The 72,089-nt window shown below is 36.9% G+C and overlaps 4 pseudogenes; 1 reads left to right on the top strand and 3 right to left on the bottom strand.

Moving 5' to 3' along the window:
* Positions 1-16,128: 16,128 nt before the first annotated feature.
* LOC120881613 lies at positions 16,129-17,008 on the bottom strand (annotated as a pseudogene).
* A 3,368-nt stretch (positions 17,009-20,376) lies between these two features.
* LOC120881612 lies at positions 20,377-34,874 on the bottom strand (annotated as a pseudogene).
* Positions 34,875-35,282: 408 nt separating this feature from the next.
* On the bottom strand, positions 35,283-37,182 carry LOC120881611 (annotated as a pseudogene).
* Positions 37,183-64,439: 27,257 nt separating this feature from the next.
* LOC120881610 lies at positions 64,440-66,937 on the top strand (annotated as a pseudogene).
* The last annotated feature ends 5,152 nt before the right edge of the window (positions 66,938-72,089 follow it).

Below are 72,089 nucleotides of genomic sequence, written 5' to 3'. Positions count from 1 at the left end.
CTGGAGTGGGGTGTCATTGCCTTCTCCATTAAGGACATATGTTGGCTCAAAATAAAGGAATAACAAAAGATATTCCATGCAGTGAAAACAAAAAAGTGAAGGGATAGTGATTCTTATACTAGACGAAATAGACTCTAAGGCAAAAATTTTAGTGAGATATATAGATGGTCATTAAATAGTAACAAGAGAGTCAATTATTCAATAGCATATGAACCCAACATCAGAGTACACAAATATATTATGCAAATTCTAAAGACCAGAATGGAGAAATAAAAAACAATGCAATAATAGTACGGAACTTAAATACCCTGTTTTGGGTAACTTGGGTTTAGTTTGTTCTTTCTCTGTTCTTTTAGATGATAGGCTAGATTGTTTATTTGAGGTTTTTTTATTAGTTCTGGTTTGTTCCTTGAGAAAAGCCTATATCACTATTAATTTCCCCCTTGGAAATGTTTTGCTCTATCCATAGGTTTAGTGGAGTCTTGTTCCTATTTTCATTTGTTTCTAAGTATTTTCTTATTTCTTTCTTGATTTCATCATTGACCTTTTTTTTTTTTTTTAGTAGCATGTTGTTTAGTATCCATGTGTTTATTTTTTCCTGTTTGTTTACTTATTGATTTCTAGTTTCATACCATTGCAATTGGAAAATAATGCTTGATATAATTTTTGTTCTTTTAACTTTGTTGAGTCTTCTTTTTTGACCTGGTATGTGATCTATTCTGGAGAATGTTGACTAAGTGCTTGAAAATAATGTGTACTCTGGATATTGTCAACTTCTTCTTTCAGGTCTGTTAATTGTTAAAAATATATTTAGTTGCTCCTATACTGGGTGAGTATATATTAACAAGTGCAACATCCTCTTCTTGCATCAATCCCTTCAGTGTTACATAGTGCCCTGCTTTGTCTTTACTTATAGACTTTTAAATCATTTTTTGTTATATGAGCAATTCTACTTCTATTTTCTTGTCATATTTGTTAGCATGAAATATATTTTTCCAACCCCTTTACACTCAGTTTTGTGTGTCTTTATCACTGAGGTATCTTGTAAGTGACCTCTTGAAAGGTCTTTATTTTCTTTTTTTTTTCTTTTTGTTCTTTATTTTTCCCAATTTCATATATATAAGCTTTCAGTTCATTGACATTTATGGTAAGTTTTTATAAGTATGTATTTAATGCCATTTTATTATTTGTTTTCCCACTGTTTTGGAAGTTATTTACTGTTCATTTTTTTTTCTTTAATTTTCCTCCCATTTTGTTTGATGATTTTCTTTTTTAATATTCTTGGGTTCCTTTATTTTTATTTTTTGTGTATCTAATGTAAATTTTTTTTTGAAATGCAGTTACCATGAGGTTTATGTATTGACTGATAGCTTTATTTACTTGATTTAAACTGACAATCATTTATATTCAAACACATTCTAGAAAATTGTATGTTTTACACCCCTACCCCATATTTTGTATTTTGATGTCATAAAAAAATTCTTTCAGAATTGTATGAGGTAGGTTTAGTATTGATGAATTCATTTAGTTTTCAAATGTTCTAGAATTTCTTTGCTCCTCTTGAATTTAAATAATAGTATTTCTGGTTAGAGCATCCTAGGTTGTTTTTCCTTTTTAGCAATCTGATTATATCAAGCTATTCTCTTCTAACTTACAAAGTTTCTTCAGAGAAATCAGTTGAAAGTTTTATAGGAGTACCCTTTTATATGACTCCTTGTTTTTCTCTTGCTGCCTTTATAATTCTCTGTAACTTTAGCTATTTTATTTATGATATGTCTTAGTTTGGGTCTGTTTGGGTTCACTTGCTTTAGGACTCTATGTGCCTGAATCTGTTTCTTTCTTCAGGTTTAGGGAAGTTTCCACCCATAATTTCTTAACATACATTTTTGATACCCTTATTTCTCTCTCTCTTGTTCTTCTGAAAATTTTATAATGCAAAAATTGGCACATTTTCTTACCTCAGATGTCTCATATGTTGCATTAACATTTTTTTTTTTAATTTTTCTTTCTGCTGTTCTGATTGGATGATTTCAACTATTCTATTTTCTGGGTCATATATCTGTTATTCTATCATTTAGTCTGCTCTTCTTTGCTTCCAGGATTCTTTGAAAGTAAGATATTGAATTACATATTTTGATTTCACTTTATTTATAGTTCCTGCTATTTGTTAAAGTGATCTTTGCTTAGATCAATTGTCTTCCTTAAATTATTTTTTAACAAGCATTTTGAATTCCCTGCCAAGTAGATTGCTTATTTCTGTTTTATTATATAATTTTTGAGGTCTTTCCTCTTGCTCTTTCAATTGACAGTAGTTCCTCTTTCTATTACTTAACTTTGTCTCTATGAATGTGGGTGAAACAGTTGCCTTTTATGAAGGGCTGTTCTTATGTGTGAGCACCAGTATGTAGACTGTGTGCCCTATGTATTTGGTGGGAGAGTTGGTTTAAATATAATCACCAGACATCATATCTTTCCTCAGACTGTGTTAGCAGCTATCAGCTTTGTAAGGGGTGTGGCTTGTGATGAAGGAGCTAGAGCTTGCACATGGTGCTGAAAGGAACTTTCTTTCTGCTTGGTGGCCATTACATTCTTTCATGGTCAAAGCATTCTCTCAAGTTGTTGAAGTGGAAGTAGTGAGGATCAGGATTGAGCTGGCTGATTCAGCTCAAGGTGTGTGTTTTCCTCTCCCTGCACTGTGACCTTTGTCCCAGAGGAGCAGAGTGCTGAAGTAATTGCAATGCATGTACTACAGATGTGATGCCTGTGTAGGTGACTGTGGCTCTGCTCAGATGCTGCCTAAATTTGTCTTTTCCCGTGTTGTGTCTACCCCAGATCCTGTTCAAAGCTGTGACACAGCATGGATAGGGTCAGCATGTTCTATTGACAGACTGGTGAGTGCAGTGAGACAGTTGTGGGAATTCAGGTGGCCAGGTTGTCATCAGAAGTCTACTCTACTTCTGGAGCACTGTTTAAGTAAGCACCAGAAATTACTGCTACTACTCCACCTGAGCTGAGTCTTGGGCCCCTGTGTTAACTCTGCATCCCTGGGTCAAGTGTTTTCCCATGTTCTGGCCACCCTACATCTGGTGCCAGTCTGTGGTGTGGGCCAGGACATTAACTTAAGACTACGGAGTGTGGCAAGGCATCAGCTTCTAGAGAAGACCACTTTTTGCCCTGCCTGAAGGCAAGCTAGCATGTATGTACTACTCAGGAGTGGATCCTAGGCTTCTCTAGACTTTCTATATATCCAAGTCATCCTCTAGGCAGCTAAGGGGCTTGTGTCCTACAAGTAGGAAACCAGGTCATGGATATCCAGTTTGTGGCTTGACCTGGTTACAATCCACAGGGCAAGTGTTTACCTGTGCAACTTTCTACTTCTTAGGCTTCTCCTGACTTGATGCTTTTCTTCCTGTTATGCCCAATTATGTGCACATCTTTCATACAGTCTTGGCTATACAGGAGTCCTCCTGGCAATGTTCAATTGGTTTTCTTTGAGGATTATCCCATATAAAAAATTTTTGATGTGTTAGTGGGGAGAGGTGAGCTCCACATCTTCTTTATTTGCCACTGAGAACTCCACTTGATAAAATTCTAATATGTGATAAATAAAAATTATTAAGGTTTATGTGAAAAGGGGATGGGGAACTATCATTTCATAGGTACAGAATTTCAATTTTTTGTGATGCAAATTTTCTGGAGATGTCTAGCACTGTGGCTGACCAACAATGCAAATGTAATTAATGTCACTGAATTATACATTTAAAACAATTAAAATGGTAAATTATACACTATATATATTTCACCAAAATACAAAAAAGGAATACAGCAAAACATTTTCCAGTGTTTTGGGCCATTTTTATTTTTATTTTTGGCAATTTATGGTCCTTGCCTTAAAAGAACTTAGAGTAGAGTTGTGAAGAGAGGACATTTATTAAATTAATTATACTAAAAATTAGATTGAGAAGTGCCAAAATATGGGTTATGAGTATAGGGCTGTGTAAACTCAGAGGAAGGAAATATTACTGCTGTTTGAAGAGTACAGGGAATATTTTGTAAAGAAATCACATTGTAGGCGGGCCTTGTGGGATAGGTAGAGTAAAACATTTAAAAAATAGGGTGGTGGAGGGATTCAAGTACAGAAAATTTTATCTATAGCATTTTCTAAAAACAATAGAAAACCATTGTGTTGTAAACACATTATATTTTTCTGGTATCTGCCATAAGTTACATTTGGTCAGATTTTTACTTTCACTTTTTCACAACTACGTTTCTAAGCAATGTTTCTAGAAAATAATTCATAAAAATTAATTTCTACCAATTTAAACCAGCTGTCAAAAATAATACATATTTTTCTTTCTTTCTTGGCTGCAGCCATGAAATTAAAATACACTTGTTCCTTGGAATAAAAGCTATGACAAACATAGACAGCATACTAAAAAGCAAAGACATTACTTTACCATCTAGTCAAAGCTATGGTTTTTCCAGTAGTCACGTATGGATGTGAGAGTTGGACTATAAAGAAAGTTGAGTGCTGAAAAATTTATGCTTTTGGCCTGTGTTTTTGGAGAAGACTCTTGAGAGTCCATTGAACTGCCAGGAGATCAAACCAGTCAATCCTTAAGGAAATCAATCCTGAATACTGATTGGGAGGACCAATGCTGAAGTTGAAGCAGAAACTCTGAAACTTTGGCCACCTGATGCAAAGAACTGATTCCTTAGAAAAGACTCGGATGCTGGGAAAGATTGAAGGTAGGAGGAGAACGTGACTACAGAGGATGAAATGCTTGGATGACATCACCAACTCGACAGACATGAGTTACAGCAAACTCTGGGGTTGGTGATGGACAGGGAAGCCTGGCATGCTGCAGTCCATGGTGTTACAAAGTCTTGGCCATGACTGAGCAACAAGACTGAGCTGAACTGATTTAAACTTCTTTCTTTCAAGATCCAAAGGGAACATAAACATACTGAAGCATGATAGTTATCTTGAGGAGAAAACTATTTTCAATTGTTTGAATCTCTGGCTGAAAATATCTAATTTTTCATGAAACTATTTTTACTTCAAAGAATGACAGATAAAGAGACTACCATATACATGTATGGAAATTTGGCATATATATTCTGAAAAATTCACACTGAACCTTTCACTTCAAAGGGAAACTAGGATATTTTTGACCATTGATACAATTTGAGCTTTCAAGAAATATTATCAATCCCACTGCTGGGCATACACACAGAGGAAACCAGAATTGAAAGAGACATGTGTACACCAGTGTTCATTGCAGCACTGTTTATAATAGCCAGGACATGGAAGCAACCTAGATGTCCATCAGAAGATGAATGAATAAGAAAGCTGTGGTACATATACACAATGGAGTATTACTCAGCCATTAAAAAGAATACATTTGAATCAGTTCTAATGAGGTGGATGAAACTGGAATCTATTATACAGAGTGAAGTAAGCCAGAAAGAAAAACACCAATACAGTATACTAATGCATATATATGGAATTTAGAAAGATGGCAACAATAACCCTGTATGAGAGACAGCAAAAGAGACTCAGATGTATAGAACAGTCTTTTGGACTCTGTGAGAGAGGGATAGGGTGGGATGATTTGGGAGAATGACATTGAAATATGTATAATATAATATATGAAATGAGTCACCAGCCCAGGTTCAATGCATGATACAGGATGCTTGGGGCTGGTGCACTGGGACAACCCAGAGGGATGGTACGGGGAGGGAGGAGGGAGGGGGGTTCAGGATGGGGAACACGTGTATACCTGTGGCAGATACATGTTGATGTATGGCAAAACCAATACAATATTGTAAAGTAATTAACCTCCAATTAAAAAAATAAATTTATTTTAAAAAAAAGAAATATTAGAATTTTGTACAGGTCACCATGGACATGTACAGCTTAAAAAATTTCCTGACAAGATCAGTTATGATATTAACTAGTATTTTCTTTTTATTATGTGATGAAATGTATCACATTCCTGTGTTCTGCCTAACCACAAGAACAATTATTTTTCTTTTTTTTTTCTGTTCATTTTGATCTTTTTTTTTAATATTTTAATTTTACTTTATTTTACTTTACAATACTGTATCGGTTTTGCTATACATTGACATGAATCCACCACCAAATGAATAATACATGATGTACAAAATCATTCATGCTGAGTAATACTTCATTGTGTATATATACCATAGATTTCTTACCCATTCATCTGCTGTTGGATATCTAGGTTGCTTCCATGTCCTGACTATTATAAAAGTAATACATTTGAATCAGTTCTAATGAGGTGGATGAAACTGGAGCCTATAATACAGAGTGAAGTAATCTAGAAAAAAAAACACCAATACAGTATACTAACGCATATATATGGAATTTAGAAAGATGGTCACGATAACCCCATATGTGAGAGAGCAAAGGAGACACAGATGTATAGAACAGTCTTTTGGACTCTGTGGGAGAGGGTGAGGGTGAGATGATTTGGGACAATGGCATTGAAACATGTATATTATATGTGAAATGAATCACCAGTCCAGGTTCAATGCATGCTAGAGGATGCTTGTGGCTAGTGCACTGGGATGACCCAGAGGGATGGTATGAAGAGGGAGGTGGGAGGGGGGTTCAGGATGGGGAATATGTGTATATCCATGGTGGATTCATGTCAATGTATAGCAAAACCAATACAATATTGTAAATTAATTAGCCTCCAATTAAAATAAATAAATTTTATTGTATTGGTGTTTTTCTTTCTAGCTTACTTCACTCTGTATAATCGGCTCCAGTTTCATCCATCTCATCAGAACTGATTCAAATGTATTCTTTTTAACGGCTGAGTAATACTCCATTGTGTATATGTACCACAGCTTTCTTATCCATTCGTCTGCTGATGGACATCTAGGTTGTTTCCATGTCCTGGCTATTATAAACAGTGCTGCGATGAACATTGAGGTACATGTGTCTCTTTCATTTCTGGTTTCCTCAGTGTGTATGCCCAGCAGTGGGATTGCTGGGTCATAAGGCAGTTCTATTTATACAAACACATATATATGGAATTTAGAAAGATGGCAATGATGACCTTGTATGCAGGACAGCAAAAAAGACACAGATGTGTATAGCGGACTTTTGGACTCAGAGGGAGAGGGTGAGATGATTTGGGAGAATGGCATTGAAACATGTATAATATCATGTAAGAATCGAATCGCCAGTCCATGTCTGATGCAGGATACAGCATGCTTGGGGCTGGTACACAGGGATGACCCAGAGAGATGTTGTGGGGAGGAGGGTGGGAGGGGGTTTCATGTTTGGGAACGCATGTACACCCATGGTGGATTCATGTCAATGTATGGCAAAACCAATACAGAATTGTAAAGTAAAATAATAAATAAATACAATAAATAAATAAATTTAAAAAAAAAGAATAAAAAAGTTTTTAAAAAATCATACATGCACAAAAAATTCATCCCAAGTGCAAGATATACAAATGAAATTTAACATAACATTATAAGAAGTACATTGAGAGGTTTGTAATCTACATATAAATAATCATTAAGAAAATAGCAATGTACAGTTCACTATAAATCAAAAATATATCTACATATCTATAAACACTATTAAAACAACCTTCCATTTTCCAAAACTTGCTCAAAACCAGATTTTTTTCACATTCTTTAAATAAAGAGATGTCTCAAAGTACTGAATGCAGAATTTGATAGAAGAATCCAGCTGTCTTCTTTAGATATAATCCTCAGTATTTTGTTTTAGAAATAATAGTTATTTTTCATAATATATTCTATTATGAACATATAGTGGATTTAATATTGTTAAAATTTTAATTAATATATACTTTTTTCAATTAATTTCAAATACAGAAATTATTGGTGCTATAATCCACATAACCAAAGCACTTTGGGTTCTTTCTGAGATCAAGAAGTGTGTGAACTGCTGGTTGAGATTATGTTAATTACATTTGGGAATTAATAGTTTGCCATATCAAATTTTTCTGCATCATGGTATGCAGAGCTTCTAATTAGGAAAGAAAAAATTAAATATCTCTTGATTACTACTAAACTAAACCAACACAAGACACTGTAGATTGTAACCTAAGGCATTATATACAAACTATATTGATGGGCAGATTAGAAGATAGTGAAATCCTTTGTATGTCAACTTATTTGTCTATGTTACTAAACAAAGAGTTAACTAGTAAAAAATAGAACCAAGGCAAATAAATCGTAGTTACAGAGAATTTTGAGAGTATTATGTTCTTCATTTTTCATGTTGTAATTTTAACCAATTTTATTACTGTTACTGGTTTTTTTTTTTTTTTCCAATCCCAAAGAAGGGCAATGACAAAAAAATATTCAAAAGACCATACTGTTGCATTCATTCCACATTATAGTAAAGTTATGCTCAAAATTCTTTAAGTTAGGCTTCAGCAGTACATTAACTGAGAATTTCCAAATATTAAAGCTGGGTTTTGAAAAGACAGGAACAAGATCAAATTGCCAACATTCATTGTATCACAGAAAAAGTAAGAAAACCACATAAAAATATACACTTAGGCTTCATTGACTATGCTAAAACATTTGTGTGGATCACAACAAACTGGAAAATCCTTAAAGAGATGGGAATACCAGACCACCATACCTGTTTACTGAGAAAACTGTATGCCAGTCCAGAATAAACGGAACCAAACAAGGAACAAATGATTGGTTCAGAATTGGGAAGGGAGTAGTAGTATAAGGCTGTGGAGAAGGAAATGGCAACCCACTCCAGTACTCTTTTTTTTTTTAAATTATTTATTTATTTATTTATTATTTTACTTTACAATTCTGTATTGGTTTTGCCATACATTGACATGAATCCACCATGGGTGTACATGCGTTCCCAAACATGAACCCCCCTCCCACCCCCCTCCCCACAACATCTCTCTGGGTCATCCCCGTGTACCAGCCCCAAGCATGCCGTATCCTGCATCAGACATAGATTGGCGATTCGATTCTTACATGATATTATGCATGTTTCAATGCCATTCTCCCAAATCATCTCACCCTCTTGCCTAGAGAATTCCGTGGACAGAGGAGCCTGGTGGGCTGCTGTCCATGGGGTCGCACAGAGTCAGACACAACTGAAGTGACTTAGCAGCAGCAGCAGTACAAGGCTGTAATTGTCACCCTGCTTATTAAACTCCTATACAGAGTACATAATGAGAAATGCCAAGCTGAATGAATCACAAGTTGGAATCAAGATTTCCAGGAGAAATGTCAACAACCACAGATATGCAATTGGCACCACCCTTATGGCAGAAAGTGAAAAGCAAATAAAAAGCCTCTTGAAGAAGGTGAAAACGAAGAGTGAAAAAGCTGGTTTAAAATTTAACATTCAAAAAACTAAGATGGGGGGCGGTCCTAATATGGTAGAGGAATAGGATGGGGAGACCATTTTCTCCCCCACAAATTCATTGAAAGAACGTTTGAATGCTGAGCAAATTCCAGAAAACAACTTCTGAATGCTGGCGGAAGATATCAGGCACTCAGAAATGCAGCCTATTGTCTTTAAAACGAGGTAGGACAAAATATCAAAGATAAAAAGAGAGACAAAAGAGGTAAGGATGGAGATCTGTCTCAGGGAGTCTTAAAAGAGAAGTTTCCAAACACCAGGAAACACTCTCACTGGGGGGTCTGTGGAGAATCTTGGAATCTCAGAGGGCAACATAACCAGGAGGACAAATAAATAAATAAACAAATAAACCCACAGAATGTGTGCCTAATGGCAACTCCCAGCACTCCCAGCTGCCATCAGCAAGTAGAGGCTAAACAGGGAGGTGGGAGCTGCATTGCTTAGGGTAAGGACTGGGCCGGAATGCCCTGAGGGTAATCTGAGGGAACTAACCTGAGATAGCAACCCAAACTGTGGTATAGCCAGAGAGACAAATATAAAAGAGAGATAGAAATATCCTGTGAAATGCCCTAACATGAGGCACTGCCAGGCCTGCTCACAAAACAAAGGATTGAGCGAATACCAGAGGATAGCTAGCAGGCTGCAGACCGGCCTATCCCCCACCAGAGACAAGCAGGCGGGGAGGGTGGGGAGAGGCAGCCAGAGGAAGAAAGAGGCAATCACAGCCCCAGAGTGGCATCCTCTATCAAACTGCAATCAGGATTCATTGCTTACTAAGAGTTATTCAGATTGGACAGTTGACATCTGCCAGGAGGATCATAGCCAGAGATTATCTCCCCAGAAGAGACACATGGCACACCTGAGAAGGTGCACCCGTTGTACACCCAGAAAACCAAGTGGCAGGGACGGGGGAGGTGATAAGACCCACGGCCCACCTGGGGGTTATTGTGCTTGCCAAGCACCTGGTCACCTGAGCTGCTTGGACCTGGGAAGGGCATAAAACGCAGGCCCAACCTAGTCTATGCCTTTGGGGAATACTCGAGAACCTGAACCTGAGTGGCTTAGACCTAGAAACTGCACAAAATCAGGGCCCACCTAAGACAGTTCCTGGCAGAGCAACCTGGAGCCTGAGCAGTGTAGACTGGGAAAGCACACATGCCGTGAGCAGGGGCAAACCCAGAGCGGCTGAAACACTGGGAGCACTCCTCACACATGCGAGTTATATTTGTTTGCAGTGGTCCTCCCTCCCCACAGCACAACTGAACAAGTGACCTGAAATAAGTGACCACCTTCACCCCCTTGTGTCAGGGCAGAAATTAAACACTAAAAAGACCAGCAAACAGAAGCTAAAATAAACAGAGGGAACTGCTTTGGAAGTGACAGGTGCAACAGATTAAAACCCTGTAGTTAGCACCGACCATATAGGAAAGGGCCTATAGATCTTGAGAAGTATAAGCTGGATCAAGGAACTATCTGTAAATGAACTGAACCCATACTGTCCACAACAGCTCCAGAGAAATACCTAGATATATTTTTACTATTATCACTTTTTTAAGTTAATTATTTTTAATTTTAAGTCTTCTATTACTCCTCTAATTTTCATTTTTATAATGTACTATTACCTTGCAAAAAAAATCCTATTTTTAAAGCAAACTTTATATATATATATATATACATATAATATTTGTGACTTTGTTTTGTTTTTAAAATGTTGTATTTTTGAGAGTCTAACCTCTACTCTAGATTTTTAATCTTTGCTTTTTGGTATTTGTTATCAATTTTGTACCTTTAAGAACCCAATCTTTGGTACCATTTTTTACTTGGGAGTGAGATTACTGGCTTGATTGCTCTCTCCCCATTTTGATGCTCCTTTTTCTCTACCAGTTCACCTCTATTCCCTCCCTCCTCCTTCTCCTCTCTACCCAACTCTGAGAATCTCTTTATGTGTTCCAGGCTGTGAAAAACATTTAGGGAACTGATTACTGGCTGGATCTGTCTCTCTCCTTTTGATTCCCATTTTTATCCTCCTGGCCACCTCTGTCTCCTTCTTCCCTCTTCTCTTCTCTGTGTAACTCCGTGCACATCTCTGAGGGGTCCAGACTGTGGAGAGCACATAGGGAAGTTATTATTGGCTAGCTTACTTTCACCCCTTTTGATTCCCCCTCTTCTCCCCCTGGTCACCTCTATCTCTCTCCTTCCTTTTGTGTTCTCCTTGTAACTCTGTGAACCTCTCCGGGTGTCCCTCACTGTGGAGAAACTTTTCATCATTAACCTAGATGTTGTAACATTTGTGCTGTATAGATAGAGAAGTTTTGAGGCTACTATAAGAATAAGACTGAAATCCAAAGGCAGGAGGCTTAAGTTCAAAACCTGAGAACACCACAAGTTCCAGAGCAAGACAGACCACACAAATTCTCCAGCAACACAGGAACATACCCCTGAGCTCCAATATACAGGCTGCCCAAAGTCACAGCAAACCCAATGACATCTCAGAACTCACTATTGGACACTTCATCGCACTCCAGAGAGAAGAAATCTAACTCCACCCACCAGAACACCGGCACAAGCTTCCCTAACTAGGAAAACTTGACAAGCCACCCATCCAACCCTGGACGCAGTGAGGAACCTCCACAATAAAGAGAAACCACAATCTGCCAGAATATGGAAAGTTCATCCCAAACACAGCAATCTAAACAAGATGAAAAGGCAGATAAATACTCAGCAGGGAACGGAACAGGATAAATGCCCACCAAATCAAATAAAAGAGGAGGAGATAGGGAATCTACCTAAAAAGAATTTAGAATAATGATAGTGAAAATGATCCAAAATCTTGAAAACAAAATGGAGTTAGAGATAAATAACTTAGAGACAAGGATTGAGAAGGTGCAATAAATGTTTAACAAGGACCTAGAAGAAATAAAAAAAAGTCAATATATAATGAATAATGAAATAAATTAGATCAAAAACACTCTGGAGGGAACCAACAGTAGAATAACGGAGGCAAAAGATATGACAGGTGAAGTAGAATATAAAATGGTAGAAATAAATGAAGCAGAGAGGAAAAACAATAATTAAAAGAAGTGTGGTCAACCTCAGAGACCTCTGGGACAATGTTAAACACCCCAACATTCGACTCATAGGAGTCTCAGAAGAAGAAGACAAAAGGAAAGACCATGAGAAAATACTTGAGGAGATAATAGCTGAAAACTTCTATAAAATGGGCAAGAAAATAGTTACTCAAGTGGAAGAAACCCGAAAGCCCCAAACAGGATAAACACAATGCAAAACACCCCAAGACACATATTAATCAAATTAACAAAGATCAAATACAAAGAACAAATATTAAAAGCAGCAAGGGAAAAACAATAAACAACACACAAGGGGATTCCCATAAGGATAACAGCTGGTCTTTCAATAGAAACTCTTCAGGCCGGAAGGGAATGGCAGGACATACTTAAAGTGATGAAAGAGAAAAAACTAAAAATCAGAGTACTGTACCCAGCAAGGATTTCATTCAAATATGAAGGAGAAATCAAAAGCTTTACAGATAAGTAACATCTGAGACAATTCAGGACCACCAGACCAGCTCTCCATCAAATGCTAAAGGATCTTCTCTAGACAGGAAACACAGAAAGGGTGTATAAACTAGAACTCAAACAACAAAGTAAATGTCAACTGTATCATACTTATCAATAATCACCTTAAATGTGAATGGGTTGAATGCCCCAACCAAAAGACTGGCTAAATGCATACAAAAACAAGATCCCTATATATGTTGTCTACAAGAGACCCCCCTCAAAACAAAGGACACATACAGACTGAAAGCGAAGGACTGAAAAAGATATTCCAAGCAAATAGAGTCCAAAAGAAAGCAGGAGTAGAATACTCATAACAGATGAAACAGACTGTAAAGTAAAGGCTGTGAAAAAGACAAAGAAACACACTACATAATGATCAAAAGATCAGTCCAAGAAGAAAATATAACAATTATAAATATATATGCACCCAACATAAGAGCACCACATTATGTAAGGCAAATGTTAACAAGTATGGAAGGGGAAATTAATAATAAAACAATAATAATGGGAGACTTTAATATGCTACTCACACCTATGGATAGATCAACTAAACAGAAAATTAACAAGGAAAAACAAACTTTAAATGATACAATAGGCCAGTTAGATCTAATTGATATCTATAGACATTTCACCCCAAAACAATGAATTTCACCTTTTTCTCAAGTGCACATGGAACCTTCTCCAGGATAAATCACATCCTGGGCCATAAAACTAACCTTCGTAAATTAAAAAAAAAAAAAAAATTGAAATCATCCCAAGCATATTTTCTGACCAAAATGTGGTAAGATTAGGTATCAGTTACAGGAGAAAAACTATTAAAAATTCTAACATATGGAGGCTGAACAACACGCTGCTGAATAACCAACAAATCACAGAAGAAATTAAAAAGAAATCAAAATATGCATAGAAACAAAAGAAAATGAAAACACAACAACACAAAACCTATGAGACACTGTAAAAGCAGTGCTAAGGGGAAGGTTCATAGCAATACAGGCTTACCTCAAAAAAAAAAAAAAAAAGTCAAATAAATAACCTAACTCTACACTTAAAGCAATTAGAAAAGGAAGAAGTGAAGAATGCCAGGGTTAGTAGAAGGAAAGAAATCTTAAAAATTAGGGTAGAAATAAATGCAAAAGAAACAAAAGAGACCATAGCAAAAATAAACAAAACCAAACACTGGTTCTTTGAGAAGATAAATAAAATTGACAAACCATTAGCCAAATTCATCAAGAAACAAAGGGAGAAAAATCAAATCAATAAAATTAGAAATGAAAATGGAGAGATCACAACAGACAAGGCATAAATACAAAGGATCATAAGAGACTACTATCAGCAACTATATGCCAATAAAATGGACAACTTAGAAGAAATGGACAAATTCTTAGAAAAGTACAACTTTTCAAAACTGAATCAAGAAGAAATAAAAAGTCCTTACAGACTCATGACAAGCAAGGAAATTGAAACCATAATCAGAAGTTCTCCAACAAACAAAAGCCCAGGAGCAGACGGCTGCAGAGCTGAATTCTACCAAAAATTTAGAGAAGAATTAACACATATCCTACTCAAAATCTTCCAGAAAATTGCAGAGGGAGGTAAACTTCCAAACTCATTCTATGAAGACACCATCACCCTAATACCAAAACCAAAGATGTAACAAAAAAGAAAACTACAGGCCAATATCACTGATGAACATAGATGCAAAAATCCTAAACATAATTCTAGCAAACAGAATCCAACAACATATTAAAAAGCTCATACATCAAGACCAATTGGGCTTAATCCTAGGGATGCAAGGATTCTTCAACATCTGCAAATCAGTCAATGTAATACACCACATTAAAAATCTGAAAGATAAAAGCAATATGATTATCTCAATAGATTCAGAGAAAGCCTTTGACAAAGTTCAATATCCATTTATGATAAAAAAAAAAATCTCCAGAAAGCAGAAATAGAAAGAACATACCTCAACATAATAAAAGCTATATATGACAAACCCACAGCAAATATTATCTTCAATGATGATACATTAAAAGCATTTCACCTAAAGTAGGAAGAAGACAAGGGTGCCCACTCTCACTACTAATATTCAACATAATTTTGGAAGTTTGGCCACAGCAATCAGAGCAGAAAAAGAAATAAAAGGGATTCAGATTGGAAAAGAAGAAGTAAAACTCTCACTGTTTGCAGATGACATGATCCTCTACATAGAACATCCTAAAGACTCCACCAGAAAATTACTAGAGCTAATCAATGAATATAGTAAAGTTGGAGGATATAAAATTAACACACAGAAATCCTATACAGTAACAGTGAGTAAACAGAACAAGAAATTAAGGAAACATTTCCATTCAACATTGCAAAGAAAATAATTAAATACATATTCAAAAGCAGAAACATTACTTTGCCAACAAAGGTCCGTCTAGTCAAGTCTATGGTTTTTCCACTGGTCATGTATGGATGTGAGAGATGGACTGTGAACAAAGCTGAGTGCCAAAGAATTGATGACTTTGAAGTGTGGTGTTGGAGAAGACTCTTGAGAGTCCCTTGGACTGCAAGGAGATCCAACCAGTCCATTCTGAAGGAGATCAACCCTGGGATTTCTTTGGAAGGAATGATGCTAAAGCTGAAACTCCAGTATTTTGGCCACCTGATGCAAAGAGTTGACTCATTGGAAAAGACTCTGATGCTGGGAGAGATTGGGGGTAGGAGGAGAAGGGGACGACAGAGGATGAGATGGCTGAATGGCATCACCAACTCGATGGATGTGAGTTTGAATGAACTCTGGGAGATGGTGATGGACAAGAAGGCCTGGAGTGCTGCAATTCATGGGGTCACAAAGACTCAGACAAGACTGAGTGAATGAACTGAACTGAGGAATATATCTACCTACAGAAACAAAAGTCCTCTATATAGGAAACTATAAAACACTGTCAAAAGGAATCGAAGAGGACAGAAATAGATGGAGAAATATACCATATTCATGGACTGGAAGAATCAATATAGTGAAAATGAGTATACTACCTAAAGCAATCTATGGATTCAGTGCAATTCCTATCAAGCTACCAATGGCATTTGTCATGGAAATAGAACAAATAATTCCACAATTTGTATGGAAATACAAATAAGCTCCAATAGCTAAAGTAATCTTGAGAATTTGGTAATGAGGAGTTCATGATGTGAGCCACAGCCAGCTCCTGGTCTTGTTTTTTGTTTTTTGTTTTGTTTTTTTTTTTTGACTGTATAGAGCTTCTCCTTCTTTGGCTGCAAAGAATATAATCAATCAGATTTCGGTGTTGACCATCTGGTGATGTCCATGTGTAGTCTTCTCTTGTGTTGTTGGAAGAGGGTGTTTGCTATGACCAGTGCATTTTCTTGGCAAAACTCTATTAATTTTGCCCTGCTTCATTCCACATTCCAAGGCCAAATTTGCCTGTTACTCCAGGTGTTTCTTGACTTCCTACTTTTGCATTCCAGTCCCCTATAATGAAAATGACATCTTTTGGGGGTGTTAGTTCTAAAAGGTCTTGTAGGTCTTCATAAAACCGTTCAACTTCAGCTTCTTCAGCATTACTGTTTGGGGCATAGACTTGGATAACTGTGATATTGAATGGTTTGCCGTGGAGATGACCAGAGATCATTCTGTCGTTTTTGAGATTGCATCCAAGTACTGCATTTCAGACTCTTTTGTTGACCATGATGGCTACTCCATTTTTTTTGAGGGATTCCTGCCCGCAGTAGTAGATATAATGGTCATCTGAGTTAAATTCACCCATTCCATTGTGTTTTAGTTCGCTGATTCCTAGATGTCAAAATTCAGTCTTCCCTTCTCTTGTTTGACCACTTCTAATTTGCCTTGATTCATGGACCTGACATTCCAGGTTCCTATGCAATATTGCTCATTACAGCATCGGACCTTGCTTCTATCACCAGTCACATGCATAGCTGGGAATTGTTCTTGCTTTGGCTCCATCCCTTCATTCTTTCTGGAGTTATTTCTCCACTGATCCCCAGTAGCATATTGGGCACCTACTGAGCTGGGGAGTTCCTCTTTCAGTATCCTATCATTTTGCCTTTTCACACTGTTCATGGGGTTCTCAAAGCAAGAATACTGAAGTGGCTTGCCATTCCCTTCTCCAGTGGACCACATTCTGTCAGAACTTTCCACCATGACCCGCCCACCCTGGTTTGCCCTGCAGGCATGGTTTAGTTTCACTGAGTTAGACAAGGCTGTGGTCCCAGTGTGATTAGATTGACTCGTTTTCTGTGAGTATGGTTTCAGTGTCTCTGCCCTCTGATGCCCTCTTGCAACACCTACCATCTTACTTGGGTTTCTCTTGCCTTGGGCGTGGGGTATCTCTTCATGGCTGCTCCAGCAAGGTGCAGCTGCTGCTCCTTACCTTGAACAAGGGGTATCTCCTCACTGCCACCCTTTCTTCAACGTGGGTGGCTCCTCTAGGCCCTCCTGTGCCCAAGCAGCCACAGCCACCGCCCCTGGCCTCAGGCATGGGGTTGCTCCTCTTGGCTGCCACCCCTGACCATGGACATGGGGTAGCTCTTCTCAGTCGTTCCCGTGCCATTGCAGCCTGGCACTCTAGGCTGCTGCCCTTGATCTTGGACGTGGGGTAACTCCTCTTGGCCGCTGCCCTGAACCTTGGACGTGGGGTAGCTCCTCTCGGCCCCACTTAATGTGCCAGCCGCAGACACCTGCGTGCCTAGATCTGATAGATAAAGTGCCTGATGAACTATGGGATGAGGTCCATGACATTGTACAGGAGACAGGGATCAAAACGATCCCCATGGAAAATAAATGATAAAAGGAAAATGGCTGTCTGGGGAGGCCTTACAAATAGCTGTCAAAAGAAGAGAAGTGAAAAGCAAAGGAGAAAAGGAAAGATATAAGCATCTGAATGCAGAGTTCCAAAGAATAGCAAGAAGAGATAAGAAAGCCTTCCTCACTGATCAATGCTAAGAAATAAAAGAAAAGAACAGAATGGGAAAGACTAGAGATCTCTTCAAGAAAATTAGAGATACCAAGGGAACATTTCATGCAAAGATGGGCTCAATAAGGGACAGTAATGGTATGGATGTAACGGAAGCAGAAGATATTAAGAACAGGTGGCAAGAATACACAGATGAACTGTATAAAAAAGACCTTCATGACCTGGATAATCATGATGGTGTGATCACTAATCTAGAGCCAGATATCCAGGAATGTGAAGTCAAGTGGGCCTTAGAAAGCATCACTAGGAACAAAGCTAGTGGAGGTGATGGAATTCCAGTTGAGCTGTTTCAAATCCTGAAAGATGATGCTGTGAAAGTGCTGCACTCAATATGCCAGCAAGTTTGGAAAACTCAGAAGTGGCCACAAGACTGGAAAAGGTCAGTTTTCATTCCAATTCCAAAGAAAGGCAATGCCAAAGAATGCTCAAACTACCGCACAATTGCACTCATCTCACATGCTAGTAAAGTAATGCTCAAAATTCTCCAAGCCAGGCTTCAGCAATATGTGAACTGTGAAATTCCAGATGTTCCAGTTGGTTTTAGAAAAGGCAGAGGAAGCAGAGATCAAATTGCCAACATCCACTGGATCATGGAAAAAGCAAGAGAATTCCAGAAAAAAACATCTATTTCTGCTTTATTGACTATGCTAAAGCCTTTGACTGTGTGGATCACAATAAACTGTGGAAAATTCTGAGAGAGATGGGAATTCCAGACCACCTAACCTGACTCTTGAGAAATCTGTATGCAGGTCAGGAAGCAACAGTCAGAACTGGACATGGAACAACAGACTGGTTCCAAAGAGGAAAAGGAGTACATCAAGGCTGTATATTGTCACCCTGCTTATTTAACTTATATGCAGAGTACATCATGAGAAATGCTGGACTGGAAGAAACACAAGCTGGAATCAAGATTGCCGGGAGAAATATCAATAACCTCAGATATGCAGATGACACCACCCTTATTGCAGAAAATGAGGAGGAACTAAAATGCCTCTTGATGAAAGTGAAAAAGGAATGTGAAAACTTTGGCTTAAAGCTCAACATTCAGAAAACGAAGATCATGGCCTCCGGTCTCATCACTCCATGGGAACTAGATGGGGAAATAGTAGAAACAGTGTCAGACTTTATTTTGGGGGGCTCCAAAATCACTGCAGATGGTGACTGCAGCCATGAAATTAAAAGGTGCTTACTCCTTGGAAGAAAAGTTATGACCAACCTAGATAGCATATTCAAAAGCAGAGACATTACTTTGCTGGCTAAGGTCCGTCTAGTCAAGGCTATGGTTTTTCCAGTGGTCATGAATGGATGTGAGAGTTGGACTGTGAAGAAGGCTGAGCGCCAAAGAATTGATGCTTTTGAACTGTGGTGTTGGAGAAGACTCTTGAGAGTCCCTTGGACTGCAAGGAGATCCAACCAGTCCATTCTGAAGGAGATCAGCCCTGGGATTTCTTTGAAAGAAATGATGCTAAAGCTGAAACTCCAGTACTTTGTCCACCTCATGTGAAGAGTTGACTCATTGGAAAAGACTTTGATGCTGGGAGGGATTGGGGGCAGGAGGAGAAGGTGACGGCCGAGGATGAGATGGCTGGATGGCATCACTGACTCAATGAACGTGAATCTGAGCGAACTCTGGGAGTGATGATGGACAGGGAGGCCTGGAGTGCTCTGATTCATGGGGTCGCAAAAGAGTCAGATTGAATTTATATATATATTAAAAAAATAAAAACTAAGATCATAGCATCCAGGCCCATCACTTTGTGGCAAGTAGAAGGGAAAAATTGGAAGCAGTGTCATGTTTTATTTTCTTGAGTTCCAAAATCACTGTAGATGTTGACTGCAGCAACAAAATTAAAGATGCTTGATCCTTGGAAAGGAAGCTATCACAAACCTAGACAGCATGTTAGTAAGCAGAGACATTGTTTTGCTGTCAAAGATCTACATAGGCAAAGCTATGTTGTTGTTGTTGTTGTTGTTGTTGTTTTTTCAAGTAGTCATATATGGGTGTGAGACCTGGAACATAAAGAAGACTTAAAGCTGAATGATTGATGCTTTCAAACTGTGGTGTTTGTGAAGACTCTCAGGAGTCCCTTAGACAGTAAGGAGATCATACCACTCAATCCTAAAGGAAATCTACCCTGAATATTCACTGGAAGGAATGATTCTGAATCTCCAATATTTTGGCCACCGGATGAGAACAGCAAACTCATTGGAAAGGACCCTGATTCTGGGAAACATTGAAGAACATAGGAGAAGGAGGTGGCAAAGGATTAGCTGGTTAGATAGGATCACTGACTCAATGAACATGAATTTGAGCAAATTCTGGGAAGGACAGGGGAGCCTGGAGCACTACAATCCATGGGATTGAAAAGAATCAGACAAAACATCATGGCTGAAGAACAACAAAAATAACAATTATATTTATTATTTAAATCAAGGAAAAGAGAAAAATTTAATGGCATAAAAAGCAATGAAATAGATAATGCTTTTAAAGTATTTTGCTGAAATATTGCAAAAAGATTATTTGTTTCTTCTGTTTGCATTTACTAAAGTGCATTCAAAGGAAAAAAGTTATGTACCAGAAATATGTATTACAAAAAGTAAATTTGCTATATGAGGAAATGGATGGCAATTTTTTATATGAAAAAAGTTAATATAACACTTCACTTAGAACAATACAATCAACGCTTCCAATAAAGAAAAAGAAATCATCTCTAAAGTCATATATAACCTCTCAAAACTGTGATACAGGATGCACTATAGAAATTAGTCAAATGCAGTTACAGCCTTTGGGATCTGCCAACTTACAACTCAGATGACAGAAAAATAAAATTGCTGAAGATTTAACATACATAAGATAATTTTTAAAGTCAATACGTAAATTGATATCTATCCACCCAAGCTGTTTTGTTGTTGTTGTTGTTGTTGACAAGTCACTAAGTCCTGTCTGACTATTTGCAACACCATGAACTGCAGCATGACAGGTTTCCCTGTTCTTCACTACCTCTCAGAGTTTGCTGAAACTCATGACAATTGAGTCGGTGATGCCATCCAATCATCTCACCCTCTGTTTTCCTTTCTCCTATTGTCCTCAATATTTACCAGCCTCAAGATCTTTTCCAACGAGTCAGCTTTTTGCATCTGGTGGCCAAAGTTTTGGAGCTTCAGCTTCAGCATCAGTCCTTCCAGTTCAGGGCTGATTTCCTTTAGGATTGACTGGTTTCATCTCCTTGCTGTCCAAGGGACTCTAAAGAATCTTCTCCAACACCACAGTTCGAACACATCAATTCTTTGGCTCTCAGTCTTTCATATGGTCCAACTCTCACATCCATACATGACTACTAGAAAAACCATGGCTTTAACTATGTGGGCCTTTGTTAGCAAAGAGATGTCTTTGTTCTTTAATATGCTGTCTAGCTTTGTCATAGTTTTTCTTCTAAGGAATAAGTGTTTTTTAATTGCATGGCTGCAGTCATCACCTACAGTGATTTTTTAAACCAAAGAAAATAAAATCTGGCATATTTCCACTGTCCCCCCTTCTATTTGCCATGAAATGATAAGACTGGATGCCATGATCTTAGTTTTTTTAACATTGAGTTTTAAGTCAGTTTTTCATTCTCCTCTTTCATTCTCACCAAGAGGCTATTTAGTTCCTCTTCACTTTCTGCCTTTAGGGTGGTATCATCTGCATATCTGAAGTTGTTGATATTACTCCTGGCAATCTTGATTCCAGCTTGTGAGTCATCCAGCACTGCATTTCTCATGATTCATATAAGTTAAATAAGCAGGGAGACAATATACAGCCTTGTCGTACATCTTTTCCAATTTGGAACCAATTAATTGTTCCATTTTTTGTTCTAACAGTTGCTTCTTGGCCTGCATACTGTTCTCTCAGAAGACATGCAAGGTGATCTGGTATTCCCATCTTTTGAAGAATTTTTCACAGTTTGTTGTGATCCACACAGCAAAAGCTTTAGCCTGGTCAATGAAGCACAAGTAGATATTTCTCTGGAATTCCTTTGCTTTTTTATGATCCAAAAGATGTTGACAATTTTATCTCTAGTTGGTTTGCCTTTTTAAAATCCAGGTTGAACATTTGAAAGTTCTCAGTTCATGTCTTGTTGAAGCCTAGTTTGAAGGATTTTGAGCATTACCTTGTTACCTTGGGAAATGAGGACAATTGTACAATAGTTTGTTCATTATTTGGCTTTGCCTTTCTTTGGGATTAAAATGAAAACTGATCTTTTCCAGTTCTGTGGCCACTGCTGAGTTTACCAAATTGGCTGAAATACTGAATGTAGTACTGAGAGAGTCAATTCCTAGGCAGGTTGAAAAGCCTGGGGGCCCCCAAGGAGAGAAAGGACTGGGGTTTTTGAGGAGAAGCAAATGACAAATTTTTTTTTCCCTCTACATTCCTTAGTCTTAGTCACATAAAATGTGTTTGTTTGTTTGTTCTTTAAGCCTGGAACTGATGATTACACAACAAACAACTCAGTTTAAACTCTGTACTAGGAATTATATAACAACAATGTATCCTGCTCTGAGGACAGTTTCTCCTTCATGAAAAAATTCTGATTAATCCTGATATCTTAAAATGTATATTATGGGAGTGAGTCTGGTAGGATCTTTCTATTGTTAAGTTCTAATCCTGTTACCTTAAAATGTAAATTTTGGGAGTGTGTCTGGTAAATTTTTTACAACCATGAGACAGTCTTTTGATTTATTGTAATTATAATAATAAATATAAAATAAATAATAAATTTATAAAATTTATAAAAATAAATAATAAATTAGTTATTTATTGTAATAACTAATTTAAAAAGTATTTAATTCCGTTACTAAACACAAGCAAGGGGGCACTCTCTGCGCCCCTTCTGATGACTATGTCAGAAGCTTTCTCTGTCCTTTTTCACTATAATAAAACTTCTGCCACACAAGAGCCCTGAGTGGTCAAGTCTGGTCTCTGGTCCCAAAGGTAAATCTTCTTCAGAGATCACAAATCCAACATCATTCACTGTAAGGTATCAGTATTTTTACAGCATCATCTTTTAATATTTTAAAGAACTCAGCTGGACTTCCATCACCTCCACTAGCTCTGTTTGTAGTAATGCTTCCTAAGGTTCACTTGACTTCACACTCCAGGATGTTTGGCTCTAGGTGAGTGACTATGTCATCATGGTTATCTGGATTATCAAGACCTATTTTTTTCTGTATAGTTCTTTTGTATATTCTTGCTACTTCTTAATTTCTTCTGCTTCTGTTAAATCATTGCCATGTTTGTCCTTTATTGTGTCCATCTTTACATGAAATGTTCCTTTGGTGTCTCCAAATTTCTCAAAAAGAACTTTAGTCTTTTCCATTCTGTTGTTTTCCTCTATTTATTTGCATTGTTCACTTAAAAATGCTTTCTTATCTTTCCTTGCTATTCTCTGGAACTCTGCATTCAGTTGGGTACATCTTTCTCTTTCTCCTTTGTGTTTAACTTCTCTTCTTTTCTCAGCCACTTGTAAGGCCTCCTTAGACAACCACTTTGCCTTCTTGCATTTCTTTCTCTTGGGAATGGTTTTGGTATTAGAAATCTTTGTCCATAGTTCTTCAGGAATTGTCTATCAATCAGATCTAATCCCTTGAATTTATTCATCACTTTCACTGTGTATTCATTGCGGATTTGATTTAGGACATACATGAATTGCCTAATTGTTTTCCCTACTTTCTTCAACATGAGGCTGAAGTTGCAATAAGAGGCTCATGATATGAGCCATTGTCAGCATCAGGTCTTGTTTTTGCTGACTGTATAGAGCTTCTCCATCTTCAGCTGTACAGAATATGATCAATCTGATTTTGAAACTGACCATCTGGTGATGTCCATATGTGGAGTTGTCTTTTGTGTTGTTGGAAGAAGGTATTTGCTATGAACAGTGTGTTCTCTTGGCATAACTGTTAGACTTTGCCCTGATTCATTTTGTTCTCTAAGGCCAAATTTTCCTGTTACTCCAGGTGTCTCCTGACTTCCTAATTTAGCATTCCAGTTTCCCATGATGAAAACGACATCATTTTTGGTGTTGGTTCTAGAAGATCTTGTAAATCTTCATGGAACCATTCAACGTCATCTTCTTTGGCATTTGTGGTATGGGTATAGACTTGGATTACTGTGATGTTGAATGGTTTGCCTTGGAAATGAACTGAGACCATTCTGTTATTTTTGAGATGGCACCCATTTACTGCATTTCAGACTCTTTTTTTGACTATGAGGGCTACTCTGTTTCTTTTAAAAAATCTTGCTCATAGTAGCTGATATTATAGTCATCTTAATTAAATTCACTCATTCTTGTTCATTTTAGTTCACTGATTCCTAAGATGTCAATGTTCAATCTTACATCTTCTGCTCAACCACAACCAGTTTACCTTGATCCATGGACTTAACATTCCAGCAAGAGTCGCTCAGTTTTGTCTGACGTTCCAGGCCAGAATATTGAAATGGGTAGCCATTCCCTTCTTCAGGGGATCTTCCCAACCCAGTGATAGAATACAGGTCTCCCACATTGCAGTCAGATTCTTTAGCAGCTGAGCCACCAGGGAAGCCCAACATTCCAGGGTCCTATGTAATTTTGTTTCTTACAACATTTGACTTTACTTTTACCATGAGACCCATCCACAACTGAGTCTTTTTTTTTTTTTTCCTTCTTTGGCCCAGTCACTCCATTCTTTATAGAGCTATTTCTCTGCTCTTTCCACGTAGCACATTGGACAGCCACCAATCTGGGGGGAGGGGACGGTTGTCCCTTTGTCATATGTTTTTGATGAAATAGTCGTTTTTCTAAATTTAATGAAATTCACAGCATATATGTACAAATTCACATGCATAAGTACAGACAAGCATAGTTAAATCCATTATTGCTGATTAAATGGGATTATGATTTGGATTCACTAGAAATATGCTCTATTTCTGCTTCATTTTTTCTGGTGCGTTAACATTAGCCACAGGGACTTTTTTTGATTACTAAATGCAAAACTTTTTAACTCTTTGAGCTACCCTAAAAGATTAAGGTCATATGAAAAGTTCCTAAAAGAATGCTTCTGAGAATCCAGTGGAAGTCCCCTATAAAGTTTGTGTCTGACTTAGGCATAATTATCAACAAAAGTACTATGTAAATTTGATATTTCAATTAAAATATATTCATGAAATTATAGTTTTATTACTTCTTAATATTTGTTAGTGAGAGGAAGAAAACTGATATGTGTGCTAATATTAATAATAACAAATACTTTTATTGAGCATGTATCTAATGGCAGGTATTGTGATAATATTTCCAAAATAAAATGTTTAGTTGTTAATCATTCACTATTTACAAACCAAGAAATAGTGGATTAGTGATGCTATATATTTGCTTGCTCAAAATAATAAAGCTGAAATGAAGATAAGTGTAAAATCTACGACTGTTAGACTTTCATGTAATACAGTCTACTAGAATTACCTGTGATTATGAAAATATTATCTATCCATGTCTCATATGGTAACCTCTTGTCATCTCTGGTTGAAATGTATTGAAACATGGCTCATGCAACTAATAAATAATATTTTATTCAATTTTAATTTAAAATTAATTTGCCAAATACGACTAGTAGCTTCTGAATTATGCAGTTTAGATACTAAAACTATATCCTTAACCACTAAGCCTTACTCTCTTTTAATAATTTTGTATGGGAAAAGCATTGAGCTAAACAGTCTATGCTTTAGACTTTTAAATTGGTCACAATATAAACAAAAATATTTAAGGTTATCTATATTAGTTATTCACTTGTGTCTGTCTTTTGTAACCTATGGACTGTAGCCTGCAAAGCTCTTCTGTCTATGGAATTGTGAAGTAAATTTCCCCCAGTTAAAATAAAGAATACTGGCGTGGTTAGTCATTCCCTTCTCCAGGGAATCTTCCTGATCCAGGGATTAAACCTAGGTCTCCTACATAGCAGGTTGATGTTTTACCATCTGAGCCAACAGGGAAACCCAAGGTTAATGGTAATTTCAATTTGTTTTGGAGAAAACCACACTTCTTAGATGAGCTTTGTTGGGAGATGTGGAAGAGTTAAACAGTCATTTCTCTTATCTGAGTTTTAATTAAAGCAATAGAAAACTGAGCTGTGTGATATTCAGCAAAGCTAGCCACAGACATCATCTGGAAGTGCATGATAAATTTGAGCAGGCTAGTACAATGGAGAAGGCAATGGCAACCCACTCCAGTATTCTTGCCTGGAAAATCCCATGGACAGAGGAGCCTGGTAGGCTGCAGTCCATGGGGTCACGAAGAGTCAGACACGACCGAGCGACTTCACTTTCACTTTCATGCATTGGAGAAGGAAATGGCAACCCACTCCAGTGTTCCTGCCTGGAGAATCCCAGGGACAGGGGAGCCTGATGGGCTGCCATCTATGGGGTCGCAGAGTCAGACATGACTGAAGTGACTTAGCAGCAGCAGCAGCAGCACAATGGAGGCAAGGAACAGAGAGATAATAAAAATGTAATCAAAGGTAAATCAATGTTTTCCCAAGGTTTATGCACGCCATAATGAAATAATTAAAATTGAGAGCATGGGGAGGTTGGGTTTTAAAGGCCAGTGTAGAGGAAAGAAGTGCAAAATGTAATCAAACATGTTGAAAGATCGCCCATTGGTTATAACACATCAAACTGAGAGACCAATGCCAATGATAGCTTAATGAAGTTTAAGTGGAGAATAAAAGTGATTTTAAACACAAAGGTAAAAAATGAAAAGGTATTTCACAGGAGGCTGGGATTAAATAAAAGAAAGGTTTTCAGATGCTGAATATCCAAGTCAATTAGTAGAGGAAGAAGACTGATTTCAAGGGACTAGGGAAAAAATTAATTGGTTTATTTTTCAATATTAAAAGAAGAAGAAAAGAATATAAAGAAGGAAAGAATAATCCATTATCTTGCCATACTAAAATAGAAGAAACACATTTTGTGTAATACTGTGCCAACAAGGTAAATAAGCAAAGTAGAAAATATACCAAACTTGTGACTCTTGGAAATGAGAGGAGATTTTTTACTGTGCTTAGAGAAAAAATATACACTTCTGCCAATTTCTTTGTAGCCCTTTTTAACAGAGTCATCCTTCCTGTACACAAAATAGGGGCCAATTGCTAGGTTTATACAGAAAAACAAAATTTAGAGCCCAAGACTTCATAATTTTTTCATATTTATTTTAACAGAGCTTGAGTAAGTAGAGTTACATTATTTGTCCCCAGGGTACCACTGTGAGCTCCTCCGATTTGGTAGTTTGTCTATAGATTACCCAAGTGGGATAGCTGGGAACTTCAGTAATCTAGTACCTAGATCCATGATACCTGAAGATTGATGTTTCACCAAGACACATTACCCATCACTGGGAGTATTTATTTTACTTCCAGTGTGGGGAAAGCTCTTCAGTCTTGGAAGAAGTTGTTACATAAATTCAAACAATCATTTTCAGGTAGTAATTAACAGATTTTTAGGTGTGAGATCAGTTATAGTTCACTAACTGAACTATAACTAACTGAATATTAAATTGTGACTCTGTCTATATGTAACAAGTGGTGTGGGTTTCAGAAACATTTTTTACTTATAGACTAAACAGAGATAAAGCTGCATAACATCTAGAGGCAACTCCCGCTTGGCTTAGGAATAGTGCAGCTCACAGACCTCACACATGAAGCTTAGAATTGTACCCTACTTCACTCTCTGTATTTAACCCACATTTAGTACAACCCCCTGCTGTCTAACCTTTTCTCTACTGCTCAGATTTCATTAGGGGTTTGCTTTATTGTCAGAAAGTCCTACTCAATGATCTTTCTGCATCACTCCCCTACTTAAATTCACTAGTTTTCTTTAGCCATCTTGTCTGCTTTCACCCTGTTTGCCTTCTGCATTTGGTTTCACCTGCTCAATCAGGAATCTACTGAAAGCCTTTTCTGTACCATATACCATTTTAGGCACCAGGCATACAATGTGGAAAAGAGTATATGAGAATTTTATGTTCCAATAAAGAGAGAAGAACCATAAGCAAGCAAATAAATTAATGTTCTGGGTACTGTATGTACTATCAAGCAAATAAGGAAGATGCTATGATGTAGAGCCATGGAGAATAGTTAGTAGGGTTGACAAGGAACTGTTCTTTAAAAGGATGACATTTTGCTTGTGACTTCAAACACAAGAAGCCATGCAAAATAATGTGAATTTCCTCTCTAAACTATACATATTTATTGCACTTCATCATTCTGAATAAATTCATATCTAGGATACGCTTATTTTGTTATTGAATGATCTGGCTTACAGCTTGGGCTTGAAGTGTCCTCAAATGCTCAAATATAAAAATCTTACTATAAACCTTAAACCACATCCAAGTCATTCCCATGTTGCCAGTAACTTTTATGCATTTTAATATTGATATACCTTAAGTGAATTTCTCTCCATTCCCACCTGTGACTAATTGATTGTGGAAATCTTGACGGGTCCTTAATCCTTTTTTAATCTTAATTTCATAATGTTTAAAATAAGGTCAGATTGCATGTTTTGTTAGGAGTTATTCACTGTAAAACTCTACAATAGAATATTCCTTCATGAACTGAAGATAACTTCTGGGAAGGAGCACTGGGGAAGCAGGTTTAAAAGCACAATAAAAAGAGAAATGAAGAATCATGATTAAAGCTATGGAAGTACATCCATCTTGTTCCACAGAATATCTACAAATATATCAAGTTTAGGACATCAAAGCATATCCATCTCTTCTAATTTTGCCTGTTTATCAAATAAATGATGATATAATATTTTGGCTTAAGCTAGTGTATGTCTTCTTATTGTAGTTAGATATACATACAATTTTAACTATCTGTAACTCTACAACTTGATGGCATTACATACATTCACAATAATGTGTAACCATCACCACTAGCTATATCTAAAACTTTTTCATCTTTGCTCACCACAAAAATTCTGTAACTACTAAATAATAACTCTCCATTGTTCCTTCTCCCAGCCTTGGTAACCTGCATTTTAATTTTTATATCTATGGATTTGCCTGTTCTGTGTACCTATTAAGCATAATCATATACTATTTGCCTTAAAGCAGAATATTCTAATGGTCCATTCATGTTGTAGCATATGTCAAATTTTTTATTCATTTATATATATATACATATAATTTCAAATTTCATTGAATCTAGGTAGTTTATTGTTGTTCAATAGCTAAGTTGTGTCCAACTCTGGAACCCTATGGACTGCAGCATGCCAGACTCCCCGCCTTCACTATCTCCCAGAGTTTGTTCAAATTCATCTCCACTGAGTCAGTGATGCTATCTAACCATCTCATCTTCTGTCATCCCCTTCTTCTTTTGTCTTCAATCTTTCCCAGCATCAGGGTCTTTTCCAATAAATCAGCTCTTTCCATCAGGCGGGAAAAATATTAGAGCTTCAGCCTCAGTCTTTCCAATGAATATTCAGGTTTGATTTCCTGTATTATTGACTGGTTTGATCTCCTAGCATTCAAAAGGCTATCAGGAGTCTTCTCCAGCACCACATTTCAAAAGGATCAATTCTTCAGTGCTCAGCCTTCTTTATGGTCCAACTCTCATATCCATACATGACTACTGGAAAAAACGTAGCTTTGACTGTATGGACTTTCGTTGGCAAAGTGATGTCTTTTTAATACATTGTCTAGGTTTGTGATAGCCTTCCTTCAAAGGAGACAGCACATTTTAATTTCATGGCTGCAGTCACCATCTGCAGTGATTTTGGAGCCCAAGAAAATAAATTCTGGCATGCCTGCACTTTTCCCTCTTCTATTGGCCATGAAGTAATGGGACTGGATGCCATGCTTTTAGTTTTTTGAATGTTGAGTTTTAAGCCAGATTTTTCACTCTCCGTTTTCTCCCTCAACAAGAGGCTCTTTATTTCTTGATCACTTTCTGCATTTTGTTAATCCATCTACCCTTCAATGTACATTTAGGTTGCTTCCACATTTTGATTATTGTGAGTAATATTATGAATACTAGTGTACAAATATCTGTACACTAGAACAGATAAGTACTAGTTTAAGTCTCTGTTTTTCAATCATCTTTGTATGTAAATATGGGAGTGAAATTGCTAGGCCCTACAGTAGTTTTACCTTATACTACTGAAAACTCTCAAACTGTTTTCCACAGTTGCTATACCATTTTAGATGTACACCAGCAAAGCATAAGTGATCCAGTTATTGCATACCCGTGGAAACACTATGTTCCATTTTATTAATTGCACCTATCATAGTAGATCGGAGAAGGCAATGGCACTCCATTCCAGTACTCTTGCATGGAAAATCCCATGGACAGAGGAGCCTGGTGGGCTGCAGTCCATGGGGTTGCTAGGAGTTGGACACGACTGAGCGACTTCACTTTCACTTTTCACTTTCATGCATTGGAGAAGGCAATGGCAACCCACTCCAGTGTTCTTGCCTGGAGAATCCCATGGGCGGGGGAGGCTGGTGGGCTGCTGTCTATGGGGTCGCAGAGTCGGACACAACTGAAGCGACTTAGCAGCAGCAGGGTATATGCCAAGAAGTATAATTGTTGGGTCATATGGTACAGTTTTTCCTAATTTTTAAGAAATCTTCATACTGTTCTCCATAGTGGCTGTATTAATTTACATTCCCACAAAAAGTACAAGAAGATTCCCTTTTCTCCAAACCCTCTCCAGCATTTATTCCTTGTAGATTTTTTGATGATGGCCATTCTAACTGGTGTCAAGTGATACCTAATTGTAGTTTTGATTTGCATTTCTCTAATAATGAGCAACACTGAGCATCTTTTCGTGTATGTATTAGCCATCTCTATGTCTTCTTTGGAGAAATGTCTGTTTAGGTTAACTAACCACTTTTTGATTTTTTTTTTGGGGGGGGGGGCTGGTATTGAGCTCCATGAGCTGCTTGTATGTTTTAAAGATGAATCCTTTGTCAGTTGTTTCATTTGCTATTACTTTCTCCCCTTCTAAGGGTTGTCTTTTCACCTTGATTGTAGTTTCCTATAGACCCTTCATAGAAGATATTGCTGTGATTTATGTCAGAGACATTTCCGCCTATGGTTTCCTCTAACAATTTCATAGTTTCTATTCCTACACTTAAGTCTTTAATTCATTTTGAGCTTATTTTCATGTATGATGTTGGAAAGTGTTCTAGTTTCATTTTTTTACATGTAGCTGTACGATTTTCCCAGCACCACTTATTGAAAAGACTATCTTTTCTCCATTATATATACTTGTCTCTTTTGTCAAAATAAATGCTTATAGTTGCATGCATTTATCTCTAGGCTTTCTATCTTGTTCCATTAATCTATATTTCAGTTTTTGTGCCAGTACCATGATGTCTTGGTGACTAGAGATTTGAGGTATAGCCTGAAATCAGTAAGCTTGATTCCTCCAGCTCGATTCTTCTTTCTATAGATTATTTTGGCTCTCTCGGGTCATATGTGATCCCAAATTATGAAAATTTTTCTTCTAGTTCTGTAGCAATTGCCATTGGTTTTTTGATAAGGATTGCATTGAATCTGTTTATTGCTTTGGGTAGTATATTCATTATTTTAAAGTCTGTTTTACCTGATATTCTCTTTCTTTTGATTTCCATTTGCATAGAATATATTTGATCAGCCTCTTACTTTCAGTCTATATGTTTCTCTAGGTCTGAGGTGGGTCTCTTGTAGACAGCATGTATATGGCTCTTGTTTCTGTATCCATTCCTCCAATCTGTGTCTTTTGGTTGGTGCATTTAGTCTATTTACATTTAAGGTAACTTTTGCTTATCTATAAAACTTTTAATTTCTCCATCAAGTCTGAATGTAATCCTTGCTGAATACTGTATCATGGTTGGAGATTTTTACTTTCATCCCTTCTAACCTGAAGAGTTTCTAATGAATGATTAGCTGTTAGTCTTAAGAGGATTTCCTTGTATGTTATTTGCTGCTTTTAATATTTGCTCTTTATGTTTAATTGTTATTAGTTTGGTTAATGTTTCTTGGCATATTTCTCTAAGTTTATCCTCTATGGAACACTCTAAGCTTCCTGGATTTGGGTAGCTATTTTCTTTCCTATGTTAAGGAAACTTTTGACTATAATCTTCTCAGACATTTTCTCATACCCTTTCTTTTCTTCTACTGGGAAATAATTTGAATGTTGGTACAATTTGAATATTGGTACACTTAATGTTGCACCAGAGGTCTCTTAGATTGTCCTAATTTTTATTTTATTTTTCCTCATTCTGCTCTGCTTCAGTTATTTCTGGCTTCCCTGATAGCTTAGTTGGCAAAGAATCTGCCTGCAATGTAGGAGATCAGGTTCGATTCCAGGGTTGGCAAGATCCCCTGGAGAAGGGATAGGCTACTCATTCACGTATTCTTGGGCTTCCTTGTGGCTCCCCTGGCAAAGAATCTGCCTGCAATGTGGGGGACCTGGGTTCAATCCCTGGGTTGTGGAGATCCCCTGGAGAAGGGAAAGGCTATCCACTCCAGTATTCTGGCCTGGATAATTCCATGGACTGTATACTTCCACTCACTCAGTTATTTCCACCTTTCTATTGTCCTTCTCAATTATCCACTCTTCTGCCTCAGTTATTCTGCTATTGGTTTCCATTAGTGTATTTTTAATCTCATTTATTGTGTTGTTCAGTACTGATTATTCTTTATTTTTTTCTAGGTTATTTTTAGTATAAATTTATTTATTTTAATTGGAAGTTAATTACTTTACAATATTGTATTGGTTTTGCCATATATCAACATGAATTCACCACAGGTGTACACGTGTTCCCCATCCTGAACCCCCTTCCCACCTCCTTCCCTGTACCATCCCTCTGGGTCATCCCAGTGCACCATCCCCAAGCATCCTGTATCATGCATCAAACCTGGACTGGCTATTCATTTCATATATGATATTATACATGTTTCAATGCAATTCTCCCAAATCATCCCACCCTCTCCCTCTCCCACAGAGTCCAAAAGACTGTTCTATACATCTGTGTCTCTTTTGCTGTCTCGGATACAGGGTTATCATCACCATCTTTCTAAATTCCATATATATGCATTAGTATGCTTTACTGGTGTTTTTCTTTCTGTCTTACTTCACTCTGTATAAGCAGCTCCAGTTTCATCCACCTCGTTAGAACTGATTCAAATGTATTCTTTTTAATGGCTGAGTGATACTCCGCTGTGTATACGTACCACAGCTTTCTTATCCATTCATCTGCTGATGGACATCTAGGTTGTTTCCATGTCCTGGCTATTGTAAAGAGTGCTTCGATGAACATTGGGGTATCTTTTTGACCCATGTCTCCAGTCTATTTATTTGTACCTCCATTTCATTTCTGAGATTTTGGATGATCTTTATAATCATTACTCTGAATTATTTTCCATGTAGACTGCTTATTTCCCCTTCATTTGTTTAGTCTTATTGCTTTTTACAGTGTTCCTTCAACTGCTGCATGTTTCTCTGTCTTCTCATTTTGTTTAATTTATTGTGTTTGGTGTCACCTTTCTGCAGGCTAGGATCATTGTGGAGTCTTCCCCCTGTGGGCAGGGTTTGACAAAATGTTTCCTTGTTGGGGTAACTTGTACCTCGTTTCTGGTAGATGGAGCTGGATCTTGTTTCTCTGAAGGAGAGTGCCATTAACAGTAGTGTGTTTTGGGGCTATCTGTGGGCTTGGTATGGCTTTGGGCAGCCTTTCTGCTAATGAGCATGTTTGTTTTCCTGTTTTGCTAAAGATATGGAGTGAGCTATCTAGCACTGGGGCTTCTTGTCCTTTGAATGGGGCTTGGCCTCTGTGTTGAGATGGAGGCCTTTAGTAGAGCTCTTATCAAATCATATTCCACGGGGTAAGGAGTTATCTGGTGGTCCAAAATCCTTGACTCAGGGCTTCCACCTCAGGGGTTCAGGCCTGACCCATTACCATAGCATTAAGATTTCATAGTCCACACAGAAAAGAAGGTAAATCCTTAAGACTGATGGTGAAAGCAACACTAGACAGACAAGAACACCTAAAGAAACTCACACACAAATAGAAAAGAAGGGAGAAAGAAAAGATGGACTTGTTCTAGACTCTTGAACCTTCTAGAATCTAAAGATTGGTGTGGGGCTAACATCACACAGGTGGGTCAGTGGTTTCAGCTGTGGGGAGAGCTGGGGAAGGGGGAGTTCTCAGCGAATAGTGAATCCATTGCTCCTGAGAACAGAAAGAGAACAGAAAAAAACAATAAACAGAACGTTAATACCCCTCCCCCCAAATAAGAACAGGTGTCAAAAAAGAGAAAGCAAAACAAAGCCTTAAGTTAAAATGAATACTACTAGACCATTCCTGTGGCAATAATCTCTTATCTCTCTGTCAGTCACAGGCTTTTCCTGGGACACCCTCAGCTATGTCGTACTAGCTCCCTAAGAGTAACTTCACAATAGTGAATCCTGCCCCTCTCCCTGGGGTCTGACCTCTGAAGCTTGAGCCAGAGCACCCAGCCCCAACTGTCTGCAATACAGGTATGTAAGCTGCTTCTTGGCTGTGAAGTGCTGTTCAGTGATGATCTCTTTAGTGAATTATCTCTGTTTTGTTATCTAAACACCTGTTTCTGCTTCTTCCCCTCTGAAATTCTGAAGCTCCCCCAATCTCTGCCTGTGAGAGGGTTCCTGAGAGCTTGGAAACTTTTCCTCCTTCACGAATCCCTCCCCAGCGCACAGGTTCCTGCTCTGAAATCCTTTGTCTCTTGTTTTATATTTATCTTTAGCCTTACCTCATTCTGAGGAGATTGGTTTGCCTTTCTCAACATTTGGTGCCTTCCATCAGCATCCAGAAGTTGTCCTGTGGGAATTATTCCACATGCAGAAGGCATTTGATGTATTTATGGGGGAGAAAATGGTCTCTCTGTCTTATTCTTCTGCCATCTTGGGATGTATCTCTTGAATTTTCTTGAAGAGATCTCTAGTCTTTCCCATTCTATTGTTTTCCTCTACTTCTTTGCATTTTTCATTGAAGAAGGCAGCTTATCTCTCCTTGCTATTCTCTGGAACTTAGAATTCACTTGAATATATCTTTTCCTTTATCCCTTGCCTTTTGCTTCTCTTCTTTCCTCAGTTATTTGTAATGCCTCTTCAGACAACCACTTTGCCTTTTTGCATTCTTTTTTCTTTGGGATAGTTTTGGTCACTGCCACCTCACAATGTTACTAACTTCTGTCCATAGTTCTTCAGACAATGCCTACTAGATCTAATCCCTTGAATCTATTCATCACCCTCACTATCTAATAATAAGGGAATTGATTTATGTCATACCTGAATGGCCTAGTGGTTTTCCGTATTTTCTTCAATTTAAGTCTGAATTTTGCGATAAAAAGCTCCTGATTTGAGGCACAGTCAGCTTCAGATCTTGTTTTTGCTGACTGTATAGAGTTTCTCTATGGAAAAACAAATGGCTCAAAATTGGGAAAGGAGGGTGTTAAATCTGTATATTGTCACCCTTTTAATTTAACTTATATGCAGATTGCATCATGCAAACTGCTGGGTTAAATGAAGCTCAAGCTGGAATCAAGATTTTAATAATCTCAGAAATACAGATAACAGCACTGTTACAGCAGAAAGTGAAGAGGAACTGAAGACCCTCTTGATTAAGATGAAAGAGGAGAGTGAAAAAGCTGGCTTAAAACTCAGCACTCAAAAAATGAAGATCATGGCATCTCGTCCCAACACTTCATGGCATATAGATGGAAAAACAATGGAAATAGTGAAAGACTATTTTTCTGGGCTCCAAAATCACTGCTGATGGTGACTGCAGCCATGGAATTAAAAGACACTGACTCCTTGGAAGGAAAGTTATGACTAACCTAGAGAGCATATTAAAAAACAGAGACATTACTTTGCCAACAAAGGTTCATATAGTCAACGCTATGGTTTTTCCAGTAGCCATGTATAAATGTGAGAGTTGGACCATAAAGAAGGCTGAACAATGAAAAACTGATGCTTTTGAATTGTGATATTGGAAAAGATTCTTGAGAGTCCCTTGGACCTCAAAGAGACCAAACCATTCAATCCTAAAGGAAATCAACCCTGAATATTCATTGGAAGGACTGATGCTGAAGCTTCAATACTTTGGCCACCTTATGTGAATAGCTGACTCACTGAAAAAGACCCTGATGCTGGGAAAGATAGAAAGTAGGAGGAGAAGGGAGAAACAGAGGATGAGATGTTTGGACAATATCATTGATTCAATGGATGTGAGTTTGTGCAAGCTCCAGGAGATGGTGAAGCACGGAGAAGTCTGGAGTGCTGCAATCTATGGGGTCACAAGAGTCAGACAAGACTGAATGACTGAAGAATAACAAAAGAGCTTCTCCAACTTCAGCTGCAATGATATAGTCAATTTGATTTCACTATTGACCATCTGGAGATGTCCATTTGTAGAGTCATCTCTTGTGTTGTTGGAAGAGGGTGTTTGCTTTTATCAGTATATTCTCTTGGCAAAACTCTGTTATCCTTTGCCGTGCTTCATTTTGTACTCCAAGGCCAAATTTGAGTGTTAATCCAGATATTTCTTGACTTCCTATTTTTGCATTCCAGTTCCCTATAATAAAAAGGACATCATTTTTGGTGTTGGTTCTAGATCTTGTAGGTCTTCATAGAACCTTTTAATTTCTGCTTCTTTGGCATTAATTGTTGGGCTATAGACTTCAATTACTATGATGCTGAATGCTTTACCTTGGAAATTAACCGATATCATTCTGTCATTTTTGAGATTGCACCCAAGTACTGCACTTGAGACTTTTTTGTTGACTGTGAGGGCTACTCCATCTCTTCTAAGGGATTCTTGCCCACAGTAGTATATATAATGGTCATCTGAATTAAATTCACCTACTCCTATTCATTCCATTGATTCCTAAGATGTTAATGTTCACTCTTGCCATCTCCTGCTTGACCTTATCCAATTTACATTGATTCATTGACCTAACATTCCAGGTTCCTATGTGGTATTGTTTTTTACACCTTTGAAATTTACTTTTTACCACCAGACACATTCACAACTGAGCGCCATTTCCACATTGTCCCAGCCACTTCATTCTTTCTGGAGCTCTTAATAATCGCCCTCTGCTCTTCCTCAGTAGTATACTGGGCACCTTTTGACCTGGGAGGATTATCTTCTGGTGTCATTTCTTTTTGCCTTTTCATATGGGCTTTCCTGGTGGCTCAGAGGTTAAAGTGTCTGCCTGCAATGAGGGAGACCTGGGTTTGACCCCTGGGTCAGGAAGATCCCCTGGAGAAGGAAATGGCAACCCAGTCCAGTATTCTTGCCTGGAGAATCCCATGGATGGAGGAGCCTGGAGGGCTACAGTCCATGGGGTCACAAAGAGTTGGACACTACTGAGTGACTTCACTTTCACTTTGGGGTTCTCGCAGAAAAAATACTGAAGTGGTTTGCCATTCTTTCCTCTGGTAGGCTACATTTTGTCAGAACTTACCGCTATTACTTGTCCATCTTGGGCGGCCACACAAAGTATGATTCATTGAATTTCACAAGCCCCTTCACCATGGCAAAGCTGTGATCCATGAGTGGGCTTCCAGATAAATAATTTACAAATGATTTTTTATCCATTTTGTGGTTTACATTTTCATTCTATTAATTGTGTACCCAGATGAATAAAGGTACAACTGCAATGAAGTCTAATTTATTATTTTTCTTTTGTTTCTTATACTTTTGCTGTCGTATCCAAAAAATCATTGTCAAACCCAATGTTATTAAAATGTTCCCTATGTTTTCTTCTAGAATTTTTATTATTTTAACTCAAATTTAGGTAATTGATCCATTCTGAGTTGATTTTCATATATTATATAAGATAAGCGTCCAATTTTATTATTTTTCTTGCTTTATATATCCAACTTTTCCAGCACCATTTTTTGCAAAGACTGCCCTGTCTGTCCCCATTGAATGCCCGTTTAAAATTCTTGAAAATCAATTTACCATATATGTGAAAATTTGTTTCTTGGCTCTCTATTTTAGTTATTAGTTTTGTATGGTGACATGAAAATTCTTAAAAGAGCCTCTACCCTTAATGAACTTATAATTTCATTAGATAGTTAAAACTTATTTGCCTATAGACAATTCACTATAGCATCAATGAAGGAACATAGAAATTGTGAGCCATAGTGAGCTAAAGGAGGATAATTTGAAAAGGATGACAAGAAGTTGGAAGTGTAGACCAGGATTAACTGGACCTTTACAAATACATAGAGGTAGCCAAGACTCGGAAAAGAAGAAGAGATTGTTTAGGAGAAGGTGAATGAGAAATAATGTAAGAAGACTCATAACATCATTCTGTTATGGGAAATAAGAAACTAGACTCTGTAGTCACCTAAGAGGGAATAGCATGTTCTATTTCAGTTGAGAAATATAGACCATTAAATAAAACTGAAGTTTTTGGTCCGTGCAAATGAGTTATCTACATTTTTCCGATCTACAATCTGATTCATTTTTTTGGTTTGTTTGCATAGCTATATCTTTAAAGTCTCCTTTAGTGATTATTAACCATTTACATAATAATCTTCCTAGATGCCCACTTCCTACAGATGAAGATATTTTGGAACTTTTCCAACTTTCCCTGTAGCCACTAGAAGGAGAAAAGCAGTTCATGGAGTTTGGTACTTTGAATGGTCTATCTTTTGTAGAGTTAGTTTATAAGAGTTGTGGTGGAGAAAATTAATATGAATGATTTCAAATGTTCAAAATAAATAAACCATACACATGGATAAAAAGTTCTTAATATTAAGAAAGCTTCTTTACCAAAAGGACAGTTTGTTTCTCTAGCCTGCAACAGAGAGCCACAGTTGCTGGTGTGGCCAGTCTCAGTCAAAGAAACCTTTTTTTATGCCTCTTGCCCACATGCTCATTGTCTGAGTGGCAGTGACACAGAAATAGGGGTTAAATGATGTCAAAGTCAGATATTCTGTTCAGAAATATACATACATGATGCGAGGTAGTTTTTGTTGTTGTTGTTGTTGTTCAACTTTTTATTTTATATTGGAGTATGTTGTCCTTGGTGGCTCAGTGGAAAACATTCAGCCTGCCAATGCAGCAGATGTGGGTTTGATCCCTGAGCTGGGAAGATGCCCTGGAGAAGAAATTGGCAACCCATTCCAGTATTCCTGCTTGGGAAATCCCATGGACAGAGCCTGGTGGGCCACACAATCCAACAAGTCACATAAGCATCAGATACTATTTAGTGACTAAGACAACAAATAATTGACAAATAATGTGTTAATTTCAGATGCACAGCAAAGTGATCCAGTTATATATATATATATATATATATATATATATATATATATAATTTTTAACATCATTTTCCATCTTAGTTTGTTACATAATATTGAACAATGTTCCCTGTGCTACACAGTAGGTCCTTGCTGGTTATGCATTTTAAATATAGCAGCATATATAATGCAATGTTTTAAATGTCTCCAATCCAGTACTTGGTGAAAATATATAGAAAACTTTATTTCCCATAAGATAGCAAGAGTTAGCAGACATAGAGGAAGGGCCTAAAATAGGTGTGGGGTTCCATGAAAATAATTTTATGACCACAGGAGGGGTATTTTATCTTCATTAATCAAAAAAAAATACCCCTTTTCTGTAAAACCTCCATTTCTATTGCAGGAAAAGAGCAATTAAAGGGTGGTGGCCCAGTCCACCTCTCTCATATTTCATACTCATAATAGCAGCCTCTATGCTGGTTCTTTCTGGAACCAACAACCACAGAGAGTATTGGGTTTGCTAGAATTGCTATATATAGCCCATGTCATTTATGTATATTTTGTTTGTGTCAATTTCTTTCAAACAGAGGATGACCAGTTGCCTTTTGCAAAAATAACCAAGCATAATGTTTTATCTGCCTATCACATGATAGGATAACACAAAAACATTTTTTACTTTTTTTTTTGTTTGCTTTTGGTGTTGTTTTCTACTAAAGTCAATACAGAAAATATAAGTAAATAAGTAAAATGGAGAGTGGTTATGTCCCATAAGGGAAGAAACCATGTAAATTGAGTCTCTAATTTTCTTCCAGATGCCACAATCACTGTTGCTACCTAAGATTGCCCCTGGTTCCTTGGCCAGCAGACCTAGAAACCTGAGGTGACAAGTCAGGGGCATGTATTCATGGTCTTACTAACTGGTTCACCAGAGACTGATCTGTAAGGCTCCTTTTCAGAATAGGGCCAGGAAGACACAAGCAAAGGTCAAATTTTATAAACTGCGTGTGTCCTTCACCTAAATAAAATTCATACATTGAGAACCTAATTCCAATGTAAAGGTATTAAGAAGTGAGATATTCAGGAGGTGATTAAGTTATGAAGGTGAAGCCCTCATGAATATAATTAATACCATTATAAAAGAGACAGAAAGCTCTCTTGCCCCTTCTGCCATGTGAGGATACAACAAGAAGATGAATTCCTATGAATCAGGACGAGGACATTCACCAGACACTGACTCTACCAGCACTTTGATCTTGTATTTCTCAGCCTCCAAATCTATAAGAAATTAATGTTTGTTGTTTAAGCCACACAGTCTATGATATATATATATATATATTTTTATTACAGCAGCCTGAAGGGAACAAGACACCAAGTAAAAAGCCTGAAGAGGCCTTTAGCAAGCTATGAGGAGAACAGCAGCAGAGATCGTAACTCCAGTGGCAGCTTCCACCTATATATGCTAGGATGAGGGTTGAGTAGGACAGACTGCACCTCTCTAACTCAGAAGCTGCCAGAAAATAGGTGGTTATTGCATCAGAGTACTGACTGTTTGAACATAGTTCTTTCCTCATTTTATTATTGTCTATCACAATTCCCAGCTTCTGACCTCAATGAAACAGATGCTTTTTTGGGAGTGGTGGAGAGCATGAAAACAGGAGGATAGGAAACTCAGCTGCTGCTGCTGCTGCTGCTGCTGCTGCTGCTTCTTCTTCTTCTTCTTCTTCTTCTTTTTAAATCTTTAATACTATTATAAGCCCTACTTGAAAAATATATTTTATTTTCCAATGCTTCTAGCCAGAGTTAGTCTCATACAAACAGCTACATACAAGGTCTGAATGGAGAAAGATCAAAATACAGGCTTAAACTGTACCAGAGACGTATAATTATGCCAGAGATGTATAATCTCACTCTAGAGATTATTTCAATGTCTATTTCATAGAGTTGTATTTTCGTTCTGCTAAATAAAAAATATTGAAAATTTCAACAATATACCATCACAAGTTTTATGCCAAATGAATTTAACACCAAATAGCAAGAAAGGAAAACACTCAATATAAATCAATAAATTAAGTATAATTATATACAATAGGGTTTCTCTGGTGGCTCAGTCAATAAATAATCTGCATGCAATGCAGAAGACCCAGGTTCAATCTCTAGGTGTGGTAGATTCCCTGGAGAAGGAAATGGCAACCCATTCCAGTAAATTTGCCTGGGAAATCTGATAGACAGAGGAGCCTGGCGGGCTACAGTCCATGGGGTCACAAAGAGTCAGACATGACTGAACAACTAAACCACATAAAACAGAAAAAATCACATTGCCTGATCTTTATTTTTCTCATCTACTTTTTATTTTCTTATAAGACTAGTAAAAACAATTTAAAAACCTCTTATCTCTGTTCCTTATTGTTGTTCTGGGCTGAAGCTCATGCAGAATTTAGGATATTTATATTTTGATTTTAAAATGAATCATTTAATAGAAATTTTGCAAAGTGTAAAAAATCCTAAAATGGGAAAGAAGACTTTGGAAGGAATGATGCTAAAGCTGCAACTCCAGTACTTTGGCCACCTCATGCAAAGAGTTGACTCACTGGAAAAGACTCTGATGGTGGGAGGGATTGGGGGCATGAGGAGAAGGGGACGACCGAGGATGAGATGGCTGGATGGCATCACTGACTCGATGGATGCGAGTCTGGGTGAACTCTGGGAGTTGATGATGGACAGGGAGGCCTGGCGTGCTGTGATTCATACAGTCGCAAAGAGTTGGACATGACTGAGTGACTGAACTGAACTGAACTGAAGATAGTCATTTAGCAGTTTTGGTATACTTCTATTTTATTCAAATAAATATAATTAGCATAGTGTTGTATATACTGGAGGTACTATATTAGCTTTTATTTTTATTTTATAAAAATAAACATGCTAGTTTTAATTAAAATATTATTATATTAAAACATTTATATACTATTAATAAAATATTTTTAATATAGTTGTAGTGTAATCTACTTCAGTAAAGTTCTATTGTTAGAAAAATAACTTGTTTATGGTCTTTTCTTATAAATTCTGTTGCATTGAATAGTTTTGTGCTTAAGGTTTGTTTATATTTGGTATAACTTTTTTGGGCTAGATTCCCCAGAGTGAAATTACTTCAATTGAAAAATAAAAATATTGTATAGTCCCTTAGTAAATGTTGCCATTTTGCCTTAAAATGGTTTTAGTCTAAATTCATACAGAGCTAGAGAAAGCTATATCTGAGCAGATGAGAATTGTGATGTTTTTGGGCTTGTCTTCCATTTCTATAGAAAGCCAGACTATTAGAATCTATATGTTTGTTATGGAGATGAATAACTTCATAAGAGGAACTTAGGCTTCCTCTTTATATAAATGTTGTGATAGTAATGAATTGTTAAGTCACTACTTAGTGACAGCAACAGACATATCCAATAATTTTTCTGATGGTTTGCATGCCCTAAAAGAAATGACAAGGAACTTCCCTGGTGGTCCAGTGGTTAAGACTTCACCTTCCAATTCAGGGGATGAGGGGTCAATCCCTGTCAGGGAATTAAGATCCCACATGCCTGGGGCCAAAAAACTAACTAACTAAATAAATAAATAAAACATAAAACTGAAGCAATCTTGTAACAGATTCAATAAAGACTTTAAAAATGGTCCACATCAGAAAACATCTAAAAAAAAAAAAAGAAAAAGAAATTACAATTTTTTAATATAAATTTATTTATTTTAATTAGAGGTTAATTACTTTACAATATTCCATTGGTTTTCCCATACATCAACATGAATCCGCCACAGGTATACACGTGTTCCCCATCCTAAACCCCTCTCCCTCCTCCCTCCCTGTACCATCCCTCTGGGTGGTCTCAGTGCACCAGCCCCAAGCAACCAGTATCATGCATCAAACCTGGACTGACAACTCATTTCATATATGATATTATACATGTTTCAATGCCATTCTCCCAAATCATCCCCCCCTCGCCCTCTCCCACAGAGTCCAGAAGACTACTATACATCTGTGTCTCTTTTGCTGTCTCTCATACAGGGTTATCGTGACCATCTTTCTAAATTCCATATATATGCATTAGTATACCGTATTGGTGTTTTTCTTTCTGGCTTACTTCACTCTGTATAATAGGCTCCAGTTTCATCCACCTCATTAGAACTGATTCAAATGTATTCTTTTTAATGGCTGAGTAATACTCCATTGCATCTGGTGATGAATGCCCTCCTTCAAAAAATTTAAATTGTCTGGTTACATGTATAATCCAGTCATGCTGTCAATACTCTGAACATTGGTGGACATCTTACATTTGAAGGGCTTTCAGAGCCATGTCCAAATCTATGTTTTAATAGTCAAACATCTTTGTAAACTATTTTTAATTCATCTAGATAAACAGTATCAGTTTCTATAAGCTGGGTTATGACAAACAATAATAAAAGCTCAATGGCTTAAAGTACCAAAAGGATTATTACAAGAGCTCATGAGGTCTCAGCCATCTTTTCAAAATAACTATCACCCCTGTCATGGCTTAGTCATACAAGAAGCTTTATTTTTGTAGCACAATATTTTTATTATTATCTCTCTGGGTTTAAATCAGCAGGGGAAGACAGACCAGAAATATATGCCTGCTTGAAAATAGTTCTGCCTGCAAATAACTCATGACGCTTATCTTTCACTGTCTGCCCCTAAGGAGATTCAATCTTCCTATGTATCCAGAAAGAAAGAACTGGAAGGATTGGTAAGCACTAGCATTTTCTACCATGGTTTATCTCCTATTACTTTTTCTACACATACTGCATGCAGAAATTTTAATGAAGATCGTTTTGATATTTTCAGTGTAATTTTTAATTTTACAAGATTGTTGTATACATTGCAGAGCGCTCTCCATTTTGAAACACTCAAAGTTGCCATTATTCATTTCCAAATATCATAGCAGTACTGTCATACTTGAGGTCCATTAATTTGGACCATTCTTAATCACTGAAATATGTTTCATGATTTTCTTTCTGCAAGCTTTTGTTCGTATTTAAAGTCCCTGCCTTTTTATGTCCACCTATAAAAATCGTATAAGCTTTCAATACTCCAAATTAAATGTCATCATTTACAGTGTTTTACTTTATTATCCTCAACTAGAAATTTTCAGCTCTTCATTCTGAATTTGTTTTAAAACACTGTTTCATACCTTATATTATTCTCATTAGAATCCATTTTGTAGAGTAGAAGGTGTAAGAATTTTGAACCCAGAAGGCCTGGATCTGAATCATGGCTGTACTACTATTTGTGTGATGCATACAAGTTATATAACCTCTCTGGGCTTTTTCCAACCTTTTTTTTTTAAATAAAAAAGAGATAAAATAATTACCTTAGTTTGTTTAGACTGTTATTGAGAGGGTAACAGTCAGGAAGGCCAAGGGTCTTCAAATGGAGGAAATCTGCAAGTGTCAGATATTTTTTCTCTCTCTTCAGTAGCAGGAGGAAACACAAATTTTTCCCCTTCTCTATACAAATTTATAAAGAGGTTTCTTTTAAAACTCTATGTTGCCTTGAGGACACCTGGTTGCACCTGAACTTAACTTTTCCCAAACCTTGAGCTAACCAATGTGGTTTTTCTTATTGAAATGTTTGTCTTAAGCTATGTTAATGAACTATGTATTTAACCTTGACTCTGTCTTCAAGTCAGTTCCATACTTAGGACTCAGAATCAACTTGACAAAACAGTATGTTTTACTCATTCAACTGTTCTCTTAAGCTGTGTTAATGAGACTGTATTTGCTTGGAAACCTGCCTTTCTTCAAGATTCATGTCAATCGTTTTATGGACAACTTGCCTTGTGCCAATGTTATCTCAAAATGCATGTTGTGGGTGACGGGCCTGGTGCCAGTCTCTGAGTTTTGAGACATTCCCTTTCTCTAATTAGCAAACTGCTAGTAGCTATATAACATCCAGCTAAAGACTAGCAATGGGGCACTCTTTCTGCCCCTTCTGATGTCTATGTCAGAAGCTTTCTCTATCTCCTCTATACCTTAATAAAACTTTATTACACAAAAGCTCTGAGCGATCAAGCCTCATCATTGGCCCTGGATTGAATTCCTCTCCTCTGGAAGCCAAGAATCTTGATGTTTCTTCATGGTACAGCGACAACCTTTCATTATGAAAAATGTCACATACTGGGTCGCTTGTAAATCACAAAAGTTTATTTCTTACAGTTCTGGAGGTTGGAATACCAAAATCAAGTCACCTGATGATTCAGTGTCTCATGAGGTTCTGCTTTCTGATTCACAGATAGTGCCTTCTTGCTGTGGCCTCATATGGGCTTCCCAGGTGGCTCAGTGGTAGCAAATCACCCTGCAAAGGCAGGAGAGGTGGGTTCCATCCCTGGGTTGGGAAGACCCCTTGGAGTAGGAAATGGCAACCCACTCCAGTATTCTTGCTTGGAAAATTCTATGAACAGAGGAGCCTGGTGGGCTACAGTCGATGGGATCACAAAGAATAGGACATGACAGAGCATACAAGCATGCATATGATGGAAGGGGCAGGGATCTTCTGGAGCTTCTTTATGAAGCAATAATCACATTCATGAGGGTTCTTCATGACTTAAGCATTTCCTAAAGGTCTCACTTGCTAGGACCTTCACTTTTGAGGGCCAAGATTTAAAAATATCAGTTTTTAGGGGCACAGACATTCAGACCATAGCAATTAGTTGTTACTGTTCAGTTGCTAAGTCATGTCTGACTCTTCATAACCCTGTAGCACGCCAGGCTCCTCTGTCCTCCACTATCTCCTGGAGTTTGCTCAAAATCATGTCCATTGAGTTAGTGATGCCATTTAACTATCTCATCCTCTTCCACTCCCTTCTCCTCCCACCTTCAATCTTTCCCAGTATCAAGGTATTTTCCAGTGAGTCTGCTCTTTGCATCAGGTGACTAAAATATTGGAGCTTCAGCATCAGTCCTTCCAATAAATATTCAGGGTTGATTTCCTTGAAGACTGACAGGTTTGACATCCTTGCAGTCCAAGGAACTCTCAAGAGTCTTTTCCAGCCTGACAGTTTGAAAGCATCAATTCTTCAGAGCTCAGTCTTCCTTATGGTCCAGCTCTCATATCTGTACATGGCTACTGGAAAAATTTTAGCTTTGACTATATGGATTTTGTTGCAAAGTGATGTATCTGCTTTTTAATATGCTGTCTAGATTTGTCAAAACTTTTCTTCCAAGGAGCAAGCTTCTTTTACTTTCATGACTGCAGCCACAGTTCACAGTGATTTTTGAGCCTATATAACTGAAATTTGTCAGTTCTTCACACTTTTCTCCTATTTGTCATGAAGTTTCAGTTACCAATGCAAAGAAATACAGGAAAACAACAGAATGGGAAAGACTAGAGATCTCTTCAAGAAAATTAGAGATACCAAGGGAACATTTCATGCAAAGATGGGCTCGATAAAGGACAGAAATGGTATGGACCTAACAGAAGCAGAAGATATTAAGAAGAGGTGGCAAGAATACACGGAAGAACTGTACAAAAAAGATCTTCATGACCCAGATAATCATGATAAGGTGATCACTATTCTAGAGCCAGACATCTTGGAATGTGAAGTCAAGTCGGCCTTAAAAAGCATCACTACGAACAAAGCTAGTGGAGGTGATGGAATTCCAGTTGAGCTATTTCAAATACTGAAAGATGATGCTGTGAATGTGCTGCACTCAATATGCCAGCAAATTTGGAAAATTCAGCAGTGGCCACAGGACTGGAAAAGGTCAGTTTTCATTCCAATTCCAAAGAAAGGCAGTGCCAAAGAATGCTCAAACTACCACACAATTGCTCTCATCTCACATGCTAGTAAAGTAATGCTCAAAATTCCCCAAGCCAGGCTTCAGCAATATGTGAACCGTGAACTTCCTGATGTTCCAGCTGGTTTTAGAAAAGGCAGAGGAAGCAGAGATCAAATTGCCAACATCCGCTGGATCATGGAAAAAGCAAGAGAGTTCCAGAAAAACATCTATTTCTGCCAAAGCCTTTGACTGTGTGGATCACAATAAACTGTGGAAAATTCTGAGAGAGATGGGAATACCAGACCACCTAATCTGCCTCTTGAGAAATATGTATGCAGGTCAGGAAGCAACAGTTAGGACTGGACATGGAACAACAGACTGGTTCCAAAGAGGAAAAGGAGTACGTCAAGGCTGTATATTGTCACCCTGCTTATTTAACTTATATGCAGAGTACATCATGAGAAATACTGGACTGGAAGAAACACAAGCTGGAATCAAGATTGCCAGGAGAAATATCAATCACCTCAAATATGCAGATGACACCACCCTTATGGCAGGAAATGAAGAGGAACTAAAAAGCCTCTTGATGAAAGTGAAAGAGGAGAGTGAAAAAGTTGGCTTAAAGCTCAACATTCAGAAAATGAAGATCATGGCATCTGGTCCCATCACTTTATGGAAAATAGATGGGGAAACAGTAGAAACAGTGTCAGACTTTATTTTGGGGGGCTCCAAAATCACTGCAGATGGTGACTGCAGCCATGAAATTGAAAGACGCTTACTCCTTGGAAGAAAAGTTATGACCAACCTAGATAGCATATTCCATAGCAGAGACATTACTTTTCCAACTAAGGTCCATCTAGTCAAGGCTATGGTTTTTCCTGTGGTCATGTATGGATGTGAGAGTTGAACTGTGAAGAAAGCTGAGTGCCGAAGAATTGATGCTTTTGAACTGTGATGTTGGAGAAGACTCTTGAGAGTCCCTTGGACTGCAAGGAGATCCAACTAGTCCATTCTGAAGGAGATCAACCCTGGGATTTCCTTGGAAGGAATGATGCCGAAGCTGAAACTCCAGTACTTTGGCCACCTCATGAGAAGAGTTGACTCATTGGAAAAGACTCTGATGGTGGGAGGGATTGGGGGCAAGAGGAGAAGGGAACGACAGAGGATGAGATGGCTAGATGGCATCACTGACTCGATGGACCTGAGTCTGAGCGAGATCGGGAGATGGTGATGGACAGGGAGGCCTGGCGTGCTGTGATTCATGGGATCACAAAGAGTCGGACATGAATAAGTGACTGAACTGAACTGTACTGAATGGGATCAGATGTCATGATATTATTATTATTATTATTATTTTAATGTTGACTTTTAAACGAGATTTTTCACTCTCCTCTTTCACCTTCATTGAGTGGATCATTAGTTCCTCTTCACTTTCTGTTATTAGAGTGGTATCAACTGCATATCTGAGGTTGTTGATATTTCTCTCGGCAATCTTGACTCCAGCTTATGATTCATCCAGCCTGGCCTTTTGATTGATGTATTATGCATATAAGTTAAATAAGCAGGGTGACAATGTACAGCTTTGTCTTACTCCTTTCCCAGTTTGAACCCATCACTTTTTCCATTTCCAACTATATCTATATAATACTTTATATAGATATAACTATATAATACTTTATGTACATATGGAGAAGGAAATGACAACCCACTCTAGTGTTCTTGCCTGGAGAATTCCAGGGACGGGGGAACCTGTTGGGCTGCCGTCTATGGGGTCGTACAGAGTCGGACACGACTGAAGCAACTTAGCAGTAATAGCAGCAGCAGCAGTACATATTATATGTATTGTATATTTAATATACATATTATACTTTAAATAATTGTTTTGAGAGTTAAATAACATATAGAAACCAAAAACAAACAAACAAACAAACAAACCTTGTTGGTACAGAGGAAATACTCAGTAAATGGTACTTGGATTTCAATCTCTAGTCTTATTCCATAAATTGTGGGACCATAAAAGAAGCTCATAGAATAGGAAGCCAGAAGCAATTTGACCTCAGTTATATCCTGTTTATTTTACCTTTAAACCTTGTACCTAATCCAGTCACAACTATGACTACACATTACAATCACTTGAGATTATTTTAAATTTTTATGTTAATAACTTGGCCCCACCTCAGACTATTAAGTCACTATTTATGATAGTGGGACTCAGTATTTTTGAAGCTTCTCAAGTAATTTTATTGCATAGCCACACTTAAGGAAAACTCTTTGTAGCATCTAGAATGGTTTTTCATACATACCAAATACTCAACAGATATGTTAAGTGAAACTAATTTTAATCACACAAATATGCTAACCATATCACTGTGATTTAAAACTTCGTTAGCCTAAACTTATGTTAGCCTACCTGTTCAAGACTCTAATGACCTTATTTTGGTTTTGATGGTATTTTAATTAAAAGTTAAGTTTAGCTTCAAAAGATTAGGATTTGACACCTTAAGAATATTGAAAATAATATAGTTCACCCACAGAAGTTGTTGTTGAAAGGGGAGAAATGTCCAAAACATTTTTTAACAAAATGGCAACCTTATTAAATCTCTGTGAATAGCTTCCCACATAAGTTAATTCATGTGCATAGACAACTTTTAATTCATATCTTTATATATGACATTTTGAGTAATGACCATTCTCATGCTGATAAATATTTTACTCATGTAAATACTAAGGAGTTTATGGTGTCTTCTCTGTGGTTATTACCAATGTTAATATGGAATTTATGAGCTGTTATTTTCACATTCCAAGGCTTCTCCTATATGTATTTCCCAAAAACCTGAGAAATGAGTAAAAAAAAAAAAAAAAAAAAAACTAGGAATATAAAACATGAATTGTGACCATGCAAATGAAATCATTTAACTTTTCACTTGTATTCTATGTTGCAGACATACTATCTAATATTGTTATTGTATATACACAGATTAATGCATTACAATTTTTATAAATTACTGTCAATCATTAAAAGTATTATCATGTGTTTCAATGTATCACTATTCCTGTTAGATTCTTTTAATTTATTCCTTTATAATTGAAAGATAATTGCTTTATAATATTACATTGGTTTCTGCCATACATCTGCCATGTTTCTGCCAACATGCTACTCTCTCCATTAGTCCCACCTTCTCCTTCCTCCTCCTGGCCATAGTCTGTTCTCTATGTCTGTGTCTCCACTGCTGCCCTGCAAATAGGTTCATCAGTTCTATATTTCTAGATTTCATAGATATATATTAACATAAGTATTTGTTTTTATCTTTCTGACTTACTTCACTCTGTATAATAGGCTCCAGGTTCATTCACCTCATTAAAACTGACTTAAATGTGTTTCTTTGTATGACTAATATTCCATTGTATAAGTATAGCACAGCTTCTTTATCCATTCCACTGTTGATGAACATTTAGGTTGCTTCCATATTCTAGTTATTATAAATAGTGTTGCAATGAACATTGAGGTTCATGTGTCTTTCTCAGTTTTTATTTCAACTGTGGATATGCCCAATAGTGGAATTGTTGGGTCATATGTTGATTTTATTCCTAAGTTTTGAAGGAATCTGTACAGTTTTCCATAGTGGCTGTATTAATTTACATTACCACCAGCAGTGTAAAATGTTCCCTTTTCTATACACTATCTCCAGCATTTATTGTTTGTGGATTTTTTGATGATGGCCATCCTGACTGGTGTGAGGTGATAATTATACTTTTGAAGTGCATTTCTCGAAAAGTGAGCAACGCTGAGCATCTTTTCATGTGTTTATTAGCTGTCTGTGTTTACTTTGGAGAAATGTTTGTTTAGGTCATTTGCTCATTTCTTGATTGGGTTGTTTGTCTGGTATTGATTTATATGAGCTACTTGTATATTTTGGAAATTAATCCTGTTGTTTCATTTACTGTTTTTTTTTTTTTTTTACATTCTCAGGGTTGTCTTTTCACCCCTTTTATAGTTTCTTGACTGTGCAAAAGCTTTTAATTTGGTTCCACTTGCTATTTTGATTTTTATATTCATTACTCTAGGATGTGGGTCATAGAGGCTCTTGCTGTGATTTATGTCATATAGTGCTCTGCCTGCTCTGCCTGTTTTCCTCTAGGAGTTTTATAGTTTCTGGTCTTACATTTAGGTCTTTATTCCATTTTGAGTTTATGTTTGTGTATGGTGTTAGGAAGTGTTTTAGTTTCATTCTTTTACATATAGCTGTTCAGTTTTCCCAGTACCACTTGTTTAAGGGACTATCTTTGCCTCATTGTATATTTGTGCCTCCTTTGTCAAAAATAAGGTATCCATAGGTGTGTGGGTTTATCTCTGGGCTTTCTATCTTGTTCCATTGGTCTATATTTCTGTTTTTGTGCCAGTACCATGATGTCTTGATGACTATAGCTTGGTAGTATTATCTGAAATCAAGAAGTTTGATTCAAAAAAAAAAAAAAAAAGAAGTTTGATTCCTCCAGCTCCATTCTTCTTTCTCAAGATGGCTTTAGCTATTCAGGGTCTTCTGTGTTTCCATACAAATTGTGAGTTCTTTTTTGTTGTTGTTGTTCTAGTTCTGTGAAATATGCCATTGGTAATTTGATAAGGATTGCACTGAATCTGTAGATTACATTTGGTAGTACAGTCATTTTCACAGTATCGATTCTCCCAACCCAGGAAATTAGAATATCTCTCCATCTGTCGGTGTTTTCTTTGATTTCTTTCATCAGTGTCTTATAGTTTTCTGTATACACCTCTTTTATCTCGTTGAGTAGGTTTATTCTTAGATAATTTATTCACTTTATTGCAATGGTAAATAGGATTGATTGCTTAATTTTTCTTTCTGATATTACATTGTTAATGATGGGAATACAAGTGATTTCTATGTATTGATTTTGTATCCTGTGACTTTGCTAAATTCACTGATTAGCTCTAGCATTTTCCTGATGGCATCTTTAGGGTTTTCTATGTATAGTATCATGTTGTCTACAAACAGTGGAAGTTTTACTTCTTCTTTTCCAATCTGGATTCCTTTCATTTCTTTTCCTTCTCTGATTGCTGAAGGCTAGGACTTCCAAAACTATGTTGAATAGTAGTAGTGAGAGGGGGCACCCTTATCTTGTTCTTGATCTTAGAGGAACATTTTCAGTTTTTCACCACTGAATATTATATTTGTTGTGGTTTTGTCATATATGGCCTTTATTATATTGAAATAGGTTCCTTCTATGCTCACTTTTTGAAGAACTTTTTTTTAAATCATAAATGGGTTTTGAATTTTATTGAAAGTTTTTTCTGCATCTATTGAGATTATCATATAGCTTTTACCTTTAAATTTGTCAATATGGTGTATCATATTGATTGATTTGCCTATGTTGAAGATTTTTTGCATTCTTGGAATAAACATGACTTGATCATGGGACAAATCTGACTTGATATTTTAAATGTGTTGCTGAATTCTATTTGCTAGAATTTTGTTAAGAACTTTTTAATCTATGTTCATCAGTGATGTTGGTCTGTAATTATCTTTTTTCGCTTTGTCTTCGTCTGGTTTTGGCATTGGGTGATGGTAGCCTCATAGAATGATTTTGGAAGTGTTCCTTTGCAATTTTTTTGAAGCACTTTAGAAGTATAGAGAGTAGTTCTTCTCTAAACGATTGATACTATTCACGTGTGAAGCCATCCAGTCCTGGACTATTTTTCTTGGGAGATTTAGAGTCACAGTTTCAATTTCAGTGCTTATAAATGGATTGTTAACAAATTCTATTTCTTCATGGTTCAGTCTTGGTAAGATTGAACTTTTCTAAGAATCTGTCCATTTCTTCCAGATTGTCCATGTTACTGACATATAGTTGTTCATAGTAGTCTGTTATGATCCTTTGTGTTTCTGCATTGCCTGTTGGCATTTTCTGTTGCAATCTCTCAATTTTCATTTTTAACTGTGTTGATTTGATTATTCTCTTTTTTTTTTCTTGATGAGTCTTGGTTATGGTTTGTCAGTTTTCTTTTTATCTTATCAAAGAGCCAGATTTTAGTTTTATTAATATTTACTACCTTTCCTTCTTTCTTTTTTTACTTGTTTCTGCCCTTATCTTTATGACTTCTTTTCCCCTATTAACTTTGCTTTTTTGTTGTTCTTTTTCCAGTTGCTTTAGGTATAAAATTAGGTTTTCTATTCAATGTTTTTTCTTGTTTCTTGAGGTAGGATTGTATTGCTATACACTTGTTTCTTAGATCTGCTTTTGCTGCATCCCATAGGTTTTGAGTTGTTATGTTTTTATTATCATTTGTTTCTAGGAATTTTTTTTTAAATTTCCCTTTTGATTTCTTCAGTAACCTGTTTGTTATTTGAAAACATTATTTAATCTCCAAGCGTTTGTGTTCTTTAGAGTTATTTTCCTGTAACTGATATCTAGTCTCAAAGCATTGTGGTCAGAAAAGATGCTTAATATGATTTCAACAATTATTTGTTTGTTTTTCTTTAATTTACTGAAGCTTGATTAATGAACCAAGATATTGTCTGTCCTGGAGAATGTTCCACGTGCACTTGAGAAGAAAGTGTATTTTACATTTGAGTGGAAAGTTCTAAAGATATCAACTAGGTCCATTTGGTCTAGTGCTTCACTTAAGGTTTGCATTTCCTTATTAATTTTCTGTTTTTATAATCTGCCCATTGGTGTAAGTGGGGTGTTAAAATCCCCTACGGCACAGAGTAAAAGCTGGAGTTTCAGCTTTAGCATCATTCCTTCCAAAGAAATCATTCCTTCCAAAGAAATTGGTGTAGGTGGGGTGTTAAAGTCCCCTATTGTGTTGCTGTCAATTTCCCTTTTATGTCTGTTACTGATTGCCTTATGTATTGAGGTGCTCCTATGTTGGGTGCATAGATATTTACAATGGTTGTGTCCTCTTCTTGATTTGATCATTATGTTGTGTCCTTCTTTGGCTCCTGAAGTAATCTTTATCTTAATGTCTATGTTGTCAGAAATGAGAACTGACACTCCAGCTTTCTTTTGATTTCCATTTCCTTTTACTTTCAGACTGTATGTGTCTCTAGATCTGAAGTGGACTCTTATGGACAGCATATGTGTGGCTTTTATTTTTGCATCCATTCAGCCACTCTGTGTCTTTTGGTTGTAGCATTTTATCCATTTACATTTAAAGCAATTGATATTTATAAGCCTCTTGATGAAAGTAAAACAGGAGAGTGAAAAAGTTGGCTTAAAGCTCAATATTCAGAAAATGAAGATCATGGCATCCAGTCCCATCACTTCATGGGAAATAGATAGGGAAACAGTGTCAGATTTTATTTTGGGGGGCTCCAAAATCACTGCAGATGGTGACTGCAGCCATGAAATTAAAACATGCTTACTCCTTGGAAGAAAAGTTATGACCAACCTAGATAGTATATTCAAAAGCAGAGACATGACTTTGCCGACTAAGGTCCACCTAGTCAAGGCTATGGTTTTTCCTGTGGTCATGTATGGATGTGAGAGTTGGACTGTGAAGAAAGCTGAGTGCCGAAGAATTGATGCTTTTGAACTGTGATGTTGGAGAAGACTCTTGAGAGTCCCTTGGACTGCAAGGAGATCCAACCAGTCCATTCTGAAGGAGATCAACCGTGGGATTTCTTTGGAAGTAACGATGCTAAGGCTGAACCTCCAGTACTTTGGCCACCTCATGCGACGAGTTGAGCCATTGGAAAAGACTCTGATGCTGGGAGGGATTGGGGCCAGGAGGAGAAGGGGACGACAGAGGATGAGATGGCTGGATGGCATCACTGACTCAATGGATGTGAGTCTGATTGAACTCCGGGAGTTGGTGATGGACAGGGAAGATTTCGTGCTGTGATTCATGTGGTCGCAAAGAGTTGGACACTACTGAGTGACTGAACTGAACTGAACTGAACTGAACTGAGCTGTGGGTAAGAATCCTTTAGAATAAATGGAATAGCCCTCATAGTCAACAGAAGAGTTTGAAATGCAGCATTTGGGTGCAGTCTCTCAAAGGACAGGATGATATCTATTTGTTTCCAAGGCAAAGGCAAACCATCACAGTAATCCAAGTCTATACTCCAATCACTAATGTCAAAGAAGATGAAGTTGAATAGCTCAATGAAGACCTACAAGTCTGTCTAGAACTAACATTAAAAAGAAAGCTGTCCTCGGTATAGAACTAACACTGAAAATAGAGCTGTCCTTTTCATCATAGAGGATATTGGAATGAAAAAGTAGGAAGTTAAGAGACACCTGAAGTAACAGGCAAGTTTTCTCTTGGTGAAAAAAATGAAGCAGGGCAAAACCAAGAGAGTTTTGCCAGGAGAATGCACTGGTCATAGCAAAGACCCTCTTCCAACAGTGTTAGAGACAACTCTATACATGGGCAACACCAGAAGATTAATACCAAAATCAGACTGGTTATATTCTTTGCAATCAAAGATGGAGAAGCTGTATACAGTCATCAAAGTCAAGACTGGGACCTGACGTTGGCTCAGATCATGAATTCCTTGTTGCAAAATTCAGACTTGAATTCAAGAAAGTAGGGAAAGCCACTGGGAGTGACAGATATATTCATGGGATTAATTCTGATAGATTGAATGCCTCAAGAACTATGGACAGAAGTTCATAACATTGTATAGGAGGAGGTTGTCAAAGACATCCTCAAGAAAAAGAAATGAACAAAGACAAAATGGTTGTCTGAGGAGACCTTAAACATAGGTGAGAAAAGAGAAGCAAAAAGCAAACTAGAATAGGAAAGATATACACATTTGAATGCAGAGTTCCCAAGAATAGCAAGGGGAGATAAGAAAACCTTCCTAAGTGATCAATGCAAAGAAGTAGAGGAAAACAATAGATTGGGTAAGAGTAGAGATCTCTTCAAGAAAATTACAGATACCAAGGGAACATATCCTGAAAAGATGGTCATAATAAATGACATTAATGCTACATACTTAATAGAAACAGAAGATATTAAGACGAGGTGGCAGGAATACACAGAAGACCTATATATAAAATATCTTAATGATCCAGATAGTCACTATGGTGTGATAACTCACCTATAGCCAGACATCTTGGAGTGTGAAGTCAAGTGGGCCTTAGGAAGCATGACTAAGAACAAAGGTAGTGAAGATGATGGGATTCCAGTTGAGCTACTTCAAATTCTAAAAAAATGATGCTGTGAAAGTGCTGCACCCAATATGTCAGCAAATTTTGAAAACTCAGGAGTGGCCACAGAACTGGAAAAGGTCTGTTTTTTTTAATTCCAATACCAAAGAAGGGCAGTGCCAAAGAATTTTTCTACCACACAATTGTACTCATTTAACCTGCTAGCAAAGTAATCTACAAAATTCTCCAAGCTAGTTTTAAACAGTACGTGAACCTAGCACTCCAGATATTCAAAGTGGATTTGTTTCCTTAGGTAGGTTCATTCCTAGGTATTTATTATTTTTGTTGTTATGGTAAATGGGATTGCATCCTTAATTTATCTTTCTGATTCTTCATTGTAGTGTATAGTAAAGCAAGTGATTTCAATGCATTGATTTTGTATTTTGAGACTTTACCAAATTCACTGATTAGTACTAACAATTTTGTGATATTGTCTTTTGGGTTTTATATATATATTGTCATGTCATCTGCAAACAGTGAGAGGTTTAGTTCTTCTTTTCCAATCTGGGTTCCTTTTATCTCCTTTCCTTCTCTGATCGTCATAGCTAGGGCTTCCAAAAATATGTTGAATAATAGTGGAGAGTGCTCATCCTTGTCTTCTTCCTGATCTTAGTGGGAGTGATTTTTGTTTTTCACCATCAAGAATAATATTTGTTATGTCTTTGTCATTTATGATATTTATTATGGTGAGGTAGGTCCCTTCTATGCCCATGTTTGGAAGAATCTTTTTCATAAATGGGTGCTGAATATTGTGAAAAGTTCTTTCTGCATCAACAGAGATTATCATATTGTTTTTATCTTTCAAGTTGTTAATATGATGTATCACATTGATTGATATGTGTATATTGAAGAATCCTTGCATCTCTGGGATGAAACTAACTCGATCAAGGCATATGATCTTTTTAATCTGTTGTTGAATTCTGCCTGATAGAATTTTGTTAACAATTCTTGTGTATATGCTCATCAGTGACATTAGCCTGTAATTTCCATTTTTGTGATGTCTTTGTCTGGTTTTGGCATCAAGGTGATAGCGGTCTCATAGAATTAATTTGGAAGTGTTCCTTCTTCTTTAATTTTCATAAGCGTTTCAGAAGAACAGGCATTAGCTCTTCTCTAAACATTTGATAGAATTCACCTGTGAAACCATCTTGCCCTGGCCTTTTGTTTTCTGGAAGATTCTGATCACATTTTCTATTTCAGTGTTTCTATTTATCATGTCATAATTTCTATTTCTTCAAGGGTCAGTCTTGGGAGGCTGAAGGTTTCTAAGGATCTATCCACTTCCTCCAGGACCTGCATTTTTTTTTTGTCATATTGTTACTTGTAATAGTCTCTTATGATCCTTTGCATTTCTGCATTGTCTGTTGACACCTCTCCGTGTTCATTTCTAATTTTGTGAACTCGAGTCTAGTCCCCCCCCTTTTTTTTTCTTGATGAATCTCACGCATGGTTTGTCAAATTTGCATATCTTGTCAAAGAACCAGCTTTTAGTTTTATTAATCTTTCTATTATTTCCTTCATTTCTTTTTCATTTATTTCTGCTCTGATTTTTATGAGTTCTTTTCTTTTACTAACTTTGCATTTTTTTGTATTTTTCTTTTCCTACTTGTTTCAGGTGTTCAGTTAAGCTATTTGATGCTTTTGTTATTTCTTGAGATAGGTGTGTATTGCTATAATCTTCCCTCTTAGAACTGATTTCACTGCATCCCATAGTTTTGAGGTAATCATGTTTTCATTGTAATTACTTCTTAGGAATTTTTAAAATTTTCCTTTTGATTTCTTCAGTAACCGGTCTGTTTAATAGAAATGTATTCTTTAATCTCCATGTGTTTGTGTTTTTTTAAGTTTCTTTCCTTTAATTAATATACAGTCCCATAGCATTGTGGTCAGAGAATAAGCCTGATATGATTTCAATGTTCTTAAATTTACTGAGGCTTGATTTTTGGCTCAAGATGTGGTCTGTCTGAAGAATAGTCCATATACACTGGAGAAGAAAATGTATTCTGCATTTAGATGGAACTTCCTGAAGATATCAATTAGGTCCATCTGATCTAATGTGGCATTTAAGTATTATTTTTCCTTATTAATTTTCTGTTTTTATGATATGTCCATTGGTGCAAGTGGGGTGTTTAAAGTCCCATACTATTATCGTGCTACTGTTAATTTTTCCTTTTAAGTCTGTTAGTGTTTGCCCTATATATTGTAATATCCCTATGTTTGATGAATAAATATGTACAATTGTTATGTCTCTTTCTTGGACTGATCTCCTGATCATTATGTAGTGTCCTTCTTTTTTTCTTATATATATATATATTTAATTTTAAGGTCTATTTTGTGTGGTATAATATTTGCCATTCTGACTTTCTTTTGATTTCCATTCACTGGAATATCTGTTTCCATCTCTGACTTCCAGTTTGTAAGTGTCTCTAAGTCTGATGTGGGTCTCTTGTAGACAAAATATATACAGGCTTGTGTCTGTATGCATTCAACCAGTTTGTGTCTTTTAGTTTGAACATTTAATTAATTTTCATTAAAGCAATTATTTATATACATGTTCCTATTGGCATTTTCTTAATTGCTTTGGGTTTGTGTAGGTCTTTTCCTTCTCTTGTGTTTCCTGCCTATAATAGTACCTTTAAATATTTTTGTAAATCTAATTTAGCAGTGCTAAATTATCTTAGCTTTTGCTTATCTGTATAGCTTTTGGTTTCTTCATCAGTTTTGAATGAGATCCATACTGAGTATAGTAACCTTGATTGTAGATTTTTTCCTTTCAATATTTTAAGTATATCCTGCCATTTCCTTGTGGCTTATAGTGCTTCTGCTGAAAGATCAGCTGTTAATAATATAGGGTTTCCCTTATATGTTATTTATCACTTTACCCTTTCTTGTTTTAATATACTTTCTCTTTGTTTAATCTTTGTTAGTTTGATTAACATGTGTCTTGTGTTTCTCCTTGTATTTATCCTGTATGGGACTCTCTTCACTTCTTGGATCAGATTGACTATTTTCTTTCCCATGTCCAGAAAGTTTTTGACTATCACCGTTTCAAAAATTTTCTCAGACCATTTCTTTGTCTCTTCTTCGTTCAGTTCAGTCACTCAGTCGTGTCCGACTCTTTTTGACCCCATGAATCACAGGCCTCCCTATCCATCACCATCTCCCAGAGTTCACTCAGACTCACGTCCATCGAGTCCCTGATGCCATCCAGCCATCTCATCCTCGGAGGTCCCCTTCTCTACCTGCCCTCAATCCCTCCCAGCATCAGAGTCTTTTCCAATGAGTCAATTCTTCACATGAGGTGGCCAAAGTACTGGAGCTTCAGCTTTAGCATCATTCCTTCCAAAGAAATCCCAGGGTTGATCTCCTTCAGAATGGACTGGTTGGATCTCTTTGCAGTCCAAGGGACCCTCAACAGTCTTCTTCAACACCACAGTTCAAAAGCATCAATTCTTCGGTGCTCAGCCTTCTTCACAGTCCAACTCTCACATCCATACATGACCACTGGAAAAACCATAGCCTTGACTAGACGGACCTTAGTTGGCAAAGTAATGTCTGTGCTTTTGAATATACTATCTAGGTTGGTCATAACTTTTCTTCCAAGGAGTAAGCGTCTTTTAATTTCGTGGCTGCAGTCACCATCTGCAGTGATTTTGGAGCCCCCAAAAATAAAGTCTGACACTGTTTCCACTGGATCCCCATCTATTTCCCATGAAGTGATGGGACCGGATGCCATGATCTTCGTTTTCTGAATGTTGAGCTTTAAGCCAACTTTTTCACTCTCCTCTTTCACTCTCATCAAGAGGCTTTTTAGCTCCTCTTCACTTTCTGCCATAAGGGTGGTGTCATCTGCATATCTGAGGTTATTGATATTTCTTCCGGCAATCTTGATTCCAGCTTGTGCTTCTTCCAGTCCAGCGTTTCTCATGATGTACTCTGCATATAAGTTAAATAAGCAGGGTGACAATATACAGCCTTGACGTACTCCTTTTCCTCTTTGGAACCAGTCTGTTGTTCCATGTCCAGTTCTAACTGTTGCTTCCTGACCTGCATACAGATTTCTCAAGAGGCAGGTTAGGTGGTCTGGTATTCCCATCTCTTTCAGAACTTTCCACAGTTTATTGTGATCCACACAGTCAAAGGCTTTGGCATAGTCAATAAAGCAGAAATAGATGTTTTTATGGAACTCTCTTGCTTTTTCCATGATCCAGCGGATGTTGGCAATTTAATGTTGCTGCATTTAAAATTGTCCCAGAGGTCTCTGAGACTATCCTTAGTTCTTTTCATTGTTTTTCCTTTATTCTGTTCTTCAGAAGTTATTTCCACCATTCTATCTTCCAGCTTACTTATCCATTTTTCTGCCTCAGTTATTCTATCGATTACTTCTAGAGTATTTTTCACTTCAGTAACTGTGTTGTTTTATTCTGTTTGTTTCTGTATTTTTTGTCCTTTTCTGTTTGTTTCATTGAGACACATGAAATCTAGATCACAAGATAGATTTATGATTTATTATTGACCTATAATAAAGTAATCATCTCTAGCAGAAACCATATGTCTACTGGATTCAGTTCATATCTTCATTGCATTGTATTGAATAAATGAGGCTATGGAGAAGATAGATTCTAAATGTTCTCATCACAATACAAAAGTACTTATTTTGTAGCTTTTTTGAGGTGACCAATATTCACTAAACTTATTGTGGTAATCATGTGGCAATACATGTAAATCAAATAATTGTTTTGTACACTTTAAACTTAGTGCTATATCCCAATTATATCTCATTAAAACTAAAATAAAAAAAGCCAGGTTAATATCTTACTCTTTTCTTATTTTCTTCTGTAGAATTTGGCAGACCACTGCCAACTATGATGCATTCTTTTATCAGAGTACCAAAGCACTGACCAAGTTTTACTTTTGGTTACATTTAGTCTTGCAGTAACAAGACAGTCACCTTGATTATAGGAGACACACTGTCTCCTAAAAACCACTATAACACTCTTTTGTAAAATAAATGATGATCATCTTCTGCAGATGCCTAGTCTTATGCATTGTATGCTTTACTACATTTGTCTCCAAGAGAGTAATTTGATCTCCAAGTCCTAAGACACTTATTGTACTCTTTACATATCTTAGAATTTCAACACAGAGCACCCTGGTCTTAGAAAATTAGGATTTTTAGGATGTATGCCAGTAGGGGTTTCCTGAACATATTTATTTATAACTGTATAAATAAGTGACTTATTTATAAATATATGTTTATTTTTAAAAGATAATTAAATAGCCAAAATATCACTAAGTAGAGTAAACCGGAAAGAAAATAAAATTTTGAAAATGGAAGCTGTATGTTTAAACTCGTCTTTAATTTTTCCTTCTCTAGCTTGTGCTCAAATTTCATCATCAAAGTGTTTAAACACATTGATTTTTTCCTGCTAAATCATATAATGACTCAGCCAACTCTTCTGTAATTTCTGTTGTTTGATATTTTTCTTCATTTTTCAAGTAATTTATTTATTTTCAAGGTAGTCATTTTCTGTTTCTCTCTCTCTCTTTTTTCATGAGCTGCTCTTTCTTCTCTGCATTGTTCATGAGTTGCTTCTTCAGGTGCACTCTCCTTTCAGAAAAATTTCTTGAGTTTCCTTGAAGATCCTTCCTTCTGATTGCCTTCTTCTTTAATTGAGGTCCATTCTGGTATTTCATCTACTGTAACTATTCCCAATTATCCTCTCCCCAGCTATCTTTAGGAGCAAAATTCAGTAATCTGGCCATTTAGGTGGCCTAGACCATCTTGTCACTAATCTAAAATACTATAAGAAAGGTGAATAACTTAATCAATCAGGCATATGTTAAACATAAGCAAATTTCTTCACAACTCTAAGTGCTATACACTTGTAGAATGTATTTGAGATAATCTACCTTTATGAATTCCCAATAGATGAGGACTTCAAATGAGCTTAGTCATCAAATATAAAAGTAAAACAAAGTTACTGAGTTATGAAATGAAACCAAAGTTAAAAGTATGTGAGCCTACTGTGTGTGTTAGTCACTCAGTTGTGCCCAACTCTTTGTGACCTCATGGAGTGTAGTCCACCAGGCTCCTCTGTGCAAGGAATTCTCCAGGCAATAATACTGGAGTGGATTGTCATTCTCTTCTCCAGAGAATCTTCCCAACCCAAAGATCAAACCAATGTCTCCTGCATTGCAGGCAGATTCTTCACCATCTGAGCCACCAGGGAAGATTCTGTATTTGAGCTTGGATCAGGCAAATATAATATTTTACTCTATTGAACTAGAATCAAGCATGAATGCCAAAATATTCCCCAAATTAACATGGAATTATCTAATATTTTACTCGACTCATATCCCTAAAAACAATAACAATAGCTTCCTAAATAGACATACAACTTAAATTTCTTAAGAAGCTCATTCTGGAAGCAAGTCTTCGAATATGAAATTTTTGTTTCTCAAAAGGTATACATATATATATATATACCTATGGCTGATTCATGTTGACAGTTAATAGAAAACAGCAAAATGATCTAAAGCAATTATCCTTCAATAAAAACAAATTAATTACAAAAATAGTAGAGAAACAAAATGAACATCTACTAAATAAAATGCACAGTTGACTTCTTCCTCTTTATAAACCTGTACACAGTAATCAAGACTTGATTGCTATTATGTTCATGAAATATTCAGCTGCAAGTAGCTTGTGATATATTTTTCTCCATTTGCAGTGTGTTTGTTTTATTTGTTCTTCAACTGTATTTGACTTTCACATGTCTAAAGTAGCCTTCCCAATTTTATTTGTTAGTCCTGAATACTTAAAATTTTAATTTTATTTATTAATGGGTGGAAATTTATGTTTACAGTTTTCTGTTGATTTCTGCCATACAACAACACAAATCCATCCTCCCACCCCTCCCCCATCCCACTCCTCCATGTCATCACACCAGGCTGGCCTCCTGGTGTTAATTTAGCAACTTTCCAAAATCTACTTCCACATAATAGGATATATATGACAATGCTATTTTCTCAGTTTGTCCCAGCCTCACTTTCCCCTACTGTGTCCAAAAGTCAATTTTCTACCAGGTTCACTAGTATTATTTTTCTATATATATGATGCATATATATATATGCATTAATATACAATGCTTGTTCTCTTTCTGACTTACTTCACTCTTTATAAGAGCTTCTAGGATCATCCAGCTCATTACAACTGACTCAAATTCATTCCTTGTTTATGGCTGAGTAAAATTCCGTTGCACAAATGTACCACAACTTCTTTATCCCTCAAAAACTTATTTATCCCTTTTTATCTCTCAATGGATATCTAGGCTGCTTCCATGTCCTGGCTACTGTAAATAGTGATGCAATGAACATTGGGGTACATGTGTCATTTTCATTTCTTGTCTCTGTAGTGTATATGCCCAATAATGAGATTGCTGAAACAAATATTAGCTTTATTTTTAGTTTTTTGAGGAATCTCCATGCTATTCTCCATAGTGGCTGTATCAGCTTACATTCTCACCAACAGTGCAGGAGGGTTTCCGTTTCTCCACATCTTATTCAGGATTGCTTGTAGGGTTTTTTGATGATGGCTATTCTGACAGATGTAAGGTGATACCTCATTGCAGTTTTGATTGCAATTTCTCTAGAAATAAGCAGGGTTTCCCTTGTAGCTCAGTCGGTAAAGAATCTGCCTTCAGTGCAGGAGACCTGGGTTCAATCCCTGGGTTGGGAACATCCCCTGGAGAAGCAAATGGCAACCCACTCCAGTATCCTGGTCTGGAAAATCTTATGAACAGAGGAGCCTTGTGGACTGCAATCCATGGGTCGCAAAGAGTCGGGCACGACTGAGTGAGAAATAAGCAGTGATGAGCATTTTATCATGTGTTTATGGGTCATCTGCATGTCTTTGGAGAGCTGTCTGTTTAGGTCTTCTGTCCACTTTTTGATTGGATTATTTGTTTTTCTGTCAAAGAGCTGTATGAGTTGCTTGTATATTTTGGAGATCAATCGTTAATTTAATAATCATTCATTTTTTTAAAATTTGCTGTTAATTAGCTTTCCCATTCTGAGGGCTATCTTTTATCTTGTCAACTTGTTTATAGGTTCCTATGCTGTGCAAAAGCTTTTAAGATTAATTAGGTCCTATATGTTTATTTTCTTTTTTCCACACTCTAGGAGGTAGGACAAAGAGGATCATGCAGTGAGTTATGTCAAAGAGATATCTCTCTATGCTTTCCTCTAAGAGATTTATAGTTTATGGTCTTACATTTAGGTCTTCAATTCACTTTGAGTTTATTTGTGTATATGGCATTAGGAACTGTTCTAATTTCATTATTGTCCATGTAGCTGTCCAGTTTTCCCAGCACCACTTATTGAAGAGGTTGTCTTTTTTCCATTGCATATTATTTTTCTTGTCTCCTTTGTCAAAGGTAAAGTCCTCATCGGAGTTTGGGTTTATCACTGGGCTTTCTATCTTGTTCCATTGGTCTATATGTCTGTTTTGGGGCCAGTATCATACTGGCATGATGGCTGTAGCTTTGTAGTATAATATGAAATCAGGGAAGTTGATTTCTCCAGCTCCATTTTTATTTCTCAATTTTGTGTTTACATACAAACTGTGAAAATTTGTAGTTCTAGTTCTATTTATAATATTATATATTATATATATAATTATAACATATCTATTATAACATTAATAATTTGATAGGGATTGTACTGAATCTGTAGATTGCTTTTCATAGTATAGTCATTTTGGCAATATGGATTCTTCCAATCAAATAACATGATATATCTCTCCACCTTTTTGTGTTCTCTTTCAACACATTCTCCAGTGTCTTATCGTTTTCTGCAAATATGCTTTTTGTCTCTTTAGGTAGATTTACTCCTAAGTATGTTATTATTATTATTACTTTTGGAATAAATAAGATAAATGAGAATGCTTTCTCATTTTTTATGGCTTTTCATTGTTAGTGCATAGAAATGAAATGGATTTTTGTGTATTAATGTAATATCCTGCAACTTTACTAAATCCATTGATTAGCTCTAGTAGTTTTCTGGTGGTGCTTTTTGAGATTTTCTATGTATAATATCATGTCATCTGCAAACAGTGAGAATTTTACTTCTTTTACCAACTGGATTCATTTTATTTCTTTATTTTTCACTATTTGCCAAGGCTAGGATTTCCAAACTACAATGAATAATAGTGGTGTGAGTGGGCACCCTTGTCTTGTTCCTTATTTTAGAGGAAATGCTTTCAGTCTTTTGTCAAAGAGAATAATTCTTGCTTTGGGTTTATTGTATATGACCTTTATTATGTTGAGGTAGATTCCTTTTATGCCGATTTTCAGGAGAGTTTTAAATTGTAAAATGGGTGTTGAATTTTATCAAAAGGTTATCTGCATCCATTGAGATAATCATGTTTCTTTTATAATTCAATTTGTTAATATGTAGTATCATATTGAATTGCATATATTGAAGAATCCTTGCATCCTTGGGATAAACTGAATTTGATCATGATGATACTTTTAGTATGTTGTTGAATTCTGTTTTCTAGAATTTTGCTGAGGACTTTTGCATCTATGTTCACCAATGATATTGGCATGTAATATTCCATTTTATGACATAATTTTGGCTTTGTTATCAGGATGATGGTGGCTTCATAGATTGAGTTTGGGTTTTTTCCTCCATCTGCCATTTTTGGAACAATTTTAGCAAAATAAGTGTTAGCCCTCCTCTGAAATGTTTATAGAATTTTTCTGTGGCTGTGGGCTTGGTTTTTTGGAAGATTTTTGATCACAGACTCAATTTCAGTGCTTGTGATTGGTCTGTTCATATTTTCAGTGTCTTCCTGGTCCATTGTTGGAAGGTAGTATGTTCTAAGAATTTGTCCATTTCTTCCAGGTTGTTTATTTTATTCTCATAGATTAGCCCACATAGTCAACAAAAGAGTCTGAAATGCAGGACTTCAGTGAAATCTCAAAAATGAAAGGATGAACTCTGTGGGTTTCCAAGGAAAACAATTCAATATCACAGTATTTCAAGTCTATGCCCCAACCACTAATGACAAAGAGGCTGAAGTTGAACAGTTCTATGAAGACCTCCAAGATTTTCTAGAACTAACATCAGAAAAATATCTTTTTGATCACAGAGGACTGGAATGCAAAGGTAGAAAGTCAAGAGATACATGGAGTAAGAGGAAAGTTTAGCCTTGAAGTACACAATGAAACAGGGCAAAGGCTAACAGAATTTTGCCAAGAGAACCCACTAGCCATATCAATAACCCTCTTCCAAAACCACAAGAGATGACTCTATACGTGGATATCATCAGATGATCCATATCAAAATCATATAAATTGTATCTTTGCAGCCAAAGAAGGGGAAGCTCTATACAGTCAGCAAAATCAAGACTAGGAGTGGACTGAGGCTCAGATCATGAACTCCTTATTGCAAAATTCAGACTAAAATTAAAGAAAGTAGGGAAAACCACTGGACCATTCAGGTATGACCTAAATAAAATCCTTTACAATTATACATTGGAGGTGACAAGTAGCTTCAAGGGATTAGCTCGGATAGAGTACCTGAAGTTCTATGGATGAACATAGAACATTATACAGGAAGTGGCAATCAAAACCATCCCCAAGAATAAGAAATGCAAAAAGGCAAAATAGTTATCTGAGGAAGCCTTAAAATTAGCTGAGAAATGAAGAGAAGCAAAAGGCAAAGGAGAAATGGAAAGATATATCCCTGTGAATGCAGAGTTCGATAGAATAGCAAGGAAAGACAAGAAAGCCTCTGTAAGTGAAAAACACAAAGAAATAGAGGAAAACAGAAGAATGGGAAAAACTAGAGATCTCTTCAAGAAAATTGGAGATACCAAGAGAACATTTCATGCAAAGATGACCACAATAAAGATAGAAACAGTGTGGACCTAAGAGAAGCAGAATATATTAAGAAGAGGTGGCCAGAATACACTGAACTATACAAAAAAGATATCAATGACCCAGATAACCACAATGCTGTGATCACTCACCTACAGCCAGACATCCTGGAGTGCTAGGTCATCAGCCTTAGGAAGCATAACTATTAACAAAGCTAGTGGAGATGATGGAATCCCCACTGAACTATTTCAAATCCTCAATGGTGATGCTGTGAAAGTGCTGTACTCAAAATGGCAGCAAGTTTGGAAAACTCAACAGTCACCACAGTACTGGAAAAAGAGAGTTTTCATTCCAATTCCAAAGAAAGGCAATGCAAAAAACTGTTTAAACTACTTCATAATTGCACTCATCTCACACATTATCAAATAATTATGAAAATACTCCAAGCTAGGCTTCGATAGTTCCTGAACAGAGAACTTGTTGATGTCCCAGCTGGACTTGTAAAAGGCAGAGGAACCAGAGTTCAAATTTCTTCAAATTTCTAACACCCATTCTATCATAGAAAAAGCAAGGGAATTCCAGAAAAAAAAAATCTACTTCTGCTTTATTGACTAGGCCAAAGCCTTTGAGTATGTGGATCACAGCAAACTGTTGAAAATTCTTAAAAGAGGTGGGATTACCAGACCACCTTACCTGCCTCTTGAGAAATATGTATGCAAGTAAGGAGGCAACAACAGTTAGAACCAGACATGAAACAATGGACTGGTTCCAAATTGGGAAACGGGTTCATCAAGGCTGTATATTTTCACCCTGCTTATTTAACTTATATGCAGAGTACATCATGCGAAATGCCAGACTGAATGAAGCATAAGCTTGAATCAAGTTTGTAGGGAGAAATATAAATAACCTCAAATAGGCAGAAGACATCGTCATTATGGCAGAAAGTGAAGAGGAACTAAAGAGTCTCTTGATGAAAGTGAAAGAGGAGAGTGAAAAGCTGACTTAAAACTCAGCATTTAAAAAACTAAGATCATGGCATGTTGCCCCAAAACTTCATGGTAAATAGATGGGGAAACAATGGAAACAGTGACAGATTTTATTTTATTGGGCTAAAAAATTGGGCTGCAGATTGTGGCTGAAATTAGAAGGCACTTGCTCCTTTGAAGTAAAGCTATAAGAGACCTAGAGAGCATATTAAGAAACAGAAACATTACTTTACCGACAAAGGTCTGTATAGTCAAGCTATGGCTTTTCCAGTAGTCATGTATGGAAGTGAGTGTTGGACCCTAAAGAAAGCTAAGCTCTGACAAATTTGTTTTTGAACTGTGCTTTTGGAGAATTTCTTGACTGCAAAGAGATCAAGCCATTCAATCCTAAAGGAAGTCAACCCTGAATATTCATTGGAAGGACTGATGCTAAGGCTGAAACTCCAATTCTTTGGCCACCTGATGTGAAGAACTGACTCATTGGAAGAGACCCTGATCCTGGGAAATATTGAAGGCAGGAGAAGGGGATGACAGATAATGAGATGGTTGGATGGCATAGCTGACTCAATGTTTTTAATTTTTCTTCTCTATTCTGCTCTGATTCAGTGATTTTCACCAATACATTTTCTAGTTCACTTATATGTTCTTCTGCATCAGTTATTCTGCTATTTGTTTCCTCTACTGTACTTTTTTACTTTAGTTTTTATGTTCATTTTTGTTTCTCTGTTCTTTACATCTTCTAGGTCCTTGTTAAAGCTTTCTTGTATCTTCTCAATCAATGCCTCCTTTCTATTTATCTTTCTCTCCATTATATTTCTGAGGTTTTGAATCATCTTTATTATCATTACTCTGATTTTTTTCAGATGGACAGCCTATTTCCTCTTCATTTGTTTGGTCTGCTGGGGATCTACAATACTGCATCATCTGTTACATGTTTCCTAGTCTTTTCACTTTGTTTTACTGTGTTCTGAGCCTCCTTTCACCAAGTTTCCAGGTCACAGTTACTCTTTCTTTTGGAGTCTGTCCCTGGTGTGGGAGGTTGGACGAGCATTTTGTGAAGGTTTATTAGTAGTAGGGACTGATTCTTTTTTTGTTGTTGTTGTTGGGTGGAACAGGATATTTTCTCTCTAAAGGACAGTGTCGTGTCCAATGATGTGTTATGGGGTATTTTCAAGCTTTGTATGATTTGGGGCAACCTTATGCTAATGGACAGGGTTGTGTTCCTCTTTTGGTAGCTGTTTGATGTGGGACATCTGGTACTGGAGCTTGCTGGTTTTTGGGTGGGTCCACATCTTACTTTTGAGATGGAGGCCTTTGGGAGAGTCCTCACTGATTAGTATTTCATGGAGTCAATAGTTTTATGCTGGTCCAATGTCCTGGACTCATGTCTCCCACCTTGAAAGCTCAGGTCTGACATTTTGCTGAAGCACCAAAACTACAATCCACAGAGCTCAGAAAGGAAAAGAAAGAAAGAAAGAGAGAAAAAAAATCAAACCAACCAATAAGCAAACAAACAACAAAACAGAGATAAAACCCCAAGACAAATGGTAAAAGCTACATTAATCAGACAGAAACATGCAAAGAAACTCACAAACAGAAAGAAAGAGAGGAACCAAAAATGATGGGAACATCAGTTCAATAAACAAACCCATATATGAAAACAAACACTAAAAACTAGTGTAGCAAAAATAAAAAATAAAACCATGGAAAAAATGCAATATAATTAAAACATGTAGAAATAAGAAGAAAATGATTTTAAAATTAAAATATTTTAAAAAGGGAGTAAAAAATAAAAAGCAAAGGATTAATAAAAAAGAACAATGGAACAAAATGAAAAAGGAGAAAATCAAATATATATATATATATATATATATAGAGAGAGAGGGTGGTAATAAGAATATTATAATATATTTTAATATAATATAGTATATAAAATTATAATTTATACCTTAGTCAGTTCAGTTCAGTTACTCAGTTGTGTCCGACTCTTTGTGACCCCATGAATCGCAGCACACCAGGCCTCCCTATCCATCACGAACTCTTGGAGTACACGCAAACACATTTCCATCAAGTCGATGTTGCCATGCAACCATCTCACCCCCTGTCATCCCCTTCTCTTAACCTCGATTTTCCTGGCATCAGGGTCTTTTCCAATGAGTCAGCTCTTCACATAAGGTGGCCAAAGGATTGGAGTTTCAGCTTCAACATCAGTCCTTCCAATGAACACGCAGGACTGATCTCCTTTAGGATGGACTGTTTGTATCTCCTTGCAGTCCAAAGGACTCTCAAGAGTCTTCTCCAACATCACAGTTCAAAAACATCAATTCTTCAGTGCTCAACTTTCTTTATAGTCCAACTCTCACATCCATACATGACCACTGGAAAAACCATAGCTTTGACTAGAAGGACCTTTGTTGGCAAAGTAACGTCTCTGCTTTTGAATATGCTGTCTAGATTGGTCATAACTTTCCTTCCAAGGAGTAAGTGTCTTTTAATTTAATTGCTGCAATCATCATCTACAGTGAGTTTGGAGCCCAGAAAAATAAAGTCAGCCACTGTTTCCACTGTTTTCCTATCTATCTGCCATGAAGGGATGAGACCAGATGCCATGATCTTAGTTTTCCAAATGTTGAGCTTTAAGCAAACTTTTTCACTCTTCTCTTTCACTTTCATCAAGAGGCTCTTTATTTATTCTTCACTTTCTGCTATAAGGGTGGTGTCATCTGCATATCTGAGGTTATTGATATTTCTCCTGGAAATCTTGATTCCAGCTTGTGCTTCCTCCAGCCCAGCATTTCTCATGATATACTCTGCATATAAGTTAAATAAGCAGGGTGACAATATACAGCCTTGACATACTCCTTTTCCTATTTGGAACCAACCTGTTGTTCCATGTCCATTTCTAACTGTTGCTTCCTGACCTGTATACACGTTTCTCAAGAGGCAGGTCAGGTGGTCTGGTATGCCCATCTCTTTCAGAATTTTCCACAGTTTATAATATATTATAATGATATAATATATAAACTAATAATTATAGTATATACTATTATATAATATATAATATAATATAAAATTAAAAGATGCTTGCCTCTTGGAAGAAAAACTATGACAAACTTAGACAGCATATTAAAAAGCAGAGACATTGTTTTGCCAACAAAGGTCCATATAGTCAAACCTATGGTTTTTCCAGTAGTCATGTACAGATGTGATGGTTGGACTATAAAGGAGGCTGAGCATAGAAGAACTGATGGTTTTAAACTGTGGTGTTGGAGAAGACTCTTGAAAGTCCCTTGGACAGCAAAGAGATAAAACCAGTCAATTCTAAAGGAAGTCAATCCTGAATATTCACTGGAAAGACTGATGCTGAAGCTCGAATACTTTGGCTACCTGATGCAAAGTGCCAATTCATTGGAAAAGACCGTGGTTCTGGTTAAGATGAAGACAGGAGGAGAAGGGGAAGATAGAACATGAGATGGTTGTATGGCATCACTTACTCAATGGAAATGAGTTTGAGTAAGCTCTGGGAAATGGTGAAGGACATGGAATCCTAGTGTGCTACAGTCCATGGATTTGCAAAAAGTTGAACAGGACTGAGTGACTGAAGAACAACAATACTGTGACATCGGTTTTCTTTGCTACACAGTGTGCTCCAGTCACTCTGCCTATTCAAAAAGCCCTCCAATATTTCTATGAAGGTCTCTGGGCCTGCTATGGGAACTGCTGGGTCAGCTCTACTGATATCTGGCCTTACTTGAGCTCGTTTCTTCTTCCAAAGTCCACAATTTCCCCCAAAGTCCACATTCCTAAGCGAATTGTAGAGTTTTAATCAATCACACCTGCTCTTGCAGGAGTACATTACCTTCTCTTTTTTTTGGTCACACAAACCCTGGTGCTCGTCTATGATTCTGGACCCACCTCTGCTTATAGACTATGCTCTAGCATCAGTTCTCTGCCCAGAAAAAAATGGGGCAAAGGCCAAGGC

Source organism: Oryx dammah, unplaced genomic scaffold (assembly GCF_014754425.2).
Source record: "Oryx dammah isolate SB20612 unplaced genomic scaffold, SCBI_Odam_1.1 HiC_scaffold_23, whole genome shotgun sequence".
Classification (NCBI taxonomy): domain Eukaryota; kingdom Metazoa; phylum Chordata; class Mammalia; order Artiodactyla; family Bovidae; genus Oryx; species Oryx dammah.
Note: the sequence above shows the minus strand (reverse complement) of the source record. Positions and strands in the feature narration are given on the sequence as shown.